At 42.9% G+C, this 72089-nt stretch overlaps 1 protein-coding gene across 3 annotated transcripts; it reads left to right on the top strand.

Annotated features, from left to right (window-relative positions):
* Positions 1–22353: 22353 nt before the first annotated feature.
* On the top strand, positions 22354–57000 carry hectd2 (HECT domain containing 2). 3 transcript variants are annotated; one of them, XM_084435088.1, is made up of 21 exons: positions 22354–22818; positions 23532–23658; positions 24466–24604; positions 24703–24805; positions 25749–25838; positions 25962–26026; positions 26138–26183; positions 32877–32986; positions 33399–33547; positions 33672–33795; positions 37939–38035; positions 38408–38515; positions 38802–38934; positions 39286–39374; positions 41939–42097; positions 45438–45512; positions 45692–45779; positions 45896–46002; positions 54905–55020; positions 55109–55252; positions 55336–57000. In XM_084435088.1, exons 1-21 carry the CDS (start codon positions 22741–22743, stop codon positions 55454–55456), a joined length of 2268 nt encoding a protein of 755 aa, XP_084291214.1. In that variant the 5' UTR covers positions 22354–22740; the 3' UTR covers positions 55457–57000. The 3 variants fall into 3 exon arrangements, with proteins under 3 accessions (XP_084291214.1, XP_084291213.1, XP_084291215.1); XM_084435087.1 differs by having other exon boundaries at positions 22601–22818; positions 23529–23658; XM_084435089.1 differs by lacking the exons at positions 22354–22818; positions 23532–23658; positions 24466–24604; positions 24703–24805 and adding an exon at positions 25541–25650.
* The last annotated feature ends 15089 nt before the right edge of the window (positions 57001–72089 follow it).

Raw genomic sequence — 72089 nt, 5'->3', positions numbered from 1 at the left:
TTCAGAAAGCTCTGTAGTTGGTGAAACACTATTTTCTCCAGAATCTTAGATGTAAAAGAAAGATTTGAGACTGGCCTAAAATTTGTCAGAACTGTCGGATCTAAATTTGGCTTTTTGAGAAGTGGATGTACAATTGCATGCTTCATCTGGTACCGTTGCTGTTACAAGGCAGCTGTTCATGATCTTTTGGACAATAGGCCCAATCACCTCAAAAATTTGTTAAAAAAACCGTGGGGGAAGAACGTCATGGGGAGATCCTGAAGGTTTGAGCTTGCTTACAATATCTTGTAAAGCAGGCAAAGTTACAGGCTCAAAATGACTCAGGAAACCAGTGCAAACTGGTGGGACAGAAGACTCAAGAGGTACAGTGGAGATATTTTGCCTAATATTACTTATCCACAATTTTTTTTAGAAATGTGTCACACATAGCCAGAGACTCTGTGGGGAAAAGACCAACAGAGGGGTTAACAGCAGCATTTATGATGGAAAAAAGAGCTCTTGGATTGTGATTATGTTTTTCAATCAGATCTGAAAAATACTTAAACTTTGCCATTTTCACTACCTTCTGATATTGTAACAGATTGTCCCTTAGTATTTCATATGAGACTTGCAGCTTGTCTTTTTTCCGCCTTCTTTCGGCCCTTCTGCAGACCTGACGAAGAGCACGGGTATCATCATTGAGTCAGGGCTCAGACTTTGGTTTGTGTTGTTTGGCTTTTATGGGAGCCAGAGAGTTTAAAATATTAGTGGAGATGGTATTAAAATGATTAAGAAAATCGGCACCACTCCAATTATCACAAAATAAGTCAGATGATTGAGACACCTCCTTAAAAACAGCTGTAAATTCAGTACAAGTAGTCGATGTGATTTTACGAGACAATCGAACAGCCTTAGTGGGTCTTGTGATATTAAAACAAGTGGGCACTCTGAAAGTAATAGGCTTGTGATCAGAAATAGCATGGTCTTCTATTGCAAAGTCGCACACTGTCAGGCCATGTGAAAGCACCAGATCAAGAGTGTGACCATGAATATGAGTAGGAGCATCAAAAATTCTTTGGCTAATAAATTAGCTGGACAACACACATGTATGTTGAAGTCCCCAATAATTAACAGTCTATCAAAATTGGGGATAATTCCCCCTAAAAAGTCTGAAAACTCATTGATAAAGTCTTTATGAGGTTTAGGTGGACGATAAATGACTGAAATCGCCACCGGGCTATCCAATTCCAAGACGAATGATTGCAATTCAAAACTCGAATAGACATCAGTCGCTAACATCCGACAGCAATAGTTCTATTTAAAAATAGAAGCCAGTTCTCCCCCTCGGCCTGCAGAACGTGGAGAGTTAAAAAATGTACAGTCAGTTGGTACCAGTTCAGAAAAAGGGCTCCTATCCCCTGGAGTAAGCCAAGTTTCCGTGATAAATAGAAAATCTAGGCTGCGTGAAGTAAAAAAGTCATTGAGGATAACCGTTATAGGCCGCCTGCATTTCTGTAAAGTAAAAATTATTATTGTTATTATTATTTTATGCAGCCCTACAAGTATATGCCTACAAGGCACAACAAACCTAGGGTAACACTTTAGAATACTGTTCCTTCATTAATGAATAACTACACAGGAACAAATGAGTAATGCACTATTAACATTGTAGTAACTACTATTAACTAACAAGAAACTCTGATTAACAAATTAGTAAGTTATAGCGTTCAGTCGAATGTGGTAGTTCACTATTAGCTAATCAGTAACTACTATTTTTCATACCTCACTGAAGACTACTAAGAACTACTATATACAGTACAGGTTCATAATTAATATTAATAATGCATAATATATAATAAGGTAATGGTAACTCATTAGTAATTAATCAAGTGTTACTACATCCTTCTAAAGGAACTACTAATAATTTGGATCAGTATTCTAAAGTGAAAAACATGCTAACTACCTAATATTGACTGAAGTCATTGTAAGTTTTAAGGTTTTTGTAAGGTTTTTGATAGTAAGGACTCAAGTGTTACTACATCTTTCTAAAGGAACTACTAATTATTTGGATCAGTATTCTAAAGTGAAGATCATGGGAACACACTAGTAATGACTAAAGTGTTACCAAATCCATTGGAAGGAATTACTATTCAAAATCTTACAAAAATCTCAAAAGCTTACAATGACTTCAGTCAATATTAGGTAGTTATCATGTTTTTCACTTTAGAATACTGATCCAAATAATTAGTAGTTCCTTTAGAATGATGTAGTAATACTTGAGTCATTACTAGTGGGTTACCATTACCTTTTATTATAAATTATGCATTATTCATGTTAATTATGAACCTGTAGATAGTAGTTATCTGGGAGGTATGAAAAAAATAGTAGTTATTGATTAGCTAATAATGAACTACTACATTCATCTGAGCACTATTACTTACTAATTTGTTAATCAGAGTTTCTTGTTAGTTAATAGTAGTTACTAGAATGTTAATAATGCGTTACTCATTTGTTCCTGTCTAATTATTCATTAATGAAGGAACAGTATTCTAAAGTGTTACCAAACCGGGTATTCATTATATATATTTTTGTGAATTTTAAATCACAATTTTAACCAGAAAAATCACAAATAGATTTTCTTCCCCAAATCGTGCAGCCCTATAGTTTCTCCTTATATCAGCATGTTCACAGTTGTCTTTTTTTAAATATATGTATGTATATATATATATATATATATATATATATATATATATATATATATATATATATATATATATATATATATATATATATATTACACATACACACACACACACACACACACACACACAGGTACCAGATGACACTGATGAGTCCTGCTGACTTAAACATTCACACAAGTCTCTGTACATGAACATGGTAAAATGAAGCAAACACCTCGGAAATGGGCACAAAGGTGTGTGACTGTTCATGTCTCTCTGTTTAGATCAGTGTGCTCAATAATGTGCCTTTTTGTCTTTTGTATATTAGGATTATGTTGTGTTGTAAATAAATCCAAACAATCAAAAAGCCATTCTTTTTTAATCTCTTCTCGTTCTTTGTGTATTGTTCCCCAACAGTCCCACCTGGTAGAGCCATTTGGGGAGGGTCTTTGTCTTCCCAGGTGTGAAACACCTCAATATTCATGAAGATTCACGCCCTCCTCGCATACAGCTTTCTTACTAAAAACATGTCTTACAAATTTTAAATCAATATATTGTTTTATGTGAATGAGTGGGCAGGATGATTTTCACATAGTTTTGAAGCAACATTTCTAGACTACATGATACAAGTTTCAAAAGTCTTGTGAACAAATAGTCAGTATGGGTTTTATGACCTTATTTCAGTGACTACAATTTATTTTATTTTATTCACAAACCAAGCATAAGCATAATTTTCTGAAAACTACAAACTTTTACATACATGCTGCTCACATATTATTGTAGCAGAGTTTGTGCTAAATAGAGTGTAATCAGACTTTAGCCATGAAAATGTTACAAGTAACATAAATAAGCACAAATGTCAGAGCATGTCAGAACATCTCCAGGGCCCAGAAAACACCTCAGACCTCAGAGGGTTAATAGTTTCTCCATCAACACCTAATCCAGTTTCATATGCAAAACATCATGCTCAAAGACAAAGTGTCGTAAACTTTCCCTCTGAAAGTTTGTTACCAGTGGCTTACTGACCCCTGAAGGTGTGACCTCCACAGAAGTTAAAGGGCGCTGTCGGAGGGACCTCCCCTCTCTTCTTCAACTAAATTAGCTTGGGAGGAGCACGTTCAGGTAATCAACTCAATTAGCGCAACACAAGGTATATATACAGCAGACTTACCTCTGTCCCACCACAGTTTACCAGCATCCCTCCACCATCCCATCTTCTTACTCCTAACTATTCCTATGGGGGAGTACTCTGGGTTCAGGCCAAATTCCAAGCTCGGAGCACTCCCCTTGGACAGCACGGCAAATATACATAACATTTACTCTATCTGATAATGGGCCCTATTTTAACGATCTGAAACGCAAGTGTCAAAGCGCAAAGCGCAAGTAACTTTGTGGGCGGGTCTTGGCGCTGTTGCTATTTTCCCGGCGGGATAAATGACTCTTGCGCCTGGCACAAATCTAAAAGGGGTTGGTCTGAAGTAGCTTCATTATTCATAGGTGTGGTTTGGGCGTAACGTGAAATAAACCAATCAGAGCGACATCTCACATTCCCTTTAAGAGCAGGCGCGCTTGTTCTAAAGCGGATTCCTATTATAACGGCGGATTTGCCAGGCGCACGACAGGAGCGGTTCAAGGCCGAGGAGACCGACGTTCTCGTCAGGGACGTTGGGGATGGAGAAACACTCCCAAATTAACTTCGGTTAAACAGGCGTATGATAATTTGGGTAAATGTGTAAGCTAGATGTATGCTTTTATAATAAAATGTCTATCTATCTATCTATCTATCTATCTATCTATCTATCTATCTATCTATCGTAATAATGTATGATTTGCAAAAATAACTGCTGCGTCTGTGTGTAGATGAGAGAATCACACTGAATGAGAATGAGAGAGAAAGTGTATGCGCGTTGTGCACACGCTACATTGATTAAGGCCAAGCATGCGCCCTTAAAATAGCATATGAATAACATGCGCAACGCGCCACTGACTTTAAACTGTTTTTTTTTCGGTCAGTGGCGCAATTGTTTTCTAAACCTGTAAAATAGCATGAGGGAACGTTTGCGCCGGAACACGCCTCCTCTTTGCGCTGAACCGCCCCGGGGAGCGCAAGTGTATTTCTTAGTTAACCGATGTGCATCTGTGGAGGGAAAAGTCAGCTTTGCGCGGGTGCAAAATAGGAATGATACATGCGTCGGTGTACAAAGTCAATTGCGCTGGGTGCAAGATAGGGCCCTATATGTAAGTGTGAACTTGAGAACTAACTAAACAGAGGTTTAATATAAGCCGTAGACCCCTTGTTAACAAGGTGCTTTGAATAAGAAACGGATGGTTCTGTTCAGATGGTTAAATTACTCTTTTCCAAAGCTTCTTTACCATAAAAAGTTATAATTATTTATTCATAGTTCCCTTTTGAGCTAATTTGCCACACAGCAGAGTGGAGTCAGAGAAGGAGCCGAGGGACTGAAGGGAACCAGCAGAGGCGGGGCCGAAGGACTGTCTGTCTTTGGTAGAGGAGGTGGGAAAGGGAGGTTCTCAGCACAAATCAGCACAAATCAGCTCAAATTAAAAGCCAAAGAAAAAAGATAGGTTTTGAGTTCCCTTTCAAAAGGGAACTCGCACTGCATCCCCTAGGGGTTGTTATGGAGAATGCCTTGGGCGTGACTAGTGTCTGTGTCACAGGTTGACTCAGTATTTTGTTTGTTTTTGATCAGAGACATTTGGGCCTTACTGTGTGCAGTGTTATGTGTGATGGTGTTTACTGTGTGCATTAATATATTGGCACTCTGAATTGTAGTGGTTATCTACTGTGCATGTGCATCAAATTTGTAGTGGGTTTTGTTATTTCTTAATCTGCCCTGCTTGACTCTTTATAGACACCCATTTATGAACAAACCTGGCAACCCGTTTCCTGTTTTATTACTATGCCCATATTTGGACTGTGCTTCCCCCCCTGCTAATGAGACTTCATTAATTCATTAGAACTCGTCACCATGCCCCACCTTTCTGCCCATATTTGGACGACACTTCCTGTGACTTAAGTAACTTTATTATTGCCTCTGCATTGCTGCTGATGATGGCAATTAGTGACTAATTGTCTAACAGCTGGCCATGCCTAGTTTGAAGGAGATAAAAACTGGTTCTTTGGAACAGAGAGGGTTTGCCTGGTGACTGCTGATCTGCTGCCATTGTGTCCAATGCACTTCCCTGCTCTGCAAATGAAGCCCAGGTTCCCAGGCATCTCTGTTTGACCACCGGGATACTGCAACTGGATTTTCTCAACGCTCTCTAATGTTGCCTAAAGGGCCGTAATTATATTTTATTACCACACATTGTGAATGTGTGTCCATTTTCTGTGGTGTTGGTGTTCATTGTGGTCGTTTGCTTTTAGCCCCAGCAATACCTATCTTATGGTTCCAGTGGCTGGCAGCGTCCTGAAGACTGTGGCTATCCTCGAACCTCCCTCAACGCTCTCTAATGTTGCCTGAAGGGCCGTAATTATATTTGATCGTACTACAGTATAAGTGTGACCTGCTATCTGTGATGTTGGTGGTCATTCTTGGTGCTCTCTTCTAGCCTCTGGATTATCCATCTTGGTCTCCTGGGCCCAAGGTTGTTGTGAAGACTGCCTTGGTTACACCGGAATCTCCCTCAACGTTGATGTTTGCTGCCGAGAGTACCGTAACTTTCTCCTGTGGGTCGGACGACTGCTGTGACCTTCTGGACGTGTCCACTTGACTTTTTGGAGGGAGGACAGCTGGAGCGAACTGCTGTGAAGCCACCAAACCTTAACCTTTCTAAATGGCTTCAGAGACATCATTTTAGTGAACTCTTTCCCCTACGTAACACTATTTCTAGTTAGTACTTGCTGTCCCAATAAAGACTATTTGTTGTATCCACACATTGACTGTCTATTTTGTTCCTGTGGCTGGGACCTGATTTATTCTATTTAGCGTTGGTCACTAGGTGACAGTCTTTTCTGGCGTAGTCGGCAGGGTCCCAGCAGCGGAACACAACAGACATGTCTGACCCTCCTGGTAGTGCAGCTAACCAAGAGGCAGAAGGAAATGTGGCTAGTGGAGGTAGTCAGGCAGCAGCCCATTTGTTAGTTCCATGGTTTATGGGGGGGCCATGGATACCCCGTTATAGTGGGGAAAGGGGAAAATTTAGCTCATGGAGGTCCCAGATAGAAGCTATGCTAAGGGCCCAAGGGTTAACCACACAACAAGGGGTGGATTTTCTGTTGGCAGCTCTAGATGGGGAGGCAAGGCGCCAGGCACGGTTATTTAAGGCGGAGGAAACTGCTGACACTAAGGCACTGCTGGACGCCCTACAAAAGAAGTATGGTGATGGAGGAAGTCGAGCCCAGCGACGGTCAAGGTTCTTCAGCTGCAGGCAAGGTCAGGAGGAGGGAGTGGAATCCTTTATCTTAAAGTTGCGGGAACTCTACTTTGACTGGCAGGGACGTGAGCCAACCCAAGAAGAAGAGGGCGAGTACCTGTTAGATCAGTTCACCTTGAACTTAAGACCAGGCCCAATTCAGCAAGAGATCCATCGCCAAGTGCGTCGCAATCCACAGTTGACGTTTGCCGCCGTCTGTACTGAGGCTGTGGCTCTCCAGCAAGAGCAGCAACATGGAGAAGACCATGCCTGGGTCAGATGGGCCACCACACCTACAGCAGTGGCCTCACCAGTTCACACCCCAAAATGCGATACACCTGATCTGAGCCAACTGAAAAGCGAACTCCAGGCAGAATGTCGCAAGGAAGTGGCAGAGCAACTGAAAGGTTTGAGTGCCTCCATTGTTGAAGAACTCCGCAAACAGATATCACCTACCCCCCTAATGACCAGTCAGCCCACTGTTCCATCTTTGCTTGCCATCTCACCCCAACTGCCCGTTGGTTTAACTGTGCGTCCAAGATCTCAACAGATACCACCTGGCAGGGGGTCCTTCCAATGGGATGCTGAGGGGAGGCCTATATGCAGGGACTGTGGAGGAGTGGGGCACATCCAGAGGTATTGCCCAACTCGTCGCAGGTCAACTTCGGGTTTTTAGTGCCCCCTGCCACCAAGGGGCGTGTGGCAGGGACGGTCACTCACTCTGCTGGAGTGACCACCAAGTCCCAGCTTGTTGGAGAATGTCCACGTGTTGAGGTGGAGGCTAATGGAAAAATGATCTCTTGTGTCCTTGATACCGGCTCCCAAGTCACTCTGGTGAGTAAAGCCTTCTTTGCAAGACATTTTGGGGATATTGACATGAATTGTGCCCATAACTCTCCCTGGTTAACCTTACGAGCGGTTAATGGATTGCAGATACCGTATGTTGGCTATGCAGTTGTTGATTTTGCTGTTGGTGGTGTCCAGGTTCCACAGAAGGGAATGGTGGTGGTTGAAGATGGGTGCATGGGAGCAGACCATGCCATTCTGGGAATGAATGTAATTGCACACTGTTGGGATGAATTGGCCAAGGGTAAACACCCTGGGTTGTCAGCTTTCAAGTCTCTTGTGTCGCCTATAGCAGGTCAAGTTTGGGAACAAGCCTTCTCTGTCTGCCAGAGGGTGACGGCTGAAGGGCACGCCATTCCCTTTCAAGGGGTTGCTCGACTGCCCCGGCAGCCACCAGTGGTTATCCCCCCTGAGTCTGAGATGGTGGTATGGGCTCAACTTCAGGAAGGAGCCCCCAAGGCAGTCCACAATGCATTAATCGAACCCCTCGAGGACCAAGATGGGGAGTGGTATGTAGCACGGTCGCTAGTGGTGGTAAGCGGAGGTAAGCTGCCAATGAGGATGTGCAACCCAAATCCTTATCCAGTAGAGGTCCCACTGCGCCGACCATTGGCTAAGGTGACGCAGACTGACGAGTGTGATGTCCAAGTGGGACGGGAGTTAGTGGTCCAGCCTGACTCCTCTGGAGCTGTGGAAGTGGCAATTCGAGCTGTGACTAACTTTTCTGAACTTTCTACTCCTACAGATCCTATCTTTGCTATTGAGGGAGATGGCCTGAACCCAGATCAACACCAACGCATTCTGCAGCTCTTAAAGAAGTGGAACAGCGTGTTTGCCTTGCATGATGATGACTTTGGCAGAACCAATGCAGTACAGCATCAGATACCCACAGGTGCTGCTCCGCCCTGTCGAGAGCGCTACCGTCCTGTCCCCCCGACTCTTTATCCGGAACTGAGGACCCTTCTACAAGGCATGCTAGCTAGTGGGGTGGTCCGTGAAAGCTCCAGTCCATGGGCAGCACCGGTAGTCCTGGTTAAAAAGAAAGACGGCAGTTGGAGGTTCTGTGTGGACTATCGTAAGCTTAATGCAGTTACTCACAAGGATTCATATCCACTACCTCGCATCGAAGAGTCCCTCACAGGGCTGAAGAGGGCCCAATGGTATTCCACACTCGACCTTGCTAGTGGATACTGGCAAGTTGAAATGGACCCCCAAGACCGCCAGAAGACCGCATTCACTACCCCAACGGGTCTCTATGAGTTTGACCGTATGCCTTTTGGCCTGTGCAACGCACCAGCAACTTTCCAGAGGCTCATGCAGCGGTGCTTGGGATCCATGGTGCATGACTTTTTGTTAATTTATTTGGATGATGTGGTCGTGTTCTCCCCTGACTTTGACAGCCATCTTCACCACTTGGAACAGGTGTTTCGGAAGCTGTACGATCATGGCCTGAAGTTACAACCAAAGAAGTGCAAGTTGTTTCGGCAACAGGTAACCTACCTGGGCCATGTCATCAGTAACCAAGGAGTAGCGACTGATCCTCAGAAGACCGCTGTGGTGGAGGAATGGCCTGTCCCACAAACTATCAAACAGGTGCGTTCCTTTCTGGGCTTTGCAGGGTATTATAGAAGATTTATTCATGGCTTTTCCCAACTTGCTGCCCCTCTTCATGCCTTGCTGAAGGGAACGGCCACTGCTCAACAAGGAAAAATTCAGGTGAATTGGACCGAAACTTGCCAGGACTCATTTGACAGGCTAAAAAAGGCCTTGGTATGTGCCCCAGTCCTTGCATACGCTGACTTCTCTCTACCCTTTAGACTGTTTACGGATGCCAGCCTGGAGGGTTTGGGAGCAGTACTGGCCCAAGAACAGGACGGACAAGAGAGAGTCATAGCTTTTGCCAGTCGGAGTCTGCACCTCTCAGAAAGAAATGACCAAAATTACAGCTCATTCAAACTCGAACTTTTGGCTCTGAAATGGGCCATAACAGAGAAGTTTAAGGACTATCTGTGGGGGGCCACCATTGACGTTTTTACAGACAACAGTCCGCTTGTACACTTAGCCACTGCCAACCTGGGAGCTGTGGAGCAACGTTGGGTGAACCAGCTGGCCAACTATCAGTATACCATCAAGTTTCGCCCTGGTAGAACTAATAAAAATGCTGATGCCCTCTCCAGGTTGCCAGGCGAGTGTGTCGAAGCTGTGGTAAGGGTGGTGGCTGAACCAACTGATTCGGTCCATCCTGTGGGGGACATTCACCAGACCCCGGATCGGTGGTATAATTGCCAGTTTCAGGACCCAGGGCTGCGGCTCCTGTGGACCTGGAAATCTTTAAATAAGCTTCCACCACCTCATGAACAAAAAGGGGCTCCTCAATATGTAAAGCGACTCCTGCGTGAGTGGGAACGTATTGTAATTCATGGCAATCAAATGCAACGCCGATGCACCGACCCAAGGACTGGTGAGATATACTGGCAAGTGTTGATCCCGGAGCAGGAAGCACGAGAGCTATGGCAACAATATCATGAAAGCTTGGGCCATCAAGGAGCAGAGAAGGTTTGGTCAGTTCTGAGGAGACGGTTCTATTGGCCCAGCATGCTGAAGAGCGTGGAGACTTGGACGGCGACCTGTCCTCGTTGTCTCCGGCAGAAGCCTGGACCTGAGGTAAGAGCTCCCCTGGCACCTATTTCCACATCCTACCCCTTTGAGGTATTGGGAATAGACTACCTGTCTCTGGGAAGACCCGGGGACCCTTTCCCTTATATCTTAGTCATGACTGACCTCTTCTCTAAGTATGCCTTTGCAGTACCCACAAAGGACCAGTCTGCAACCACTACAGCCAAAGCTCTGTACAGTGCCGTGATCCAGGTGGTGGGGTGCCCAGAAAGGATCCTCTCTGACCGTGGGGGGGCCTTTCAGTCAGCAGTAATGGAACAACTGTGCCAGTTGTATGGATGCAAACAGTCCCGAACCACCCCTTACCATCCTCAAGGTAACGGTGCGTGCGAGAGGTTTAATCAAACTTTGCTGTCTCTCCTTAGTTCTCTTTCAGAAGCTGATCAGAACCACTGGCCACAGAGTCTCCCTGCATTACTACAGGCTTATAATAACACCACCCATGGTTCCACTGGTATGACCCCTCATTTCATCGTCTTCGGTCGACATGCACGCCTCCCAGTGGACTGGGTCGTAACCTCATCCCCTCCCATACCAAGATATTCTTTGTCGGATTGGGTGAAGCAACACTACAGAACTCTGACACAAGCCTACAACGTGGTGAAGGCAAATGCCGAGAGGCAGCAACAAAAGGACCAGCAAAGGTATGACCGACGGGCCAAAGTGGATGCGCTTCTGCTAGGGGAACGAGTCCTCCTAAGGAATTTCCGAAGGCGTGCAAAGGGCAAGCTGGCACCGCGTTGGGGTCCGGATGTTTGGGTGGTGGTAGCCCGTCCTCGAGCCGATCGACCGGGCTATGTAATTCATCCAGAAGGTCATGAAGGCCCCTCAAAGACCATTCACCGCAATAACCTGCGCTGTTGCCCCGTTAACATGCCAAGAGAGGAGCCCTCAGAAGAGGAACAGTCTACAAGCCGACCACAGGCCATGTCCTGGTATCCGACCATGGTCACTCCACTCATCTATCAGCAACAGCTCACTGGCCATATGCCCACCACCACTTCAGTCATACCGAACCCAGAGGGAGATCTGCTGATTGCAGCTAGTGGAGTAGACCCGACAACACAGACCCCAAGCCTGTTGACCGAAGAATTGATGGGTGAATCGGAACATATAATGCCGCCTGAAACTGTGCCCTGTCTGCCAAGCCTCCCTGTGAGTCCAACAAGTGGGGCAGTAAGGCGGTCACAAAGGTCCACCAGGGGGCAACCCCCAACCAGGTACGCACACATATAGATAGTGTCGGGACGACCACTAGAAAAGTGGGGGGGAAATGTCACAGGTTGACTCAGTATTTTGTTTGTTTTTGATCAGAGACATTTGGGCCTTACTGTGTGCAGTGTTATGTGTGATGGTGTTTACTGTGTGCATTAATATATTGGCACTCTGAATTGTAGTGGTTATCTACTGTGCATGTGCATCAAATTTGTAGTGGGTTTTGTTATTTCTTAATCTGCCCTGCTTGACTCTTTATAGACACCCATTTATGAACAAACCTGGCAACCCGTTTCCTGTTTTATTACTATGCCCATATTTGGACTGTGCTTCCCCCCCTGCTAATGAGACTTCATTAATTCATTAGAACTCGTCACCATGCCCCACCTTTCTGCCCATATTTGGACGACACTTCCTGTGACTTAAGTAACTTTATTATTGCCTCTGCATTGCTGCTGATGATGGCAATTAGTGACTAATTGTCTAACAGCTGGCCATGCCTAGTTTGAAGGAGATAAAAACTGGTTCTTTGGAACAGAGAGGGTTTGCCTGGTGACTGCTGATCTGCTGCCATTGTGTCCAATGCACTTCCCTGCTCTGCAAATGAAGCCCAGGTTCCCAGGCATCTCTGTTTGACCACCGGGATACTGCAACTGGATTTTCTCAACGCTCTCTAATGTTGCCTAAAGGGCCGTAATTATATTTTATTACCACACATTGTGAATGTGTGTCCATTTTCTGTGGTGTTGGTGTTCATTGTGGTCGTTTGCTTTTAGCCCCAGCAATACCTATCTTATGGTTCCAGTGGCTGGCAGCGTCCTGAAGACTGTGGCTATCCTCGAACCTCCCTCAACGCTCTCTAATGTTGCCTGAAGGGCCGTAATTATATTTGATCGTACTACAGTATAAGTGTGACCTGCTATCTGTGATGTTGGTGGTCATTCTTGGTGCTCTCTTCTAGCCTCTGGATTATCCATCTTGGTCTCCTGGGCCCAAGGTTGTTGTGAAGACTGCCTTGGTTACACCGGAATCTCCCTCAACGTTGATGTTTGCTGCCGAGAGTACCGTAACTTTCTCCTGTGGGTCGGACGACTGCTGTGACCTTCTGGACGTGTCCACTTGACTTTTTGGAGGGAGGACAGCTGGAGCGAACTGCTGTGAAGCCACCAAACCTTAACCTTTCTAAATGGCTTCAGAGACATCATTTTAGTGAACTCTTTCCCCTACGTAACACTATTTCTAGTTAGTACTTGCTGTCCCAATAAAGACTATTTGTTGTATCCACACATTGACTGTCTGTTTTGTTCCTGTGGCTGGGACCTGATTTATTCTATTTAGCGTTGGTCATTAGGTGACATCTGAAGTGGAAATTAAACAGTATAATGAACTTTGTCATTGGCAGGTGGCAGCCCATGACGTCACTACAGGTGATACAGAGAGCCTTGTCAGTCACTTTCTCAATAAACACAAGATGTTTTTGTGATTGTGTTTCAGTGGAAACAAGGTAAACTGAATGGAAATCAGTTACATTTCTCAAATTTAATACAGATTCAGGAATATTAATGATTACCTGATTTAGCAGTGATGAGGCACAGGATATCATCAAGTCCCAGGTCAGGTGATTATGCTGTCAACAACAACTCGATAATCAATGTCAGCATGGGTGCTTCTCTTTTTGTTTTTTTATTGTCCATCTTCACCTGCCTTCACTCCTACTAAAGGAGCAATGTGCTCTGCAAGCACTGATGGATGCAAGCATGGGCTATGTTTGCAGTTTAACATTCTTGCTCATGTTCATGTCTCCTGCACTTCAAGAAATCTGTTAAATGACGTTAGAACTTTATTCAGGAAATTCCTAATAAACTTTATTAAAGAAAGATGAATTTTTAAGAATGTAGAAAAATAGATGCTTTATTCAAACACTTTAGTAACTTTTTAATGTAATTACAGTCAGTACAGCACAAATCAAATGCAAATAAGCACGCAAAACAGAGAAATAAGGTAGATGCACCATTGATTGAAACTGTGAAGTCATGCAAGTATGTCAGGTGCTTCAACAACTTCTCAACTTCTGTATAGGATGCACCTGTGTTTTCTCTCTAATGAGGAAGCATCAATTAGACTACTGAGAAGTGCACATGCAAAACCAAAATGGCCGTTTACCAATAGTGGCCAATTTCAAACTACAATATATGTTGTTCAACCATTTTTCAACAGACTTGCTAAAATCATGAAGGCGGATGGTGGATACTGGATAGCATCATGTCGAGAAGACACTGCTCTACAATGTGAAACTAAAGACAGTTTTTTTACACTGCCCAAGGACAAGCATGTGAAGAGTCAGTGGTTAAAACTCATCTTTACCACGATACCACAGCAGTATAATCATTAACTTTAGCTGTGTTCCCTTCATTTTACTGACAACTGCTTCTCAAATCTCAGAGTTTAATGAAGGATTGAGATGGTCCTCACTGCAGAACATGAAATCCAGGGGGAGGAGTCGGATCCAGATCCAACTCCTCCCACCTTACATATACCTAAACCTACCCATCTCCACCCCCTGATCCCTAAACCCACCCCTAAACCTACCCATCTCCACCCCTTAATCCCTAAACCCACCCCTAAACATTCCAATCTCCACCCCTTATATCTGGATCCAACTCCGCCCCCTGGAACTCGTGTACTGCATTGAGGTGCTACTGGCAGGATTCGCAAAACGCTTGCTCTTGAAAGACGGGTCAATACCCAGTTTATTTGAACAAACTTGCTCCTCAGAATCACAACCTGTAAGTATGACTAATTATTGATGTATATATTTTCTACCGGTGTTCAAAATACTTAGTTTTATATTGTGTAGGTCTCCTGCTAACTGGCTAACTCACGTTACTGTCTATTACTGTCTTACTGAAATACTTCTGCTAATCAGTTGTGGGCCACAATTACTTAAAACTGTCTATTAATGCAGATTGTCTGTCGTTCTTACTACTTTGAGTAAAGATTAAGCATGGAACCGGATTTGTCCACTGTTTATGTTGCATCAGTCATTCACGCTAGAGCAGTGTTCTTCAACCCTGCTCCTGAAGGACCCCCAACACTGCACGTTTTCTTTGTTTCCCTAATCAAACACACCTGATTCAACTCATCAGCTCATTAACCCATGTGATAATGAGCTGATGAATTGAATAAGGTGTGTTTGATTAGGGAGACAAAGAAAACGAGCAGTGTTGGGGGTCCTTTAGGAGCAGGGTTGAAGAACACTGCACTAGAGCTTGGCTAATGTATGCACTGTTATTGATAGGGTGTACAATCCCTGAACTCACATTCAGTTATGGCAATGGCCGTTTTTGTTTTCGACACGTGCGCTTTACACGGTAGACCAATCACATCAGACTGAGCTGTCTGCACGCATAATAAGCAAACCACTGCTGATCCAAAACACAGCAGCTAGAGTTCTTACTAGAACCAGGAAGTATGACCATATTAGCCCGGTTCTGTCAAAACTGCATTGGCTCACTATTAAACATTGTATACATTTTAAAATGATGCTGATTACTTACATGCAGTAAATGGTTTAGCTCCCCAGTACTTGAGCAAGCTCTTAATGCATTATAGTCCTTCACGTCTATTGCGATCTCAAAATTCTGGCCAGTTGATAATACCTAGAATATCAAAATCGACTGCTGGCAGTAGACTCTGGAACAGTCTTCCTAACATTGTCTAGGAAGCAGACACACTCTTGTCAGTTTAAATCTAGACTAAAAACACATCTCTTTAACCTGGCATACACAAAGAACATTATACATTCCTTTTATTCAAATCGGTCAAATGATTATTAGGCTGCATAAATTAGGTCAGCCGGAACCGGGAACACTTCCTATAACATCCAATGTACTTGTTACATCATAAGAAGAATGGCATCTACGCTAATGTTAGTCTTTCTGTTTATTCCGAGGTTTGCTGTAATCAGCCGGATCTGGGCCGTATCCAGATCAGATGGTGGACCTGTGCCTAGACATGACCACAACGCATGATGTAGTCAGCCGGATCCGGGCCGTATCCAGATCAGATGGTGGACCTGCGCGTAGACACGACCACAACGCATGATGTAGTCAGCCGGATTCGGGCCGCATCCAGATCAGATGGAGGACCTGCGCCTAGAAACAACCACAATGCATCCCTGAAGTGTCAGCAGAGATTGTGTCAACTAGACACTCCCCTGTGAAGGCCTCATCGACACGACAGCCAACGGCACTGATCCTCAACAAACCCGTCTCCATACCGTGTGAGGACTTGCCTCGCCTTTTTTGTCTTTGCAACCATTTTTCGCCTTTGTTGCCTTTGGCTTTTGGCTTTCTTAGTTGGGGACATTTAATATTATAATAATATCATTGATCTGCCTGCATTGAGCAGATGGGGTGGTGGGCGTGGTGTAGCGCAATGGTGGGCGTGGTGTATGGGGTGGTGTAGCGCAATGAATAAGACACATGCCTTTGGTGTGAGAGACCCGGGTTCGAATCCACTGTGAGACACCAATGTGTCCCTGAGCAAGACACTCAGGGAGCAACCCCTAGTTGCTCCAGAGGCGTGCGACCTCTGACATATATAGCAATTGTAAGTCGCTTTGGATAAAAGCGTCAGCTAAATGAATAAATGTAAATGTAATGTAAATTGACACCATTGTATGAGAACTGAACTGAGCTGGACGATGACATCACGGTTTTCTCCAGAGCGGCTATATATATAAATTAACTAAATTAGTAACTTTTTTACAACAAAATGAACCATCACTGAACTTACTTAAGCTGGACTGTGACTCTATTTTCTTCTTGAAACAAACTTTGTTGCATTATTTTCCTGTTATCTCTTTAAAGCTGCAAAAAAATTATATTGTAAAAAAATATAAATAAAGGTGACTTGACTTGACTTGACTTGACTTGACTTGACAGAGGCCTGCAATTCGTACCAGGGTTCCTGCTTGGGGCCTTGTTATTGTTTTAGAAGGCTTATCTTTGAGCCCCTTGATACGGTTTCAAAAAAATGTCTGACATTAAAAACAGTTTTCCTTCTAGCCATTTCTTCTCTTAAAAAGAGTAGGATATTTCACTTCTGAAAAGTAGTGTAGATGTTTGAATTGGCTTGAATGTACACCTGGTTAATATTTAATCAAATATAATTCTATATGATTTAATTTGTTGTATGTGCACTTGAGCAAGGATGAATGGAGAGGAAGAGAAGGACATAAATGAAGGCACTGGTTTTTGGACAAAGACCTCCATTCTGCAGCACTTTCAGCTGCTTGCACTGTGAGGGCTGAGAACGAGCCAAGACACCATACACGTCTCTCTCACACACACACGCACACAATCACACCCAAAACCAAGTGTGCGAAATGTGCCTTTGTGCTGCAAAAATGACTAACAAGTCAAAAAAATTATGCAGTACAGCTAAGAATATGTTAAAGACGGTATCTTATGAGTGAATAAGAGAAATATCAAACGCAGAACTATGTCCTGCCATGCTAAATCATCCAAGATGTCAATTGTGATTTTGTCAAAAAGTGATTTCTTGTTTTTCTCCCTCAGCCATAACATTGCAACCTTCAGGCAGGCAACTGATAGCTGTCAGGATGTGTCCTTGACAGAAGCCTCCTGCTGGGTTTGGCTCGCTCCACCAGGGTCCAGCATGACTCTGGAATGGCATCCAGCCAGCAGGATACAGATGAAAGTTCAGCGCGGTCATCCATGGTGTGAGATTCCTCATGTGATGCAGTCAATGAGTGAGGCTATCGGTCACTCTCGGGACCCTCATGACATGCTCATTGTGTCCGATTAATGATGTGTTCACAGGGACCATGCAAAACAGCTGTGATGCATCACGCATGGTGTCAGTATGTCAAGAACACACAGCTGAAGTCCTCTTGTTGTTTCCATCCACATATTTGTTCACTTAAACAATGGATCCTAAAGGAAAGGGTATGAGCGTCTCAGAACAGTGAGTTCTGGGGTTAATGAAACTGAGATGACCTCTATGTTCTTTTCCTCACAGTCACATTGATTACTGAAACATATATATGGGAGGTGGTGTAATAGAAGATGTGTTTGAAGATGGCATTTATGAAACTGATGCTGTCTGGGACAAGTAAATCATCACCTTCTAAACAGTTATGTAGCCTATGTTACGTCACAGCAGTGAGTCATACTGTCTACAAACTATAATAAGGTTATTATCAGAAATTAACAAAATATTCCATATAATAAGAACTAAGGTTTCATACTGCCTCAAAAGTTGAAAGAATCTCAGATGCTGAATGAACATTTCAAAATGTACTTTTGTCCTTTTTTGGTATTGATTTTTGTACAATTCTAATAACATATACAAGAGTTTGTGTAATTCAGAGACATTAATCAGAAAAATGGGACAACCTTTGCATTGTGCAGAAAGGGTACTTACTGCCACCAAAAGAAATGATTTATTTTGAAATATTAAAAGAACATCCCTTTTTCAAAATACTGTATTTTAAAGATATTTTTTATAAAATCTATAAGTTTTATAGATCATTATTGGAAAAGGTTTAATGCCCTAATTCAGGTGTGCCCAATCCTGCTCCTTCCGATGGACTGTCCTGCACAGTTTATCTCCAACCCTAATCAAACACACCTGCCTTTAATTTATTTTCAAGTGATCCTAAAGACCTTAATTGGTTGCTTCAGGTGTGTTTGATTAGGGTTGGAGATGAACTGTGCAGGACAGTCGATCGGCAGGAGCAGGATTGGGCACCCCTGCCCTAATTGAACTAAGGCCTGGTCCTGGCTTAGTCTAAACCCTGTCTATGAAACTGGGCCTTAGAGTTTACTGGTGTTAGACAATTAAAGTCACAGTAACAATGGTTTATGAGGTCATTTCCCAAGTCCTCATAATTAAAATGGCTTAAAAACACACAAAATAATGTTTCAGTAAAAACACTTTTTTTTTTTTTTTTTTTTTTTGTGATGGGTTGGTACAGGGAATAGGGTTAGTGTAGGGGGATATATAAAAAGGCTCTGGAGAGAGTCAGAAAGTCAGCACAGATCATTATAAGGACACAGCTTCCCTCACTGAAGAGCCAGATGTCTGTGTCGTGCAGCACGCATAATCCAGGACTGTTCTCACCCAGGAAACTGTTCCACAAGGCTCCATTTTGGCACCTACTCTGTTCTCGTTATACATGTTGCCACTTGGCTCTATTTTTAGGAAACACGGAGTGTCTTTTCATCTATATGCAGACGACACCCAAATCTATCTGCCTTTTAAACGCACTGACACAAAGGGTCTAGAAAACCTTTATTTGTGCTTAAATGAGATAAAGTCCTGGATGTCTACTAATTTTCTACTCTTAAATGCTAGTAAAACGGAAGCTATTGTATTTGGGCCTCCAGTAGAAAATGAGAAAACATTGCTTAATGCGGAAAATATTTATTTTGAGATCAAACCTACTGTTAAGAGTTTAGGAATTACCCTAGATTCCGCCCTTAAGCTTGATAAACATATTAACACAGTGGTTAAATCCTGTTTTTACCACCTAAAGTTGTTATCCAGGGCCAAGTCTTTTCTATCGTCGAATGAGCTTGAAAGAGTACTAAATGCCTTCGTGCTATCCCGCCTTGATTATTGCAATTCCTTATATGTGGGATTGCCGCAGTTTTCTATTACTAGACTGCAAATGGTCCAAAACGCTGCTGCCAGATTTTTAACCGGGCTCCGCAAACATGAACACATCACGCCTATTTTACAGTCACTAAACTGGCTGCCGGTGCGTTATAGGGTCGATTTTAAAATATTGCTGTTTGTTTTTAAAACCTTAAATGGTATCGCCCCTTCATATTTATCTGAACTTTTGACAGCAAACGTGTCTGTTAGGTGTTTACGTTCCTCCAGCAGTCGAAATCTGTCCCAGCCTCACTCTCGATTGAAGTCGCGAGGTGATCGTGCTTTTGCTGTTGCGGGTCCTAGGCTGTGGAATACCCTCCCAATTTCCCTGAGAACACTGACCTCCTTACTTGAGTTTAAACACAAACTAAAGTTATATTTTCTCGAACAGGCATTTCCTTGATTTTTTTTGACGAGGTTTTTATATTATATTATGTTTCTGTCTTTCTGTTTTTTGTGTATTTTATGTAAAGCACAGTGGTCAACGTTGGTTGTGTTTACTTGTGCTATATAAATAAATAAAGAAAGAAAGAAAGAAAGAAAGGAAACAGTCTGTTCACTGCTGTCTTCTGGGAGGCGCTACAGGTCCATTTTTGGCCTGCACCTCTAGACTTATGAACTGTTTTTATTCAAGTGCCATAAAATTACTAAACTCATAATATTCAATGAACTAAAGTATGGTAGAATTTCGTTGTACAGCTAAGTGCAATGACAATTAAGGCATTCAATTCAATTTAATACAGTTTGTACAGTATAAAACCATTACGCCTATGGAATGTCCTCATAATAATAGGTTCTCTAATATGTGTATGTGTGTGTCTGTGTGTGTGTGTGCATGCATACATCTCTGATGGCAAACAGCCTGGCCCTCAAAAACAGTGTCAAGGGCATGTTTCCAAATGTTTTTGAATTAACATCTGAGTTTCTTAAGAATACTAAAGGGCTGAATGTGCTTTTTGGTGTCCAAGTCAATTGTGTCCTAAGTGATTAACCACATTAAAATAGGTCACTGAAGGAAAGGCAATCACCCAACATGTCTATCCTCAGTCCATATGCTGGATGTATTAATGGAAAGCTTGTACAAACTGTCTTGTTAATTAAGACATTATGATCTGGTTTCAATGTCTGTTGCATCAATAAAGAAGAGCCTTTTCAAAAGTGGTAATCTTAAGACATAAACAAATCAAACAGTAAAGCATGGTGTTAGTCTGGCTTAATGTCATGCTGTCAGGATCAGTTGTACGACACAGTGTCCAGTTCTAAGAGCTGAGCCATATTTGTCAATACCAACTGCAGAATCCAAGTCGTGTACTCAAATACTCATGTTACTGTACATGAATGTTCGTCTGACTGGCGGGAGACAGTGAAGGCGAATGGCTGACATGGTCACAAGTGCTGGACATATATCACATTTAGAAATCTAGTGATGGTTTAGTGTAAATTGAAAGCCAGAGATTATTTCAAAAGGAATATGCTCTTGTGTGGTCTGAGTAAAAGAAGGATCTTGTTTGTACTTCAAAATACATAATTTTAACTGTTCCATTGAGGAAATAAATGTTTCCATGTTTAAATGCAATTCTGAGATGTTTTATTTTAGTTCTATTTAGTTTTATAGGCTATTTGTGTTCTCTGTGGTTCTCCAACGTTTTTTTTTTTGTTTTTTTTTGTCTTCAACTGAATCATTTTAATATCCTGTTGAGATTCATTGAAACAAATTAAATCCCTTAACCTGTCAGTGTTATGCGGCGTTAGAATTATACTAAGATCCATTTCATTGCAATTGATGTAAACATGTTTCACGTTTTACAAAGACAGATCTCTTCCTCCATCTACTGGCCGAGTGTGTCAGCAATGCAATGTTGTTATGAGCTTAGATGCAGAGCTAATTATTGGTGGTCAATACGACTAGCTGTTTTATCCATCATTACTTTGAATTATAGATTGTCAAATTAAATACAGCCTATATAAAGCATATGTAAAAACTACTTAGATTATAACTTTAATCTATATTATTTAGATTATAACTTTAATCTGTCTATGTAAAACACTCCTATTCACTGGTTAAAAAAGATTGAAAAACAAAGCAGTACTGAAGCAAAATATGTGGTTTGTTCATTCTGACACCTCTCGTCAAGGTCACAATAAGAGAAAGCTGATGCACAAGAACATTACAATGCTCAGATTACCCACTTGAGACTTAGCTCTTACCCTCAATTCACACATAGGCTACTCAGAAAATGTACCTCTGTCAATATGTTTCTCTCATACCATATTTTTGGTGGTGTGGTGAAATGTTCTAAATAATACACGACTTGCTGATACAGTAATAGCATAATTACAATAGGCTTCATTATTCGTTAGCCTATTTATTATATTATATTATATTAAATTATATATTACTATATTATATTATGGTAGAGAGAATAAACCTCACTGAAAGCATCTTTTGATAGAGGCTGTTTTAGAGAGTAGAGTTTCCCCACATGACAAGTTTCTAACCATATTAATCACGTTTCATCTTTAGGTCATATTTAGCACATTTGGCCACACCCCCCAAAATATGGTAGCCTATGAGAAAAAATCTTACAATGTAACATTCAGTAGCACAGTGATATGCATGGTCTCAGATATATTAACCAAAATATATATAAACATATCCACTATAGTGGACAGTAGGCTATGTGTTCACTTTTCTGTGGGCTATACATAATCCTTTAGTAGCCTACTTTTTATTCTTCGACCACCAAATTGTGATTGTGATGTTACATACAAATATAGATTTCGCTGGGTGTATGTTTACTTCTAGAAAAGATTTTAATTAGAGGTGTGCAATAAATCTGACTCAGCAGCACGTCCCCAGTGTTACGTCGAGACAGAGGCCGTATCCAAGTCCGTAACTACAAACCTCATCATCATCATCATCTTCAACAACATGGCGCCAGCGTACAGCTGGACTGCACACAGACGCCACGGCACTTCTTCAACAAGTTACTTAACTCACTAAACGCAGCGTCGCGAAGATTTTTGTTGCTTTTCTTATTACTTGTCTTATTATCCAGTTCATTTGTTCTCATTGACAAGCAAACATCAGCCCTTTTGGTCATCGTGGTCTCAAAAACTCACCTGCTTAGCAAAAAGAACAGACAGTAGCCTACTGGACTCACTACTGTATTTCTCAAAGTGAAAGGAAAGTGAGCACTGAGATTACGCAGACGGGAAAAGTACTTTTTTCCAGAAAAATAAGCCATGTAACTGCTCGAAAGGCTTTTCTTCAGAGGACATGCATCTAAACATGAGCGAAAATAACTGTCCACTTGAAGAAAGGGATAGAGACAGACTTCCTCCTATACTAAACCATGTAAGTATTTTTCTGCATTTCAAATAGGCTATTGCAGACTGGTTGTAATTTACAAATATACAATATAAAAAATATACGTTATCATGAATGCAGCATTTTTTTTAATCTTATCTTTATCTTATAATTTTTTCCTTTTTTAATGCATCACTGCTTTTGAATTGGACTAATTATTTAGACTGGATCCTACGTGAAATTAGCCTACAGCTGAGACAACACACTTTTTGCAATGTAAAAAGTCAGCAAAACTAAATATTGATGGAATATTTAGCTAAACATACTGCATGTGCAGTGTATTTTATCTTAGTGAGTCTGTATTTTCTTAGTGTTGAAAGCACACAGAATACATCAGACATGTTTCGTTTCTGCAAAACAACACTGATGCTTCTGGTTACGCAATGAGTGACACAATCTCAATTAACACGTTTTTGTTTACCTCCACTATTGTTTAAATCTGTTTTAATATGTATTTTGTATTTTTTTTATTCAAAATTCAAAAAATTCATTCTTTTTATTCAAATATTTGAATAAGAGGGAGGGGCATATTATTAGTACTATTTCTTTTTCTTTTTATGTTAATCTGTCAGTTTCGTGTAGTATACATATCATTTATTGTAGTATCTGTTTTTCTGTGCCAAATGTGCACATATACAGTACTGCAGCACCGTTTATTTTCTAGAAATATTGGAATATAACGTGGATTGTTTCATCAGCAGAGCTTGGATCGTGGACCGAAGCTCCCTTTCCCATCTTACGGAAGTTTCATCTCCACCCTGAATCACAAAAGAGAGTCAGGCAGCCATAGTTTTTCTTCTCCGTTCCTGCTACCTGCAGTTAAACAAGGTCAGACTCCTTCCAGTGATGCCACTTTTGATTAATTCTTGTTAGATATCTTAATTATCAAATACATCCACGGTCTGTGCTTTAGGTCTACATGCTGGTAACACAAGCAAAGGTTACTATGGCTTAAAAATGATATGCATGAGTGATTTAAAGGTAGTTCCCTTTTACAACATAGCAAAAAACTCATTGCATTTCAAAGCTGTCGATTCGGCTGCTCTGAATTAATAACCACTTCACTGTTATAAGCAGATGTTTTCCTTTCTTTGTCTTGGAGATCAAAGATGTTGTCTATGTGATGCAATCATCTTCAAGTCTCTGACAAGGCACAAGTGTGTTCACATCTAACATGTCTTTAGCACAGATGAGCTGGGAACTCACTATGAAGACACTACATGGGCTGGAGGCTTGACGCAGTGCTAAAGCTTGTTAAATATCTCACTTTACCTTGTAAATTCACTGGCCGAACCCATGAAAACATCAGTTGTTCCCTACTCTAGTCCACAAGTACAAATAGTTTTGTGAATTTTAACTCATCGATCAGCCTTATTCAGTGCATTTGTTGAGAATGAAAGGACTAGGGTGCCTTTAAATAGAATAACAATTTGTGCTGATGGTAATTGCATGTCACCAGGTAGTTATTGGGATGCTGAGAGTCATTGTTTTGATAGTTGTTTCTGATAAGATAATGACAAATAATTGTTAGCTGGAGAGTGATTGCAAAAATCCCCTTAGAGGGCATGATGAACGGCCCACCTTGCTGATATTGTGAGCTGCCGTGTAATTCATTGTGTGTGTGTTTGTTTTCAGTGAGAGAGCTTCCCCCAATATTTCCAGATGTGAGACATAAGCATCGTATCTCTATTGATGTTCTCCCTCCAGAGGTGAAAGCTCGTTTTGTTTCAGAACCCATTATTCCCATTCGAACCAAAACCGTCAAAGAGTTTCAGTACGTACTTCTCCTTCCCTCAGTAACCCGTAGATTCACAGATCAGTTATATACTGATACAATGAAGTATGTTTAACCATGTCTTTGTCTGGCTGTAGGGACGATGTTGAAAGGGCAACTATCTCAGGGGATTGGAAGCAAGTCCATGATTTCTACTTGACCACATTCGACTCCTTTTTGGAACTCAATGGTGCCTTTAAGGTGTGTTGAAGCTCCCAAGTGTGTTGTTCTGGTTTCAAGTGTTGTTGTTTTTTTGGTCACATACTAGGTGTCTTTAACTACAATGTAATTACATAAAAATAACAGTACAATGTAATTATTTTGTTTATGTTGCATTGCAAAACACATTTGCTGCTATACTGTGGGATACGGGTAAGGTTATGGACAGGTTTCATGGTATGGTTAGGTTTAAGGCTTGGCTAAGATAAGGAAAGGGTCACAGTAATTATAGATGTAATTACAGAAATTAATTACAGCTGGTAGTTGTAATTACATGGTATTTTTTAAACAAGTACAATTTAAAAACATATATTTATACAATAAGTGCACTGTGTCAAATTATTAATTTAAATGTTAGTACATAGTAGTTAAAGACCTTTTTAACTAGGTTGCTGTTGATTGTTTTCATATTGCTTGAAATATCTATTGAGCATAAGTTTAATTTGCCAAAGGGCCCAAATTAATCGCAGCGCACTGTAAATCACCTGTTAATTTAGTATGTGTAAAATGTAACAACAATCATTTAATATATAAAACTTTTTTTTAAAATATTTCACTCGTTGCACAATTACTAATAGCATATAATTGACCTATCTAAATGTGTTTTTATTTATACTTTTGAATAATGGTCATTTTATGAATGAACATCCTTTTAAGTATTGCCAATGTTTTTAATAAGAACTCTTGGAAATCTGTGGAAAACATAACCGTGAAAGTCAGGAAAGGAGGAAAACATTTTGATCTCCAAATGAATCAATGAGCTCATTGAGGGAGTAAAAAAGAACATCTGCATATGGTTTCATCAGAAAATGTTATTTTTATATGAGGTGAATGTTTTACCAACCATTTTATATGAGAAGTATATATAAAATTTAAGTGGATAAAAAGTGTGCTTAATGTTTTTATGTTGTAATGTTCTCCTTAGAAAGAAGCAAATGCTTCCTTCAACACTATTGAAGACTCAGGAATAAACATCAAATTTGTCAATATTGTTTATGATGCCTTGCTCCACACGGTACGTAAAGAAACTTTCCAAAACACAAACTGACTGAATTGCATAGTAAGCCAGTGCACAAGGCTCTTTCTGTTGTTTTAATTTTGATGTTAACTAAATTGGTTTAATCTGGCTAATTTTCAGCCCGCGGACACACAGAAATCAGTCCTGAAGGGAATTATTAATAGCTTATTAAGAGAATGGAAAGGGTGAGTAGTGCATTGTATTCTCTCACTGAAGCACTAAAAGAGGATATGAAGTCTTTGCAGAAAATTGCGATTAAAAAAGAATCACTGTCAGCTTTGTTTCTGTATTTTTAGGCCCCGCACAAAGGATGACCTTAGAGCGTATTTTGTTCTTGTGCAGGTAATGCCATTGTTTTTACACATTTGGGTTTTCTTTTTGTTTATAAAGAAATGCATGATATATATATTTTTCTTTGTTCATCTCTCAAGAAAGCAATGCTTTCTTTTACTATAACATCCTGGCTCGATGAGTTGATCTTCAGTTTTAGTGAAGGTACTTTGAAACTACTTTAAAGTTATCAGAATTTAAGTAAGAATAGAGTCAAGATACAGTACTGTTAAAAAAAAAAGTAGCTTCAAAACTAGCTACTAAAATAAAGTAGCTAACTACTTTGAGCTAACTACATTGAAGCTATTTATTTGGACTCAATTATAAATGTATAACAGTAAGATAATATTGTTTCTTGTTCTGATAAGAGCAGTATTTATTCTCAATAATATTTATTGTCATATTACACTGGCAGAAAACTAATTATATTTCAGCACCAGAATTTATATAAATTTGAAAACATTGATATCAGCATGTAACTAGTGTTGTCAAATGTACTGACTTGGTACCGAAGTCGGTACTTTTGACAACACTACATGTAATTAAATAATGTGCAACAAAAAAGATGTGGGGATCGCACTTTTAAGTGATTCATTTATTTAATCTGCGAAATGTAGTAGATTTATGCATTTATTTGGTTAATTACGTGAACCGAATAAACAAACTGATTTATCATAATGAATCATTCTCCTAACACTAACTAAAATACAAGAGAGAGAAAAGATAGTTGAGGAGAGTGTATCTGAATACTGCCTCAACTTGCTTAAAAAGCTTCTTGCACAATAAATTTTGATTTACAAATATAGTGTTGAGTTTTGATGTCATGCTACCGAAAATTTAGTTCCCTTTCGTGGTCACTACGAGTAACGTCAGTGATGACGAATGGGGGTTTCGCTTAGAAAACCTCTCACCTTCGAGTATACAAAACGAGCCAATGGCAAGAAAATGCCATGGGTCTGCGGAATTTGCATACCGTAAGTCCGCCCCACGTCGTGGGTATATAAGGAAGTACGCTGGCAACATGCAGATATGTTTTCGCTTCGGAGCCAAGAGTTCTCTTCACTCCTACAAGCCATTCTGAATCATCTTCCTCTACGAGACGAGCGGCTCTTCAGTGTGTTGGTGTGTATCTCTTCCTCGAGAGGGGATACTTTGGCTGGTGGCCAGGGTGATCAGAGGGTTACGGTGTGGCATAATACCGACGAGCATTCCTCGGGCCACGCCCTCCTCCACATCGCAAACTGTGGGGCTTCCGTGTGTGCCTGGTTCCTCTCGGGGACCCAGTGTTTTCATTCGGGGCTCCAGCAGATGGTGTCATGTCACTCACAGCATCACAAGGCGGGCTTGATTCCTCTGGAAATGAGGATTCGACTGCGTTGCCTCCCCCGAGAGTGTCAGCGTTAGTCGAGTCAGATCCAGAGCTGATGGCCATGCTTTCCCGGGCAGCTGAAGCATCAGTTGGAGTGGCGCCGCCCTCCCCCCGAGAGCTGTAGGCTTACGATTGGTTCCTGGGCGCGTTTTGCGCTACAGCACTCGCTCCCAGTGCCTTTCTCCCGGATGTGCATCAGGACGCCTCCGGCTCGTGAGAGTCCCCGTGACTTATCGCGGCCTGCGGGCGTCCTCCGCCTTCGCTGCACTCGATCGCGTGCCGATTATGGGCTGTATGTTCTCTGTCACTATCGTGGCACAGGCATGCAGTGCTGTGTGTCGCCTTCGAGGCAGTAATGACTCGGGAGTTCTGTCAGACCAGGCCGCCGTGGAACGCTGGTCCTTCCCTGGCCAACACTGACAGAACGCGGAAACTCGACCACGTCCCCACGCAGGGACGCTATGCCTCCCATGTCCGGGCTGGTCGATCCGCCACGCACACTACTGACCTCGCTCTACGGGCGACATCGGTACCTGCGTGATCCCTGGGCCAGGTGATGTCCACAGGTGTGGTCCAGGAATGGGCTCTGCCAGGTTGATGTGAGGGGGTCTGGGAATTCATTTTCTCAGCTCCCCCATGTCCCAGGCTCCTCGGTGGTGTGGTTGAGGACTGTACCCTACAGTCTTCGACCCCCCCAGAAGCAGACTGAGGCCTTCTGTTCCAATGGTCATCCGTCCGTGCAGTCTCCTTAGTCTGCTTCCCGCCGAGGCCACCTCCCTGCGGCTCCTTCCCTCGAGCCTTCACCGGCCCCAAGCAGGAGGAGGATGCAGGAGGGTGGCATTGCCCGTCTCCGCCCCTTAGCTGGCCAAACGACGGGCTAAGCAGCACTCTCGAGACGGGCAGCTTGGAGTTAGGGCTCAGTTCTTCTCAGGAGCTGGTAGCAGGGCCACTCCTTCCCCCCGGTGGAGGGCCTGGGGAGAATCTCTTGTTTCAAGAACTGATGCCTCTTCCTCCGAGCCCCAAGAGGCTGTGGCTGTGCCACTCTCGTCCCCCTCTGTCGCCAGACCCCTGCCAAAGCACGCCCCTGTGGAACGCTGGTCCTTCCTTGGCCTCCTCTGGCAGGCTAATAACCGTGCCCCGCATCGGGCCGCTATGCCACCCACGCCTGGGCCGGTCATTCCGCCTCGCTGCACCACCGAGGGTACGTCTGTGGTCTGCATGACCCCGCTGGTACAGTTCTTGGGAGCCTGGGTAGAGCTTCCCAGACTGTCCCGCTGGGTCGCGAGGACCATCAGGCTCGGCTATGCGATTCAGTTCGCGCGGTCTCCTCCCCGCTTCAGGGGAGTCCGCTTCACTATGGTCAGTGGCAATGCCCCTGTCATGAGAGCGGAGGTCGCCACCCTACTGGCGAAGGGTGCGATCGAGCCGAAATGTCTGGTGGGTTACGACCAATCCTGGATCTGCGTGTCTTGAACCACTCCTTTCACAGGATGCCGTTCAAGATGCTCACGGCCAAACGCATTTTCGAATGTGTGCGGCCACAGGATTGGTTTGCAATCGACCTGAAGGACGCCTACTTCCATGTCTCCATTTTACCTCGACACAGACTGTTTCTTCGGTTAGCTTTCGAGGGGCGGGCATACCAGTACGCGGTTCTCCCATTCGGGCTAGCCCTGTCTCCTCGCGTCTTCACGAAAGTCGTCGAGGCAGCCCTTGTTCCCCTCCGGGAACACGGGGTTCGCATCCTGAATTATCTCGATGACTGGCTGATCTTAGCTCACTCTCGAGACCAGGTTTGCGGACACAGGGACCTAGTGCTCCAGCACCTAGCTCGCCTGGGCCTTCGGGTCAACTGGGAGAAGAGCAAACTCTGCCCCGTGCAGAGGATCTCTTTTCTCGGTATGGAAATCGACTCGGTCGCCATGTGCGCGCAGCTTACGAGCGAGCGCGCGCAGTCACTGCTGACTTGCCTTCGTCAGTTCGAGGGCAAGAGTGCGGTTCCACTGAAACTATTTCAGAGGCTCCTGGGGCATATGGCATCCGCAGCCACAGTAACGGCGCTCGGATTGCTTCATATGAGACCGCTTCAGCTTTGGCTTCGCGATCAAGTCCCAAGTGGGCATGGCAACATGGCACGCTCCGAGTCCCAGTGACTCCGACCTGCCATCAGACCTTCACCCCGTGGACGAACCTCAGTTTTCTACGGGCCGGAGTGCCCTTAGAACAAGTTTCCCGGCATGTTGTTGTATCAACAGAGGACGGGAGCAGGAGCAGGTCATTTTGGTTGCCCCGTATTGGCACAACCGGACCTTGTTCCCTGAACTAGTACTCCTCGCGACAGCACCTCCCTGGCCAATTCCCCTGAGGAAGGACCTGCTTTCTCAGGGACGGGGCACCCTATGGCACCCTCGTCTCGATCTTTGGAACCTCCATGTGTGGCTCCTGGACGGGACGAGGCAGGTTTGAGTACCCTACCACCAGCGGTGGTGGCTACCATCACTTCTGCTAGAGCATCGTCCACGAGACATGCCTATGCGTTGAAGTGGAACCTCTTCGTCAACTTGTGTTCTTCCCGTCGTGAAGACCCCACGAAATGCCCGATCAGTGTCGTGCTTTCCTTCCTGCAGCAAGGGTTGGCGCAAAGGCTGTCTCCCTCCACCCTGAAAGTGTATGTTGCTGCCATTGCCGCACATCACAATGCAGTTGAAGGTAAGTTTCTGGGAAAGCACGACCTGATCATCAGGTTCCTGAGAGGAGCGAGGAGACTGAATCCTCCTCGCCATCCTCTCGTTCCCTCTTGGGACCTCTCAGTGGTACTAACTGTCCTGCAGAGTGCTCCCTTTGAGCCTCTGCAATCAGTGGAGCTTAAGTTCCTGTCAATTAAGACAGCGCTCCTGGTTGCATTGGCCTCCATCAAGAGGGTAGGGGACCTGCAGGCATTTTCAGTTGACGAAGCGTGCCTGGAATTCGGGCTGGCTAACTCACGTGATCCTGAGACCCCGGCCTGGATATGTGCCCAAGGTTCCCACCACTCCCTTTCGAGATCAGGTGGTGAACCTGCAAGCGCTGCCCTTGGAGGAGGCAGACCCAGCCTTGGCACTGCTCTGTCCAGTACGCACCCTCCGCGCTTAAGTAGACAGAACGCAGTGTTTCAAGACCTCAGACCAGCTCTTTGTCTGTTATGGTGGGAAGCTGAAGGGAAAGGCTCTCTCCAAGCAAAGGTTGTCTCACTGGATAGTGGACGCCATTGCTTTGGCATACCAGCAGCAAGGTCGACTGTGCCCCCTTGGTGTGACGGCCCACTCCACTCGGAGTGTGGCCTCCTCTTGGGCTGTAGTGCATGGCGCCTCGCTAACAGACATCTGCAGAGCTGCAGCCTGGCCGACACCCAACACATTTGCGAGATTCTACAATCTCCGAGTGGAGCCAGTTTCTTCTCATGTACTCGCTTCAACGAGCCGGTACTAGATTCTGCTCAGGTGTCTTCGCTTGCTCGCCATTGTTCTCTACGGATGGGATACGTGCGATTATTCTCCTCAGGTGAGCCTCCCCGCAGGCCCTGAGTTCCTCCAGCGCTGTTGACGCCAACGCCAGAGTTATGCCACCGGCAGCTTTCGCGCTTGGCTAGGTGCCTCCATGTGCATGGTTCCCCCTTTGGACGACCCCCACATGTGTATTTCCACTGTAAGCCTCTCTGAGCATGTGTCTTTCCCTCGGCAAGCCACCTTGCCACCCCTGGGGTTGAAATATTCCACCTGCGGCTGGACACCCCAGTGATTCTCCATATGCAGCCTCTCCGGGTCATATGTGTATTCCAAGTCCCCCCCCCCCCCCCCCCCCCCCCCTTCGGGCTGGGCATGATTGCATATTTCCGCTGAGATATGCTTCCCAGTGTACCTTGGTATTCCTGTGTTAAGTAGGACTCCTTCATCCGTGCTAGTCTCACGACAGGAAGCTCAGACTTGCGCAGGGCACTGGAAGACAGCCGAGGTGGCGTGATTAGACTGGGAACCCCATTCGTCGTCACTGACGTAACTCGTAGTGACCACGAAAGGGAACGCCTCGGTTACGTTTGTAACCCACGTTCCCTGAGTAGGGAACGGAGACGTTACGTCTCCCTGCCACTTCCGCTGTCCCGCTGGAACGCCGGAGTTCAGTCTTGGCTCCTCAGCGAAGAAACATATCTGCATGTTGCCAGCGTACTTCCTTATATACTCACGACGTGGGGCGGACTTACGCTATGCAAATTCCGCAGACCCATGGCATTTTCTTGCCATTGGCTCGTTTTGTATACTCGAAGGTGAGAGGCTTTCTAAGCGAAACCCCCATTCGTCGTCACTGACGTAACGTATCCGTTCCCTACTCAGGGAACGAGGGTTACATACGTAACCGAGACGTTATGTTAGTGTCTTTTAGTTACTTTTTAGTCTTTTAGATACCCATACACTGCTGGTCTCTTCACTCCTCTTATTAGTGACCAAACCTATGGCATTAATTCAAAATTGCCTTCATTACACAGAACCCACAGACATGTGATACTTTTCTGTAATACCTGTAATTTCCATTTGTGAACCAAAGCAGTTATCTGTGTGCAATCCTATAGATGTGCACTTATACAGCAAAATTGCTCTAATCTGTCTTTGAGTTGCCCTTTGTGTTGTCAGCCATGTTAAACACCCCAGGCTGAGTAAGAGGCGAACTGGAGTTGCAGGAAACTCTTGATCTCCTCTCTCACCACATGGCCCATTGACTCTAGACATAGCTCTGCTCTAGTGCAGACAGATCGTGAGCTAAGTGTTTACTTCACACATGACCAGCGCAGGCTGGCCTGGGACTGTCCAAATAAGGACACAGCAACTGGATTTGAGCCTGGGAAACCGTGGGCAGAAAGAGAGACGATGGCTTGGTTAGCAAGGATTCGGTTTGTTCTGGGGTTCAGCTTTTTTCTCTCCATTTGATGGGGATCAGTTGTGGTGGGAGTTTAGACGTTTTCATAAACAGAAGCATGTACAGATGTCGTCCTTCGCATATAGCGTTATTCATCTCCAGACTGTTGATGGGCTCCCTGACCTACATGTACATTTCCATGGAGGACACGGTGAAATTGAAAAGCCGAGGCAATTATTGGGCTGATCTGTCTGCCACCAATGTCAGGCAGCCTCTGTATATTGCGTTCACTGTGCCGAAGGAAGGGATGAGATCATGCTGGAGAGGAAAAGAGCTGGTTTCCGCTGCAATGCCACTTCTTATTAAAAGCCAGACTTCTTTCTCTGCTCCTAAACGAAAAGTTATATTTCCTTTTTTGAAGTTTGCTGAAATGCTACTCTGTGTCGCAGAACCCTCAGTACACCAGCCCTGCCACATATGTCATCTATGCACACTTACTGAGGCAAATAGCAGCCCTGGCTGAAGCGGACCACCATTTCCTGATGCACTGGTTTAAAAAGTGAGTCCGACGCAGCCAGTCTGTACAAGAGAGCAATTAACAATGGAAAAGTCTAGATCTTTTTGTTTTAAATAATTTATTTCTTTTAAATACAATTTGTGCAGTTTGTAAAATTTATGTGTGAAACGTCATTACAATACACTGCCATTCAAAAGTTTGTGGTCAGTATGATTTTTTAAAATAAATTAATGCTTGACTTCATTTCTTTTAAATAAATGAGCTATTTGCCTTTTTTATCTTAAGTAGTTGTGAATTTAATTGTGAAATATATAAAGTCAACAAATAAAGTTGAATTGTGCACTATATAACAGTCAAGGCAGCTGGTGTCAAGGCATTACACAAACTGACGGTAAAAAAAGAAGTGTGGATTGGATGGATTATATCTCTCTGTTTACGATGTTTCATCTTATAGGCTGCCTCAGAAGCGTTTCAAACAGCTGGTGGAGCGCTTGCAGCTCTTCATCACCACCCGCCTATTTCCTGCCAAGCCAGAAGACCTGCCATCCATGGCCAAATGCTCTTGGTGGATTCCCTCAGCCACTAAAGTCCTCTCCCTTCTTAGTGAGTACCATTGTGCTAGCCACTAGAGAGGGCTTGGCGAAAGTCAAGATGCTTTCCCGCAATAATTTACCTGTAATAATTCCGAACAATAAAAAAAATTCTAACATTGATCTTGTTTTAACAGATGCGGCAAACAGCATTTCCTGTCTCCCTATCGTCCCTTTCACTGATTTCTACAACCTAACCCTGGACCATATAGACTTTATGGAGGATTATCACACGTGGCAGGCTCACGGAAATTCAAACAGGTGTGACAGCAAAAATATATTTTCAAAATAAAATATTTATTGAAACCAAGTCTAATTGTTTATGCAATTTTGCCTTTTTTTTAAAGGATGTTTTACCAAACAATGATGCAAAAGTAAGATTCATGTGTGAAACATAATTAAAATAAACTACAATTATGTTAGGTTTTTAAATAAATCAATTTTATTCAGTATGAATGCATTACATTTATTAAAAAAGACCGCAAAGACATTTATAATGTAATTTGTTTTTTAAATAAATTTTATATAAATCAATCTTTCATCCTGATTTTTTTTTTAATCATGGTTTCTATAGAAATATTAGTACTGTTTCCAGCATTGATAATAAAAATGAGACAAAATGTTTCTTCAGTACCAAATTAGCATTTTAAATTGGCTTTTGAAGGATGATGTGACACTGAAAACTAGAGTAATGGCTGCTGAAAATTTAGCTTTTTCAACAGGAGTAGATTACTGTCAGGATCACCAGTCACCATGCCTATTTCCTTTACACACTACATTTCCCATAGTCCTCCCTGGTCATCACCTGCAAACCCTTCTTAATCACCACACCTGTCTGTAATCATGCTCAACAACTCTCCATAAAAGCCAGCACCACACACACAGTGGTTGTCTGGTCTTGTCCTTGTTAACCTGGACTGTTTTTATTGCTAAACGCTACTTAATTGCATCTACTTACCTGTAGGGATGGGCAACTGAAGCCTCATGAAGCACTGAGGCTTTCCCCTGATTGTTCCGGGAATAGATTCAAAGCTTCGAGAGTGTCGAAAACAGCGCCATCTGGTGTTTAGCAAAAAATAAAGCACCCAAAACCCTGTGAAAGAATCTTCGGCGGACGAAGCAGTCGCCACCATAGACAGTATATAAACTGGACACAGCGACCCCATAGGTTTCAACGGAGAAAAGTGAAGTCAATAAGAAGCTCTCACTTCCTGATGGTCGAGCATACTGCGCAGACTCAAACTGAGGTTGACGACGTAGATGTGACGCGAGCAACTCGTCTGTCTTCTAGTAGCTGTGCCAAGAGAAATCTGAATCATTCCCTTCCGAAACTTGCAGAGACGGAGAGTGTGAGTAGGATATGTCCATGAGCTAGGAGCAGGAGCAACTTTTGCTAAGTATTCTGATTAATTACTTTGTCATTTTGCCTCCACGTCCCCCCGATTGCACGCAAGCTTCTCCTCCTGTCCATATGGTAATTTCTCGACTGTGCGACAGAGAGTCGCGTGGTTATGACGCAATCGTTAGCCTATTTTTACAAAAACTGCATCTATGGGGCCATAACGTAAGATACAAGGTAATGGAGCCTTTTATACATTTTCCTGTTTCTTTTAGAAATTATGGACAAATGGAGTCTTTAAACGCCTCAGATGTAAAGTTATTCGCTGTCAAAGTGACGCCAAAATGAATGGGAGTCAATGGAATGCTAACAGCAGGTGATGGTCCGCTAATCAATGGCGGCGCCTGGGGAAGCTTCAATATTTTATGAAACCCTGCCCCCCTGGTCACCACGCATTTCCTAGATAGTTTCATGTTACGTGCACAAATGTGTGTTAAATTTCTCTCTGTGATAAATTAATTTAGCCATTAAGCTCTGGCATTTAATGCCAGTATGAATATCATTATGATGTAATAGAAGAATAATGTACACACATATGTGAATTGCATATGGCAAATATTTTATTTTCCTGAAATAATTTGCATTCTTCATATTAATTGTATGACTGGGTATTTAAAAATGGTATTGAATAAGTCTGAATGAAAACTTACTCGTAAAGTAAGATCTGGGGGTTCGAACATTACGTGATTGGACAGAAAGTAAGGCTTCGTTTGTAATTGGTCACGTGATTTCTACGTTAACAACATAAGCCTCGAATCGCAGCTTCATCTGGCACGCCCATTTATGCTCGACACGAGCTCCGACGCCTCGGTTTAAATGTCACATCACTACTTATCTGCATCTACTTACCTGTATCGTCTTTCTGTGATCCATTCATCTGTGTTCCTGCTTCCCTGGATTCCTGTCTCCTCCATTATTGTCTGTTCAGTAAGAGACAAAAATAAGAGATATTATTATTATTATTATTATCATCATCTTCAGCAATCATCAAGGTTGTGTGTGGTGCAACTTACCTGTTTGGACTGTTTCATTCCTCATCCACTCTGGTATTTGTGATTTGTCAGCTCCATTTCCTTTGATCTAGCCACTCTGATTCTCTCCATAATGCAAGATGGCTGCCCAATTGAATTCTACGATGAGGATTTCTTTTGGAGTGGTTTGGACAACCAGCTGTTTCTCCAAGCACCAGCATGTGCTACCCCTGGTACTCTGGCATCATGTGCTGTGGCTCATCCTTCACCGTTGGCGAGGTTGCGGAAGATGGACAGATGCGGTCTCCCCAACCCTCTCCAGCCGGAATTCCGTTACAAGCCTGTTCCAGCCCCAGAGTTCAGTGTCAAGCCTGTCCTGGCTCCTGAGTCTGCATTGGAGCTCACTCTAACCCCTAAGCTTGCATCATAACCTGATCTAACTCCCAAGTCTGCTTCAGAGTCCGTACCCACCTGTGAGTCTACTCTAAACTCCCCTCCGGTCCTTGTTTCTGTACGAGAGTTTTCCCGAGACCAAGAACCCGCTCCAAGGATCATAGCATTGCCAATTCCAATGGTCACAATGCTTCCAGTGAGTGATGTTCCCGAGTCTGCTCCAGTGAGTGATGTTCCCGAGTCTGCTCCAGTGAGTAATGTTCCCGAGTCCGTTTCCCAGTCCGTTCCAGTGAGAGGAGTTCCCCAGTCCCTTCCGGAGACTGTTCCAGTGAGAGGAGTTTCCCAGTCAGTTCCTGAGTCCGTTCAAGAAAGAGAAGTTCCCGAGTCTGTTCACGAGTCAGTTCCCGAGTCCGTCCCAGTGAGAGGACTTCCCCAGTCCGTTCCCGAAAGAGAAGTTCCCGAGTCCGTTCCCGAGTCCGTCCAGTGAGAGGACTTCCCCAGTCCGTTCCCGAAAGAGAAGTTCCCCAGTCCATTCCCGAGTCCGTTCCCGAGAGAGAAGTTCTCCAGTCCGTTCCCGAGATCATTCCAGTGAGAGGATTTCCCCAGTCTATTCCAGTGAGAGGAGTTCCCCAGTCTGTTCCCAAGAGAGAAGTTCCCGAGTCCATTCTCGAGTCTGTTCTAGTGTGAGAGGAGTTCCCCAATCCGTTCCCGAGAGAGAAGTTTCCGAGTCAGTTCCAGTGAGAGTAGTTCCACAGTCCATTCCCGAGAGAGAGAGGTTTCCGAGTCTGTTCTAGTGAGAGAAGTTCCCCAGTCCGTTCCCGAGTCCGTTCCAGTGAGAGGAGTTTCCCAGTCCGTTCCAGTGAGAGGAGTTCCCCAGTCTGTTCCAATGAGAGAAATTCTCCAGTCCATTCCAGTGAATGAAATTCCAGAGCTAAGCCCAGAGAGTGCAGCACTGACCATAATGGCTCTGGTGTGGTGCAACTCACCAGTTTGGTCTGTTTCATTCCTCATTTTCTCTGGTTGTTGTGATTTGCTACATTTGCCATCTCATTTCACCCTGTTGGTTAATAAGCTGTTTCATCATTGTACTCACCGTTCTCCATGAGTCTGTATTCCATGACAATTACGTTAGAAAATATATTCAAATAGACATTTTAAGTTATTTTAAATTGTAATAATATTTTACAATATTAATGTTTTTACTTTATTTTAGAAATAAATACAGCCTTAGTAAGCATAAGAGACTTATTTCAAAAATATGATTAAATCTTACCCACCCCAAATATTGAATGGTAGTGTATGCTTAAAATAAAAGAAATAACTATTTTTAGAAACTTACTTCAAAATAAATTATGTGAATCCAAAATAAATTATGTGAATCTAAAGTCTTTATTTTAATAAAATCATGCAATTTTGTCTCATAAGTAAATTGACCTTGTTGTAAGGATGCTAAGATAAATTTACTGAAAAACAAAGTACAAATAAATATATTTTTTATTTTGCAGTATACACTAGTGGTCAACCAGTATCACTCGATTAATCAACCTCGCCGATGTATTGGTCTATCACTAGTGTACACTTTAAAGTTACACTTTAAACTCCTCCCCCAGACAAAGTCATTTCTGATCTATATTTTCTCAGGTTCACCTTCTGTCAGTTCCCTTTCATCCTGTCCACAGTGGTGAAGAAGGCCATTATCCAGAGAGACTCTGAGCAGCAGATGATCAGCATGGCCAGGGTGAGAATTCACATGCCTAAAGAGCTCTCACCATAGCCTTAAGATGAAAAAGCTAGTCTCTGTTTAAGAGAACATGTCTTCTAGTCTGAGAGTATTTTCTGATAACAATCCTAGCATGGGTGGGGCAGCGTAATCGCCATTCCTATGGCTCCCTCCCAAACATATGTGTCCAGACTGTAGGATAAACAGACATGTGGCTAGAGAATAATATCATCATACACCGCAAATAGACAGGCATCATTCATATAAGAAATGTTACTCAGAAACAAGACATCTAGAGGCATGAAATAAAACCTAGATGAAGCCATGTTCTGCAAACTTGTTTCTTTCAGGGGGATGTTTACTGATAAATGCTCTGTATGTCTAATGCAGCAAACCCTGGTGGACAAGGTCTCTCGCAGGCAAAGGGTGGATATGAGTCTGCTGTTTCTCAACATTAAAGTTAGGCGTCTGCAGCTGGTCAGTGACTCACTGGATGAGGTAATACTGCTCGGTCCAGATCTGTAAACGTAGAATTGCGTCTGTTCCTGGAGATGTTACCATGAGTTCCTTTGAACCACTGAAAACTATTTAACTATTTAGGAGGAAAGATTTTGTATGGCCTGCATTACTCTGGATAAAGTAGCACAAATCTACATTTTGTTTTCCTAGGCTGAAAGGACTTTCAGCCAAAAGCATTTACATTATATTCTGGAAAGTTTTGAGTCTGGCTAAGACTTAATTTGGAAAAATGGCCCCTCCATAAATGTGTTCCCTTTTTTAATAGCTTTCGAGAAAGCGAGCAGACCTGAAGAAAAAACTGAAAGTGACGTTTGTTGGGGAAGCAGGGTTGGACATGGGTGGACTCACAAAAGAGTGGTTTCTTCTCCTGATTCGACAGATTTTTCACCCAGACTACGGTAAGATGGTCAGGACAAATAGTGCCAGTCTTGGATGATATACAGCTGGTATATGCTGCAAAAAAGCAGTCTTGTTTTCCCATAAAAACATCTAAGCTATTTCTACAAATATAGTTCCTTGAGAGACAAAATGGCAAAAAAAATCAATATGTTGAAAAAAAATTCCCAATAGAATTTATACCCTAAAATGAGGTGCTTTTCTAATGGTATGGCAATTTTCATTATTTTAACTCTATTAATATTTTGAAGTCAGTTGTTACTTCATTTGCCTATTTTATATTGACAGTGTGTATAAATAAATAACACAATCATGCTCATTCTGCTCGTTAATGTTTATTGTTCATGTTTCAGGCATGTTCACATATGTGAAGGAGTCCCAGTGTCATTGGTTCAGCAGCTGGAAATGTGACAACTACTCTGAGTTCCGATTGGTTGGAGCCGTATCCTTTCATTTTCCTGCAGTTTATACAGTATAGGTGGTCACGTGTGGGTGTGACAAACTTAAAATAGTGCATAAATATAGAGTCAGCTCCCACTTGGCACACACTTCTGAGGTTCATTCTCGTCCTTCTGTTTTCTGGTGGGAAATGTATTTTCTGCCACCAATCTGTGCTATGATGATGTGAAAATGGAGCATATGCTATTTTTATGCCATGTGATTTCTAAATGTTAATTACACAGGGTTATAATGCAATATGACACTAATGAAAGATGCACAGATATAGTTATAGTTATGAAATGGTTTTGTAAATGATGGGGACGTGTCAGTGTAGAGACCCGGTCCACACGGTGCTCTTGGGAATGTGTAAGGAGAGACACGGTGGCAGCCAAAGCCTGCCATGTCCTGCTTTTACCCCTCTAATTGTCCCCCTGGCTCGGGCTTCTTGATACATCTGGCTGCCGGTCCAGCGCACGACCTAGCCTGCGCCTGAGTTCTCTCTCCTGCAGCACAGAACTGCTGTGTCACATCAGTGAAAAATTATGAAATAAAGATTCTTTTGTTTTGTCCCGTTAGGAACAGCCAGAGCTCGGTTTGTGTTGTCTCATCGCTGCAGTCCTCATGGAAACTGTCCCGCCTGTCTGCTCTCTCCCCTCTCTCTCTCTCTCTCCTGAGCTGAGGACTTTTTTTCCATCGCCCTCACTACACATATGGAGAGCACATGGGGTTGAGTTGTCAACTACAGCTGAAAGCACTTACTCACAGGGCTTTTCACTTTTTCCTCTAAATGTATTATACACCTGTTGGGTGTTCTTCCATGCATCTTACTGTGATACTTTAGGGGATGTTGTGATATTAGGAAATATGAAAGAGCTTGTGCACCACTTGTGGCACCAAAGCGTTTCAACAGCTTTCTTCAACTTCAATTGGTATTCAGTTGGGACGCTCAAACAGATTACAATTCCATTTGCTGCCACTAGTTGCACAGAAATGACGTACTAAACATTATGCAATTATACAATTCACTATGTACTGAACCATCTAGTGTATGGTTTTTTTAAGGTTATTATGTCATCCAACATCGGATAGTCAGTCTGATAGTCCCTCTCCCTCAGCTACATAAGGAAAGTTGTGACAGTTGAGTGCATGAAGAGTCCAACCACACATTTTTTTGGCTAATTAAATGCATTATCTGGGAATTTGTATTTTACTTTTTCGACAATTTAAAAGGAAAAAAGTGTAAGGCACGGAATACATCACCAAAGAGAAGTCTGACATGTGAGATTGAGTTATGATATATTAAACATGCATGAATTGTTCACAATAATATCAAAAATTTGCATTTAGAAAACGAATATGGTAAATTTTTATTTAACTTTATGGCTGTCAAATTTAAAGGAAAATGAAGGTCTATTTTTTTGTTGTTCTTGTGTTGACATATTGAAACAGGAAGTTGGGGTGAGACATATCAAAGGGCTCAAACTTTTTTTTTTTTTTAAAGCCAGTAGGCTTTAGTTTCCATTACAGCCATAAATCATAATTTGCTACTTGCTATTGCTAGTCAAATACATGTGGGTTTAGGAGAGGGGCGTTCTTATTCAAATCAGCACTAGTACTTTAGCATATAGAGCAGCTCTGGCCTTCAAGGTCCACTTTCCTGCAGACTTAAGTTACAACCTTAATCAAACACACCTAATCAATCGGCCTTTGATATCCCACAATCCTGTGCATATACACTACTGTTCAAAAGTTTGGGATTGGAATTGTCTTTTGCTCAAAGTCTCTAATGCTCATCAAGGCTGCATTTATTTGATTAAAAAAAACACAGCAATATTGTGAAATATTATGTTTTAAGATAACTTTTTTTAAATATTAAAAATGTAATTCATTCTTGTGATGGCAAAGCTGAATTTTCAGCAGCGATTACTTCAGTCTTCAGAGACATGATCCTTCAAAAATCTGTATATCAATATATGGATTAAATCAATATGCTGATTTGGTGCTGAAAAACCTTTCTCATTATTATCATCTATGTTGAAAACAATTGTGCTGCTTAAATTTTTGTCAAAACCATGATCTTTTTTTTCATTATTCTTTATAAAATATAAAGTTTGAAAGAACAGAAATAGAAATATTTTGGAACCTTATAAATGTATTCACTGTCACTTTTAATCAATTTAATGTAATCCTTGTGCAAAAAAGTATTAATTTCTTTAAAAAAGTATTACTGACCCCAAACTTTTGAAAGGTTGTGTAGTTTGGTAGGCTAATTTAAAGACGTGCATTTTTGTATACATAAAAAAATAAAATTAAAAAAAAAACATTTATTTAATTTCTGCTCTTAAAAAAAGCTTTGCAACCATTAAATATTTGCTTGCAAGCTCACTTGATCTTGATTTAGATCATTAGACATGAAAATTATGGAAAGCAAACTGTTAAAGGTGCCTTCATACTAACAGACAGCGGTGAGCGGTTTCGGACGCAGCCATTGTGTAACAGAAGGCTATAGGTGTGTGTCAGGTCTGTGAATCTCTCCAGCTGTGTGCACTTAACTCCATCTGTCAGCTTATGGGCTTGGCTGTGTATAACAGCATCACACTGGACATCCGCTTCCCCCCCTGTGTCTACAAGAAGCTGCTGACCCCGCCCATTGTGCCGTGTGACCTCGACACCCCCGTTGGCATGGCGACCCTCACCCTGGAGGACCTCCAACAGATTATGCCTGTATGTACACAAGCTGTGACACCCCTCATGGCATAATATTCAATCCAGTCCAATCTTGATGAACACAGAGTTTGTAAGTTACTGATGAGTGAACCACCAGCTGTCATTGTGCAGTGTAACACATTATTATTCCAATATAATGTAATGATATTCTGCAGCCCATATAGCTTATATGTACTATTTAGGATGTGTTTCTCATTATATGGTTACATTGAGCTCACTCAGCCATGTATAAACAGTGTAGATGGCTGGCAGAATAGTCACTGGAAGCAGAAATAGCTTTTGCGTTATCGTTTGCACTTCCAGGGTGTCACCCAGCCATCACAGGCTCACACACTCCTGTTGTCTAGTTTCCTGGATGTGATTAATAAGCCTCAGATGATGCATTGTTTGGTAATAGCACTCTGTTGGCTTACAGCTTTGCTGATTAAGTCATGCCTGTCTTGTGATTCTCACAACACCCTTTGAAGTATCATGTTTTTTTTTTTCTTCTTTTGAACTCCTTAATCCTTCACATGTTAGTTTCTCATGTTTTGTTTCTAATATAGCAAAATATCAAGTACAACATTTTCAATTACAGTTACTTATTACTGTTAATTATGAAACAAACAAGGTAGCAAACAAAATTGTCTGAATGTATAGAAGTCTGATTTTACTTAAGAAAGTTTGGGGTCAGTAAGTTTTTCAGTAAGGTCAGAAATGCTGTTCTTTTGAAGAATACTGAATCCTGAAAAAAAAAATATATATATCATGGTTTCGACAAAAATATTAAGCAGCACGACTGTTGCTGCTTAACATTTATATTAATAAGAAATGTTTCTGCCACCGCTGAAGAAAACACACATTTGTGCAATTGGACTTTTGACTCAAAACCCTCTAGTTAATGAGATACAAACATTGTAGCAAGCCACTTCACTGTTTGACAACTAGCCCTGCTCTCCCCTACATCATTACAGGTTTTTTTTTTTTTTTTAATGGTATATTATTAAACTTAGTAAGTTTTAAATACCTTTAATTAGAACCACATGGGGTAATCATGACGGAATGGTTCCAGTGTACTACAAAGCTAATTTATGTTTTCTTTGAGACATAATGATATGCCTGTTCAGATTCAGCCGTTTCCTCTCCTCTGTCCAGCAGAGGGCGCCCAATATTAGCTATTTCTTCTGAAGCAACACTCTTTGTCATAATACAGACTAGTATGTATGCTGAAATATAATGTACAAGAGGTTGATTGTATTTTGAAAAACTAGTCAAGCTCCGCTTTCATATTGATTTCCCTTCACTCTCCTGTTACTGAAAAGTCAGATTTAATTGAGCCAGATGTTCTGTTTTAACGGTCTCTGGCTTCCTCCAAACTTACATAACTGCCTGCGGGCGTTGTTTGCTTCCTTGTTTCAAACTTTTTCCAAAGGTAATGTGGACGTGGAACCTCTAAAGCTACTTTCTTAAAAAATAAAAAAAATAAAAAAAAAAGCTAGATTTCCGCCATTTGCCTCAAACAGTACAAACATCTCATCTGCTATTACCGGTATTATTTTATTAGCCACACAGACTTCAAACTAAAATGAAGTGCAGCCCTTTAAACGTACAGTATGGAATTTTTCGCCGCTAGGAGTCGCTAACCTCTTACAATAACAAAGGCGTAGTTTGATGACGCAACATTTGCTAAGAATTATGGATCTTGTCGTCAACGTCAAGCCGACCGTTCTAATAATGTTAATGGATGAGTGAATACATCGATGTTTTTATCATGACTGTGATATGAAGCAGGTCGGGATTGCTAAGAGACTAGAGGATGGATACCCGACCCGAGCCCGATGGGCCGGGCCGGGCCGGGTTCGGACAGATATTTAGAAATTATGTTCGGGTTCGGGTCGGGTTCAGTCACATCAGCGCGATAAGGCATTGAACATTTTACATTTAAAACAGCTTATTATGTAGGTAGCCAATGTGCCTGATGCTTTCACTTGATGCAAACGTTCGTTTTTGTGATTTAAAATACATGTAAAATATTACCATAACATATGTCTTCCTGTGTGCGGAAATTTGTTTATGTAGCCGTGACAACGAAACACGTGCATGGGCGCCTGTGTTAAGTGCGCTTGTTGCTCCGTGCGCGCTGATGCACTCATCCTTTTGACATTTCCGAATGCCTTCCTACAGTTGCTTAATAAAAGCGGGCTTTCCACACAAACAAACGTACATGTGTCATTAGTATGAGAAAAAAAATGGGATTTTAACTGTCGGTCTCGGGTCGGGCTCGGACATAAATATCTTTATGCCTGTCGGGCTCGGGTCGGGTTCGGTTACTGCTCTGTCGGACGCGGGCCGGGCTCGGACAGAAAAATTCGTCCCGATCCGCACTCTATAAGAGACAGCTATCAGCTCCACACGCGACGCGAGTCCCGCGGATATAAAGGAATAAGGACATTTCATTCTACCGAACTACCCGCAAGTGCAGAATTACAACTCACAGGTCAGTTTATTAGACAAATTAAACTTGTGAGGTAACGCAGCGCTGTTTCACTTGGTCTAACATTACACTATGACACTAAACTGCATTTGAATGTGTTGAAATGTATGTGTTAGTTTGTCTGTATGAGACTAGCAGTAAGCTAGATCAACATTAGAATAACATACAAATCATATTCTAACATTTTATCATTGTTGAACTATATAACATTGATTAGTTTTATGTAAAGGTGCTCACCTGTTTAATAAAGTACATGTAGGAGCGGTCGAAGTCTCGGACGTGGAGGCGGAGCTCTCGTTTATATACTGTCTATGGGAGCTCTAGGCATCTCGAAAACACAGCGCTGATATTGATTCTCGTTTTAGTTCTCCTTTTTTATCCAAAGTCTGCTTGCCATGGTCCATAATGTTTGAACGAAACAACAACAGCGTGCAAATAGACATTGCGAACTACACAGTTGTCCACGTCAGTAGCCTTGGTTACTATCAGAGGGCTCTGGTTGCTTTGGCAGTACGAGCGGAAACCAGGGACAACGCGGATATGACGCCATTGACGGCGACAAAACGGAAATAAAGAAACGGGACGTGTCTTCGAATTAAATTACAAATTTCTCCTGGTTTGAAAGTTGTTGGAAACAGTTGGGATAATGTAAGTACACAAAAAAAAAAAAAAATAGAACATAGATATAGTGATTTTTGCTATTTTTAAAGCAAAAAAGTTACATATTGTGCCTTTAACATAAGATTTAATGATCACACAGTTGTATTGAAAAGTGTTCCTTCCTCTGCAAAGGAGAAATACACATATAAAAAGTTGCAAATTCAGAATATTTGTCTAATGTAAGTGCTTGTGTGTACATTTCAGGATCTTGCTCATGGGCTTGGGGAACTCCTTAGCTATGAAGGAAACGTTGAAGAGGACTTTTACACCACATTTCAGGTGAGTCTTTAGGTGAGTCTCTCAACTTGACCTGTACAATCAGGATGTTTGCTCTCAGACTTTTCTCTCATTCCATGGTATCTAATAGATACCATGAATGGCATGTTTGTCTGATTGAACTAGACGATCAATTCTACAGATAATGGAAGCAGAGGTCATTTCTGTACATTTCCCTCTAGGTTTTTCAGGAAGAACTTGGAGTGGTCAAGTCATATAATCTGAAACCAGGAGGGGACAAGATCCCTGTTACCAACCTAAACAGAAAAGGTGAGAGAGTCTCCACTCTCTAGTTATGTGCATGACTGTGTTTTCACTTTTCAACATGAATTGCCTCATTGTCTTATTCCCGCTACTGAAGGATTGATCTGTTTGTCCCTGCACAGAATACGTCCAGCTCTACATTGATTTCCTGCTGAATAAGTCCATCTACAGGCAGTTTGCTGCTTTCTATCATGGTTTTCACAGCGTTTGTGCCTCAAATGCCCTGATGGTAAGTTTGCTGTATAGTTTTCATCAAAATCCTCATTGCATGGTAAATGAATAAGGAATTCTGAGGGGAATACTCTGGAAGCAAGTGAGTAGAAGCCAAGAAACAGCTTGACATTTCACTTCAACTAATCATTTTTAGCAAAGCAAGCTCTGCAATATTCTACTAGTGGCTCTCAGACAGAGAGAGTTTCAGAGGCAGGAGAGAGGGCAGGGTCTGTGGGCCGTTTTGTGTGTGTGTGTGTGTGTGTGTGTGTGTGTGTGTGTGTGTGTGTGTGTGTGTTTGTCTGTGTGAAGGCTACATCTGTGTATGGTCCATCCCTTCCCCCTCTGTTGGAAGGGTGCCCTGTAACTGGGCCTGCTTTGTTTGTTCAATCTACATACCATATCCAGGCTCTTCTGCTACTGGCTGGGAGAGACCTCAGAATTCAAGGTCAAATAGAATGAATACATAGAGACCCCCAGAAAAATGCAAGTCTATAGCTCTGCTTAGCATGTCAATTGGAATCTGAACAAAGGCACAGTTTCTTGCAGATTTTTCACAGCTCATGAGTATGTCATTTAACATGCTCTCTTCCATGTGTTTAAAAACAGCCAATCCTGACTAAATGAATGGCTAGTTTATGAGATTTTTTTAAATACATTTCATATTATTGAAATAAATATTATTATTGTAATTACTAGTAAGTTACTCCAAAGTAGTCTGTAGGCGCGTTTCCATTACAGATTTGTCCAAACATACCACGTCATCTACGTCAGGTGACCTGTTATGCGCAAAAACTGTTTCCATTGCAGTTTTGCGAAATATTACTTTTTCGAATTGCCTGAAAAACCACCTCATGTGAGCGTAAAAACTGGGAGTTTTTGCAAAATTGACGTGTTTCCATTGGGCATATTTTCAATTCGCAATTTCAATTTGCGCAATTTGAAGGGTAACGCAGCTTGTAAGAAAAGACATTTAATAAAATATGAACATAATAAAAAAAAATTATAATAAAATATAACAATTAATATATTATTAATAACAATAAATAGGCTAGTTATTATTATTTACTAATTATTAATGTTACATATAAATTCCTTTTGAACAAAACACAGTAATAATGGAAAAAAATATTGATTACAAAATGAGCTATGCTTGAAGAAGTATATTTCTATTCAAGTTAAATCAAAAATATCAAAAATATCAGTTTCAATTTATATTTTGCCTGAAAGAATATCCAGTACAATTTAAAGAGACCAAAACTGATATACATTATAGACTTCCTGAACTCTTTAGACTCTTTAGATTCTTTTTTCATGCCAAGCTGTTATACGGTGGGAAAATGTCGTTATTGTGATACATGGATAACGTCTCAGGTTACGACTGTAACCTATGTTCCCTGAGAACAGGGAACGAGACACTACGTCAGAATGACGCTATGGGGAACGCCTCAGGCGTGACAGGTGTCTGAAATCAAGTATCAACTCACAGCAATCATGTTGACCGGCGACAGCCCGTGCATCATCAGCCTAAATGATGAGCACGCAACCCGGATATATAAAAAGGGCGCCTTGAAACCATGACAACACCCTATCGTCTGAAGGGACTGTTGCAGGCAGGCCCCGAGGCATGGCAGGAAGACGTAGTGTCTCGTTCCCTGTTCTCAGGGAACATAGGTTACAGTCGTAACCTGAGACGTTCCCTTTCGAAAGGGAACTCTACACTACGTCAGAATGACGCTATGGGGAACGATATACCAACGCCACCATGCTGAGGGGAGTGCGTGCCCAAAGGCAGTGACAACTGTCCGAACCAGTAAATCAGAAACACTGGAACCACTCACCCTTAGGTCACATCGGGCTGTCAGTGACAGCACTCCCTACCGGTCATAGCCCAAGCTAATGAACCAAGAAACCGCCAGAACATAGTTAGTTGGGGTTATATCTGGGCCAGCTCAAAGGCTTAGGACCACAGCTTCCAATAGAAGGGGTCCCTTCTAGGGAGTGTGGCTAGGGGACCCAAGGGACTCCCAGCCAGTCACTATTCAGGGGAGTATGCCTCCTGAAATGCCACCAGGCTGGCCTGGTGATCTATACTAAGACTCACAGTCTGGCCATTGCCTGTCTGTCCAAGACAGAGCCTCTGGAAGTTGCCTTGGATAAGGCATCCAGAAACTGAAGGCCTGTAAAGCTGGCAGAAACCATTCAGTTCCGGATCACAGAGACGGGATCTCCCGGAGAGTGTGACTTAACCTCAAGAAACGACGGAAGTCGTCCACTCAATCCACGGGTCTACCCAGTGCTCGATCCGAACACTGGGGAAGTAAGAGAGGGTTCAAACCCAGGAAGGTCTACTGAGACCTAAGACCTGATGACCCCCTCATGTGGGGAGCTCCAGTACATGAGGGCTCATATCAGGAAGGCCGCTGAGGCCTGTAACCTGACAGCCACACAATGTGGGGCTACCTTCAGAAAGGCCTAATGAGGCCTGTAACCACAGAATGTGGGAGATAGCCTGAAAGGGAAGCGCCTGTCGTAAAACATTGCGACAGAAGACGCATCTAGAGTGGGACCCAAGGTGAAGAACCGGAGTCTGAGCCACGTAAAAAAGGGAATGAAGCGGACAGCGCATAACCCTTACCATAAATATGGATTTTAGAAAGTACACGAAACGAAAGTGCGTGTACTTAGCCATTCTGAATCCAGGAAGGCCTGGTGAGGCCTCTAACCTGGCGACCACAGTATGTGGGAGCTCATACTCAGGAAGGCCTGTGAGGCCTGAGACCTGGCGACCACAGTAAGTGGGAGCTCGTATTCAGGAAGGCCGGAGAGGCCTGTAACCTGACAGCCACACAATGTGGGGCTACCTTCAGAAAGGCCTAATGAGGCCTGTAACCACAGAATGTGGGAGATAGCCTGAAAGGGAAGCGCCTGTCGTAAAACATTGCGACAGAAGACGCATCTAGAGTGGGACCCAAGGTGAAGAACCGGAGTCTGAGCCACGTAAAAAAGGGAATGAAGCGGACAGCGCATAACCCTTACCATAAATATGGATTTTAGAAAGTACACGAAACGAAAGTGCGTGTACTTAGCCATTCTGAATCCAGGAAGGCCTGGTGAGGCCTCTAACCTGGCGACCACAGTATGTGGGAGCTCATACTCAGGAAGGCCTGTGAGGCCTGAGACCTGGCGACCACAGTAAGTGGGAGCTCGTATTCAGGAAGGCCGGAGAGGCCTGTAACCTGACAGCCACACAATGTGGGGCTACCTTCAGAAAGGCCTAATGAGGCCTGTAACCACAGAATGTGGGAGATAGCCTGAAAGGGAAGCGCCTGTCGTAAAACATTGCGACAGAAGACGCATCTAGAGTGGGACCCAAGGTGAAGAACCGGAGTCTGAGCCACGTAAAAAAGGGAATGAAGCGGACAGCGCATAACCCTTACCATAAATATGGATTTTTAGAAAGTACACGAAACGAAAGTGCGTGTACTTAGCCATTCTGAATCCAGGAAGGCCTGGTGAGGCCTCTAACCTAGCGACCACAGCGTGTGGGAGCTCATACTCAGGAAGGCCTGTGAGGCCTGAGACCTGGCGACCACAGTAAGTGGGAGCTCGTATTCAGGAAGGCCGGAGAGGCCTGTAACCTGACAGCCACACAATGTGGGGCTACCTTCAGAAAGGCCTAATGAGGCCTGTAACCACAGAATGTGGGAGATAGCCTGAAAGTGAAGCGCCTGTCGTAAAACATTGCGACAGAAGACGCATCTAGAGTGGGACCCAAGGTGAAGAACCGGAGTCTGAGCCACATAAAAAAGGGAACGGAGCGTACAGCACATAACCCTTACCATAAATATGGATTTTAGAAAGTGCATGAAACGAAAGTGCATGTACTTATCCATTTTGAATCCAGGAAGGCCTGGTGAGGCCTCTAACCTGGCGACCACAGCATGTGGGAGCTCATACTCAGGAAGGCCGCTGAGGCCTGTGACCTGACGACCACAGAATGTGGGAGCTTGTATCCAGGAAGGCCGGTGAGGCCTGTAACCTGGGAACCACAGCATGTGGGACCAATGATCAGGAGGCCAGACGAGGCCTGTAACCTGATAGCCTATACCCTAGCGACCACAGTAAGTGGGAGTTCACATCCAGGAAGGCCTGGTGAGGCCTGTAACCTGACATGTGGAAACTCATAACCAGGAAGGCCTAGGAGGCCTGAAGCCTGGTGACCACTGAATGTGGGAGCTTAACACTCAGGAAGGCGGAGAGACCAGAACCTGAAGACCACAGCATGTGGGAGTTCATTCTCAGGAAGGCCTCACATTCAGGAAGGCCGGATAAGGCCTATAACCTGACAAGAGGAAGCTCATAACTAAGAAGACCTGCGACCACGGTGTGTGGGAGCTCATACTCAGGAAGGCCGGTGAGGCCTGTAACCTGGCGACCACAATATGTGGGAGCTCACATTCAGGAAGGCCGGTGAGGCCTGTAACCTGGTGACCACAGCATGTGGGAGCTCGTATTCAGGAAGGCCGGAGAGGCCTGTAACCTGGCGACCACAGTATGTGGGAGCTCATAACCAGAAAGGCCGGATGAGGCCTGTAACCTGATGACCACAGTATGTGGGAGCTCACGTTCAGGAAGGCCGGATGAGGCCTGTAACCTGATAACCACAGTATGCGGGAGCTCAGCTCACTTACAATACGTTACCTGCCCACAAAAACATGTCCCAGGCTCCGTACAGGAGATGAGTTCTGAAAAAGAAGAGAAAGAAAATGTTATTTGCGCACAAAACATTTTCACTCAACATAAAACCTGCGGCATACAGAATGAAGCACGCCAGGGCTCAGAAACTCAAAACAAAACCTAAGTACTACTGCTTTTTTTTTTTTTTTAAGCCTAGTAGGAAGGCGCTCCTATCAACCAAGCTGAAGCGGGCCATCAGAGAATTCTTGAACTCATCATAGGCCCTGCCCCAGGCCTGATGTAGGAGGAGCCTGGGAGTGATGGTGGTTAGGAGGCAATGATCCAGGGAGGTGATACCTAACGTTCAGACTGAGAACGTTTACTCTGGATCACCTCCCTGAGATCCTGCCTCCCGCGGGAGTTACGCCTCCTGCGCACCCTGCTCCCTCTTCTAGGAGGAGGGGGTGCACGGGAAGCGACACTGGCCTTCTGGGTCTGTCTGTGATCCTCAGACCACGACGGACCAGGCCCTCCCGCCTGCCTGGGCTGGGCCGAGGACCTCAGCGGTATACAGCTCTTAAATGCCGCAGAGCGCGCCCTCGCCTCCCTGAACTTATCGACCACCGTCTCGACGGAAGGTCCGAAAAGCTCGGAAGGCGAAACCGGCGAATCGAGGAGAAAAGTTTTCTCTTTCTCCCCGATGTCAGCCTGGTTGAGCCACAGATGTCTCTCCGTGGCCACCATAGCTGCCATCGCACGACCGATGGAAACAGCAGACTGTTTGGTGGCCCGGAGAGCCAGATCCGTGGTGCGGCGCAGCTCTGCGACCGCATCAGGGGGCAGGCCGGCCCCCTGATCGAGGTCCCGCAGCAGGTCGGCTTGGTAGGCCTGAAGGACCGCGAGGGTGTGCAGAACCGCACCTGCCTGACCTGCTGCCGTGTACGCTCTGCCATTCAAGCGTGATGTTGTTTTCAGCGGCTTGGATGGCAGGGTCGGAGCTCCCAGTGACGATGGCCGACCAGAGGCGAGATAGTTAGCCAACGTCTCGTCCACTGGTGGCATCGACACATACCCGTGCTCTGCGGCCCCCTCCACAGCAGCGAAACTAGCCCGCTGGTGCAAATGAAGGCGCGCAGAGAACGGGTTCTTCCATGCCTTCTCGATCTCAGAGTGGAGATCGGGAAGGAATGGAAGGCTCATCCGAGCCGGTGGCCTATGGGTGGGGAGGAACCGATCGTCCAAAATACCACGAACAGGTTCCTCCCGGACGCGCCTCCACTGCAGCTGCAGTCTGTTGGTGGCGCGCCCCATAACGTCCACCAGCTCAGCGTACACTGGGCAGGAGGGCTGAAGTGGTTCAGTCTCAACCAGACTGACCTCATCAGCAGCCGACTCCTGCCCGGCCCGAAGAGAACCAGTTACAGATCCGTCAGAAAGAGATAGAACATCTTCTACATTGACCTGTAACTCACCCTCGTCAGCTGACAGATCATCCGCGAGGTTAACGCCCCTCTCCAGCTGATCTGCCAGCTCCATCTGAGAGCCCCACGAACTCAAGCGCCGCTGAGCCTCAGCCCGAGCGGGACCGAAACCGCGGGGTTCAGATGCCGCGCTCACTTCCCTCGAGAAGTGAGACAGACGAGAGCGGAGCGTCCTCAAAGAAAAACGCTCGCAGCTCGCGCAGGCAGCTCCCTCGAGAGCTCCCCGCGCGTGCTCTTCGCCCAGACAGAACACGCACAGATCGTGTGAATCCTCCGGTGTCAGATATCTGGGACACGGGGCTGCACACTTGCGGAAGGTATTTTTCTTCTTCTCTGTACGCTTCATTTCCAATTGCACTAGAGAAAACACTCTCAGACAAACAAAACAGTCCCTGAAGACGAAAGGATGTTGTCATGGTTTCAAGGCGCCCTTTTTATATATCCGGGTTGCGCGCTCATCATTTAGGCTGATGATGCACGGGCTGTCGCCGGTCAACATGATTGCTGTGAGTTGATACTTGATTTCAGACACCTGTCACGCCTGAGGCGTTCCCCATAGCGTCATTCTGACGTAGTGTAGAGTTCCCTTTCGAAAGGGAACTGTTTTGTATCAGCAGACGTTGAAGTTGTTTTGTTGTTGCTTGTTTTGCATGTTGGCACTATTTGACATTCCGTGCAGTTCGCTGAGTTAATAGTTCTTAATTAAAATTCTTGTGTCTTAATGCATGTTAAAGGAGTGTGATTCAAACTGTGCCCTGGAATAGTTTGCATAAGAAAGCACATCTACCAATACACATTTTCTTTCTTATTGCAAAACTTTATTTTATAAAAACAACACTTCCTTGAACCTAAAACTACTGATGATGTGTTCAGTGTTCAGGATGAAGTGTATTTGTTGGATATTTTTCTCTATGCACCAGGGCAAATAGTAAACCGCACGTATGCTTATCTTGGTGATGATCCAGCCTCGATTTAGACTTCCCAATATGGTGATACCCCAGACTGCTCTCTTAATCGAGAGATGCACACAGAAAAAAAGAAAAGCAGAGGGGTAGTAAATTCATCAGACCATTTTAAGGAATGTTCAGCCTGTGAATCATTTGTTTCTCTCAGGGTTCACTGAACTGCACAATCACAGGTTGCTTTGCTCAGTTTTTTTTCTCTCTCTGTATGTTGTAGGATCAGCTATACATGTGTCTAGTTGGTTAACAGTGTTACGGTGGTAAAATAGTGTAACAATGAGAAGAAATAAACATGATTTCAGACCTCCTCTGGCCTGATTCCACTAACCATGATCAACTTTAGACCCTCCCTGTCTTTAGCGATTACGCAACAGTTGACTGTGTCCCTGGCTGCTTATGTAAGAGGCTCTGTAACGGTAATATCTGACTCGCTGGTCCTGGTGTGGTGTGGTGTGAGGCGGGGAGGGGTGAGGTGGAGGGTTAGGGGAGGGGATGGACGTGGCAGATTGGTTTGGACCATTGCTACCTATTTTGAGGCTTAAAGACCTATCTTTATCTTTCGTCCTCTCTGTTTTTCACACTGTCTGTTTCTCAACACACTGCACAGCACAGTCTATATACGTGCAGGGTGTGGCATTAGAAAGGGTTTCATGTTAATACCAACACAGAGTAATTTTACTTTACTTTTATTTTATTTGACTTGACTTTTATTTCTTTTTTCTTTTTGGTGTGTATGAAATGTGTGATGCAAACACAAATGCAAAACATTGTTTAATATGCAGATTTGACTGTTTCTTTAATTAATGTTTTTTTTTTTTCTCTAGGGCTGTCAATCAACCCTTTATTTTAATTGAACATTTTAATTAAAGCCATATTTTTTATTAAATGTTAATAAATTAACATTTATTTTGTTGAACATTTTAATTTGGTTTATTTTGTCATGTCTTGCTGTTTTTCAGCATCTAGCATGACTTTTTAAGATGCTGTGCCAAATTAAAAGTGTAACTATAAAGAATGCAAATGCTAGAATGCATAAATCGGTCAGTTGGTACTTGTAGGATAATTTATTAACCCTTTTCAATGTGGTTCATTTTTTAACATTAATATATTAGGTATCATAAACTAACAATGAACAATAACAATTATTTATTTAAACCTGGATTGACATTAATTGATCAACTTAAATTATATTAAACTGACTTTGAAAAATGAGTTGAATGTTATATAACTTAAAATAGTTAAAACAAATATTTTGATGAGTTAAAATAATTTATAAAATGTTGTCATGACTTATTGATCATATATTTTTTTACAGTGTACCGTTCAAATTGTTTTTTGAAAGAGATTAATATTCACATTAAATTGATCAAAAATGACAGACATTTACAAAATATTTCTGTTTTATATCATTTTAAATACTGTTCTTTTGAACTTTCTATTCATCAAAGTATCCTGAAAAAAGTTAAAAAAAAAAAAACATTTAAAAAAAAAACTACAATGCCCAAACTTTTGAATGGCAGTGTACATTTATACATTGTCAGTTCATGTTTGCTATTGCTAGTGCTAAATAACTGTAATTAATGTTAATTATTGCTAATGTTCATGTACAGTATAGAACTTTACTATCAAGTGTTACCCATGCTTTTTTGTTGCAATGTTTATGTGCAGGTGATTGTGTGTAATTAAATGCATAATTTTTATACGTTATTTAAATTAACAATTTTTCTCCACAAATATGCATCTAATTATAACTATAGAAGTAATATAAGGACTGTCATTAAATCTGTCATTTATGTAGCTCTTGAGGCCAGAAGAGGTTGAGATCCTGGTTTGTGGAAGTCCTAATCTGGACATGGGCTCTCTGCAGCGAGTGGTGCAGTATGAGGGCTACAGCAAGACTGACCCCACCATCCGGTAAATCTCTTGTATACAATTTGTTATAGTCATGCTTTCAAATGCATGTCTTTTAGTAGAAAAGTGACTGTTCTCTCTGGTGTTGCAGGGCCTTCTGGGACGTGGTTCTGGCCTTTCCTTTGGAGCTGCAGAAGAAACTACTCCACTTTACCACAGGAAGTGACCGCGTTCCTGTGGGGGGAATGGCCGACCTCAACTTCAAGATCTCCAAGATTGATGTCTCCACTGACTGGTAATCATCACAATGGCTGATTGCAGTGAAACGACTGCATGCATGTTCATTTTCTACAGTTTATTTATTCATCTTCTTCGCAGGCTTCCAGTGTCGCATACATGCTTCAACCAGATTTGTCTACCTCCATACAAGAGCAAGAAAGAATTACGGCAAAAGTTAACTATTGCTATTTCAAATGCAGAGGGCTTCGGATTGGAGTAGATTACAGTCGTAGATCTGATAATACAACTTATGACTGTATTCAGCCTGCATTCACTGAAAGATAATGGGCAATGATATTGATATTGATATAAGAACGATTAACAGCCAAAAGGGTTGTGCATCAACTGAATTTAGATTTTTGAATGGTAGTGAAGATGTATTTGTAATTGTAGCATTGTTGGTTCATTAAAACCTTTTTTGAAATATTTTGAAATTATAGGTTTATAGACTTCATTTCCCAGAATGCATTGCCCGTGTTAAATATTAGTCAATTCCACTTCCTGTCATGCCAATTCCAATTTCAAATCGACTACCTGCGATTGTGGTCAATTCAGTTCACATTCACACTCATGAAACAATTAATTGGAGGATAACGCACAGCAGTGATAATGTAAGCTCTAGATGTAAAGTTTCAGCAATATGACATATTGTGGATTGTGTGTACAGTGTAGTATTATTTGTTGTGAACCAGGGTTCTATGATGAACCCAGTTAAGCTGTTCGTCTTTAGTCGTTATGTAATTTGGACTCCTCTAATACCATTTTATGTGGTATTAAAATATGGGGATTTTATGGATAATACAGTGTATATTTGTTCAAGAAGCTCAATTGTGCTGCAATATGAAATGAAAACTAAAATGTTTTAGGATTTTCTCTTCAACATGGGCCTGGTCTAATGTCCCATGCTCTTGTTGAAAGTAGGTCAGTAAGGGGCTTGGTCTCAGCTAAAATAGCCTGGCAAACAGGCTGTCAAACGAACCCAGCATTCTTAAAGAGACAGCGCTTTGTCTCCAGGGTTACAGAAGCCCACCGTTAATAAAAGCTTATTTTATTAAAATTCCTTAACTCAAGCATTTTCTCCATTTCTGATGGGCTTTTAAATTGTAGCGGTTAATAAACTTTAAACTTTTGAAGTAAAGGTTTGTGTCTGAGCTCAAATGTTTTTTTTTGTTTTTTTTTAGTGTAGTTTAGTAATTGTCGACAACCCTTTCTCATCCTCTCTTGGGCATGAAAGGAAGTTAGGTAATGTGATTTTTGTGTGTGTCAGTGACTGTTTCATGTTTGTTGACTAGCCATAACATGGATGAACTTTTTTTTTTTTTTTTTTTTGTGGTTGACAGCAGTATTGGTCGCAACAACAAAAACATTATTTATTTTACAATTAATTCTCTGCTTTGTGCCATCAGTTTCATGATTCATTTAGGACACAATCAGAGGTCTAGTGATACTGCAGTATGCTAGTAGATGGCCTCTAACTAGTGGGGTGTAACTTATATCAGTCACCCTACTTATCCTGGTTTGGCTTGTGTAATTGGATACTTGTAAGTGGTGTATTTTTGCATATTTGTGGCTCATCATGTGATGTGATTTTCTTTGGACTTGTGAAGTGGCTTTATATGTATTTATATCGTCTGTCAGTCTGAATCACTCCAGTGTTCATGCTATGGTTTTATCTTCTCCAATGACTGAATACAAATGTATTTACCATGTATTTATTTCAACTTTGCTCATTCATTTTTAATGAATAAAGTTATACTGCAAAGATTTTGTTTTGTTCTGTGATGAAAGAGAGATCCCTTAACCTGTATTTTAGTTAGCTTGGAGTTATTGCCACCTCCTGTCTAGAATGTGAGCCTAGAGCATTTCTTAAAAGTCAAAAGAAGAATCTGAAGGTCAAATGAAGAACTACAGAGAGCACAACAAGAGCCGCATACATTTCACCTTAGGCTCTTTAAAAGAACAAATTATTATTTGCTGTATTTTTACTGTTATAATTTCTGCTGTTATGAGTGATGTTTTTATGCATAGTCTTTTTATTCAAAAATGTGTTTGTACAAAAGTAGAACACAGGTAATGAATGACTATCTTCACTATGCAAAATATGTTTATTTGGTGGAAATCACTATACACTAACATTCAAAAGTTTGGTCAGTAAGATTTTTGAATGTGTTTGAAAGTCCTTTATGCTCACCAGCGCTGCATTTATTAGATCAAAATACAGTAAAAACAGTAATATTTTGAACTATTATTACAATTTAAAATAATATTTTTAATATTATTAATAACGTTAATTCTTACAATGCCAAAGAGTTTTCTGCAGCCATCACTTCTGTCTTCAGTGTCACATGATCCTTCAGAAATCATTCTAAAATGCTGATGTGATGCTCAAGAAACAATTATTATTTTCAATGTTGGAAACAGTTGTGCTGCTTAATTATTTTGTGGAAACCAATATAATTTTTTGGGGATTCTTTGGTGGATCCTAAAACAGCATTTATTTGAAATTGAATTTGTTGCAGAGGGACTATTTGCTGTGTAGACCGGGGTGGAACCCGGAACCTTTGTTTGTTATTTTGCTTCCCCCGGTCCTGGTTAAGCTGTTGCACACCGGATGTTTTGGATGTGTTGTTGCCGTTTTGCAAGCCGTTTTCTGTACTTGCTGCTGAGTTTAGTAAAGACGATAAACAGCAATGTCTGCGTGCATCTTTAAATACTCGGGTTATCACACTGGCGACGAGGATTAAAACCGATAATAACCAAGCCAAGGTTCCAGTAAGTCAGCTGGTTCGGCAGCAAAGAAGTTGGCGCATAATTAAACAAAAGCTATGGCTGCTACTGTCGGCTCGCTCAGTGAGTTCTCCGAGAAGGATGGTGACTGGGTGGAATATGTCGAGAGACTGGAGCACTTTTTCCTGGCTAATGACATTGTGGATGAGGAGAAACAACGATCAATCCTCCTGAGTGTGTGCGGGGCTAAAACGTACAGATTGATCCGAAATCTTGCAACGCCGCAGAAACCGGGAGAGATCAGGTTCAAAGAAATTGTGGAGATGGTGCAAAATCACCTCAACCCCAAGCCCTCTGTGATTGTGCAGCGCTTCAAGTTTCACACGCATTCACGCAAGCCAGGAGTGACAGTGGCGGAGTTCGTGGCGGAGCTGAGGCAGCTATCTGAGCACTGTGAGTTCAGGGCAGTGCTGGAGGACATGTTGCGGGACAGGTTAGTCTGTGGAATTAACGATGACGTCATACAGCGCCGCTTATTGGGTGAAGCCACACTGACTTTCAAAAAGGCTTTAGACATTGCCCTAGCCATGGAGACGGCGGCAAACAACACGATTGACATAAAAAATGCAGGTGGAGGGACGCTATCAGATACTGCCCATTTTGTAGCAAAAGAAGGCAAAAGTAGTTCAGGAAAACCCACAGAGTGTTATCGTTGTGGGGGTCCGCATTTTGCGAATGACTGTGGCTTTAAAGACGCCGTTTGCCATAATTGCCAGAAAAGGGGGCATATTGCAAAAAAGTGCAGGGGTGCTAAAAATAAACAGACAAAAGGATGGGGAAAAGCACCTAAGCCCAACACACATCACCTGCAGAGTGAGGATTTTGAGGAGCAGTGCTCATTCAACATGTTTAATATCCGTGGCCAGCCCCGGGCTCAGCCCATATACGCAACAATTAAGGTAAATGGCAAAGAGCTGAACATGGAAGTGGACACTGGGGCCTCAGCTTCAGTAATCAGTCAAACCACATTCAACAGGTTGTGGAGCTCAGGGGGTGCACCTGCAATGGAAGAGACAAGTATTAGGCTCAGAACGTATACGGGTCAGTGCATTCCACTCGCGGGGGCTATCAAGGTGGGCATTGTATATCAGGAACAGCAGGCCGCGGTGACACTGCTTGTGGTGGAGGGGGAGGGACCGAGCTTGTTGGGGCGGGATCTCCTCCAGAAAATTCACCTGAATTGGGGACAGATCTGGGGTGAAATCAAACATACCACTGTGGTACAGGACATCATAGGGAAATATGCTGATGTCTTTAAAGAGGAACTGGGTACCCTCCGAGGGACCACAGTTAAACTGTGTGTTGACCCCAAAGCACAACCGCGTTTCTTCAAACCGCGAACAGTACCATATGCCATGAAAGCTAAGGTGGAGGCGGAGTTGGAAAGGCTGCAAAGGGCAGGGGTGATCGAGCCCGTGGAGTTTTCTGACTGGGCAGCCCCAATAGTGCCAGTGGTGAAGGAGGACGGGGAAGTGCGCATATGTGGGGATTACAAAATGACCATTAATCAGGCCTCACAGCTCGACACCTACCCCCTACCGCGAGTGGAGGACCTATTTGCTACACTGGCAGGTGGAAAAACATTCACTAAACTAGACATGAGTCACGCATATCAGCAACTTTTGCTAGATGAAGACTCTAAGCAATATGTGACTATAAACACTCACAAGGGCCTATTCAAGTATAACCGCCTGGTGTTTGGCGTTGCCTCAAGCCCGGCTATTTTCCAACGCACCATGGACAATCTGTTTCAGTACATTCCCCAGGTTGCCGTCTACCTGGATGACATTCTCGTCACAGGTAAAACAGAAGAGGAACACCTGCAAAACCTTGACCTGGTGTTAAAGAGAATGTCTGAGGCGGGGCTGCGTCTGAAGTGCAGTAAGTGTGTTTTTCAAGCTCCTAGTGTCACATATCTGGGCCATCGGATTTCAGCTCAGGGCTTGTCTCCAGTCGAAGACAAAGTGAGAGCAATTAAGGAAGCCCCAACACCAAAGGACGTTGCAGAGCTCAGGTCGTTCCTGGGTCTAGTGAACTATTATGGGAAGTTTTTACCAGACCCTTTCGACCGTGCTGGCCCCACTCTACCAGCTGCTACACAAAGGCTGTGTGTGGAGATGGCAGCAGGATCAGGACGACGCTTTCCAGCACGTAAAGGGACTGTTACACTCAACACGACTGCTGGTACATTTTGACCCAGACAAGGCGGTCATTCTATCGTGTGATGCCTCCCCGTATGGACTGGGGGCAGTTCTTTCGCACCGCATGGAGGATGGAAGTGAAAAGCCAATCAGCTATGTGTCACGTACTCTTACTGCAGCAGAAAAGGGGTACTCGCAATTAGAGAAGGAGGGCCTGGCGGTTGTTTTTGCAGTAAAGCGTTTCCACCACTACCTGTTTGGTCGCCCTTTTACCATCTTCACAGACCATAAGCCTCTAATGGGTCTGTTCAGTGAGACAAAGGGCATTCCACCCATGGCCTCAGCAAGAATACAGCGCTGGGCATTAACCCTGTCAGCATACCAGTATAGCATAGAGTACAAGGCGGGTAGCGACAATGCAAATGCTGATGCTTTTAGCCGTCTGCCTCTCCCAGACACACCACACCACACAGGCTTTCCCCCAGAGACTGTTTTTCTGATGGACAGACTGTCACAGGCTCCAGTGACAGCAAAGCAAATAAAGCTGTGGACTGAAAGAGACCCAGTGTTGTCGCAGGTGAAGAGGTGGGTGATGCAGGGGTGGCCTGCCACTGTGGAACAGGAGGGGTTCAAACCTTACGTCAAGCGCATACTTGAATTAAGTGTCCTTGATGGCTGTCTCCTCTGGGGTTCCAGAATGATTGTCCCACCTCCAGGGCAGGCTCAAGTGATGGATGAGCTACATGAGGCCCACCCCGGGGTTTCCCGTATGAAAAGTCTCGCCAGATCATTTGTGTGGTGGCCTGGGATGGACTGTGCTTTGGAAGAAAAGGTGAAGGTATGTTCTCAGTGTCAAAGCAACCTGAAGATGCCAGCGGCAGCGCCACTACACCCATGGCAGTGGCCCGGCCATCCGTGGTCCAGACTTCACCTGGATTTTGCTGGCCCATTTATGGGTCGGATGTTTTTAGTGCTAGTGGACGCGCACTCCAAGTGGCTCGAGGCACAGATCATGTCAAATATTACTGCACCTACTACTACAGACACACTGAGAAGCATTTTCGCAACACATGGGCTGCCAGACACAATTGTGACAGACAACAGGCCCACTTTCACCAGTGAGGTTTTCAAGGAGTTTATGGATAGAAACGGGATTCGCCATGTCTGCACTGCCCCCTATCATCCCGCGTCCAACGGCTTGGCAGAGCAGGCTGTGGAAACTTTCAAAGAGGGGCTGCGGAAGATGTCAGGACAATCTCTGGAAACCAAGCTCGCACGCTTCCTGTTTCAATACAGGATTACTCCACACACAACTACTGGAGTGTCTCCAGCTGAGATGTTGCTGGGGAGGAGACCAAAGTCTCATCTGGACCTCCTCCAGCCAGACATCAGAGCGAGGGTTGCCAGGTATCAGGAGGAGCAAAAAGCAAGGCGGGACCAACATGCCAAAGAGAGACATTTTCACCCAGGGGACAGTGTGTATGTCAAGAACTTTGCCATAGGTTCACCCTGGTTGCCAGGGGTTATCCACCGCCAGACAGGGCCAGTATCTTTTGTTGTGGAATTATGTGATGGTAGGCAGGTGCGCAGGCACCAAGATCACTTGCGGGTCCGCCATGATGGGGGAGGGAAGAGTTCTCACGGGGTTTCAGGCAAAGACAGTGTGGGCGGCTCTGCAGAGGCCGTGCCAGTAGCTCCAGGGCACGCGGAAATGTCACATGAGGGTCTGTTTGAGCCCTCAGAGGAGGCACCTGATGAATTGTCGGAGCAGGCAGCTACGGCTGACCCTGCTCAGAGCCTACCTGGGGGACCAGAGCCTGCCTCCAGTTCGGAGGACACCATTCCTGAGCTTAGGAGATCTAAGAGACAACACAAGCCTCCAAACAGACTGACATGTTGAGCTACAGATACACAAACATTAAATATACTATATAAAAGAGTGTTGTTTGTTTAACAAAAATTTGATGTTCATATTGCTACCAATGTTCCTCCTTGTAGAGAGGCACTTATCTTACAGTGTGTGTATTAATGTTTTATGTTTGCACGTTAAGAGGGAGAAGTGTTGCAGAGGGACTATTTGCTGTGTAGACCGGGGTGGAACCCGGAACCTTTGTTTGTTATTTTGCTTCCCCCGGTCCTGGTTAAGCTGTTGCACACCGGATGTTTTGGATGTGTTGTTGCCTTTTGCAAGCCGTTTTCTGTACTTGCTGCTGAGTTTAGTAAAGACGATAAACAGCAATGTCTGCGTGCATCTTTAAATACTCGGGTTATCACAGAATTTATAATATTTAACGTTATTAACAGTGTTGTGTAAGTTACTCTTAAAAAGTAATTAATTCCTAGCTACTAATTACATATTCGTCAGTGTAATTAGATTACTGTACTAATTACTCTATATAAAAAGAATTGCATTGCTTATTAATAAATACTTTCTAAATCCTATTTCAACCTCTGCCAGTTGAACAATACAAGGATGCAAATGAAACTGCTCTTTTAATTCTTTCAAATAAATAATATAAAATTGCATAAATTATTCTTGAACTGACCAATGTATTTAAAGGGAGAAGGTTACATTAAAAACAAATTTAGACGTTATATCCACTATTGTTTTATTTAGAATTGTTCTATACAGTATTTAAAGGGTTAGTTCACCCAAAAATGTAATTTCTGTCATTAATTACTCACCCTCATGTCGTCAAAAGTCCATAAGACCTTCGTTCATCTTCGGAACACAAATTAAGATATTTTTGATGAAATCCGAGAGGTTTCTGAATCTGCCATAGGCAGCAAATTTCAGGGTCCAGAAAGGTAGTAAAGACTATCGTTAAAATAGTCCATGGTGACTACAGTGGTTCAACCTTAATGTTATAAAGCGACGAGAATACTTTTTGTGCACAAAAAAAAAAAAAAAAAAAAACCCTCGGATTTCATAAAAAATATCTTAATTTGTGTTCCGAAGATGAATGAAGGTTTTACAGGTTTGGAACGGCATGAGGGTGAGTAATTAATGACAGAAATTCATTTTTGAGTGAACTAACCCTTTAATGCAGTTACATCAGAAGTAATTGTAATCAAATTACAGAAAAATTAAGAGTAATCCCTTACTTTAGTTGTTTAAGGGAAAAGTAATTAAATTACAGTAATTCAATACTTAATGCATTACACCCAACACTGGTTATAAATGCCTTAAATGTCACTTTTAATACACTCACCTAAAGGATTATTAGGAACACCTGTTCAATTTCTCATTAATGCAATTATCTAATCAACCAATCACATGGCAGTTGCTTCAATGCATTTAGTCCAATTTTGGTGAGCTCGTGCAAATTGTAGCCTCTTTTTCCAATTTGTAGTGGAGATGAGTGGTACCCGGTGGGGTCTTCTGCTGTTGTAGCCCATCCGCCTCAAGGTTGTGCGTGTTGTGGCTTCACAAATGCTTTGCTGCATACCTCGGTTGTAACGAGTGGTTATTTCAGTCAAAGTTGCTCTTCTATCAGCTTGAATCAGTCGGCCCATTCTCCTCTGACCTCTAGCATCAACAAGGCATTTTCGCTCACAGGACTGCTGCATACTGGATGTTTTTCCCTTTTCACACCATTCTTTGTAAACCCTAGAAATGGTTGTGCGTGAAAATCCCAGTAACTGAGCAGATTGTGAAATACTCAGACCGGCCCGTCTGGCACCAACAACCATGCCACACTCAAAATTGCTTAAATCACCTTTCTTTCCCATTCTGACATTCAGTTTGGAGTTCAGGAGATTGTCTTGACCAGGACCACACCCCTAAATGCATTGAAGCAACTGCCATGTGATTGGTTGATTAGATAATTACATTATGAGAAATTGAACAGGTGTTCCTAATAATCCTTTAGGTGAGTGTATATGCTAGCTGAAAAAAAAACAAAAAACAATCTTACCTCAAATTTGAATGTAAGTAGTCAAACAGGTAGTCCCTTCCCCAAAGTCATGCTATTGGTTCACCCAATAATGCTAATTGTTAATGCAATGGTTTAGTTTACTCAGGTGTTGTTAAACAAGTATAACTTCATCACAAGTTATGACTTTCTTGGTACCTATAGCAGTCAAAATGAGCCTCCCAGCTCACAATTTTTCAGCTTTTTGATTCTGGTTGCACTCTTCTGAATATTACTAGATGCAGACAGGTCATTTGGGTTTTGTTTGTGTACTGTATCATAGTAGGGAAGCACACATTTTCAGATATAGACAATGTATACATATTGGTTTAAAGCATGACCAAGCAGGCTAATATTTGAGAAGAAAATAATCTGCATAATCTGCAACTGCTGCGGTCTAATGGTGCTCCGGCCCATGCTTTGGAACACACCGCTACTCAAGACAATGACCCGTTTCTATAAAAATTCCGGCACTAAAGTGAGAAGTGCTAGGTTCAATCTGTTCAACCAAGGCTATTTTGACACTGAAACAAAATACTCCTGAAATCTCAGAGAGATCTGATAGCAATTGTACGAAGGTCACGATTGTATCAGGTTGTCATATTAGGAAACTAGGTAGATAATTATATAACTTGTCAACATATGAGACATTTACAAACGATTGCCAGATATCTCTTGAGGGCCTGGCTGCTATCCAGCGTGGATGGATGAGCTGACAGTCAAGGGGAAATGGCCCCCCATAGTCGTGGTCAGGGCCGGCGAAAGTGCTGGGCAAACTGGGCAATTGCCCAGGGTGCCAGACACTAGAGGGTGCCGCACCATGACGAGCATGATCATTGAATAATTGATGGATGGCTTTGCTAAGAGTAGGGAATTTGATTTTCATACTCTGAGCAGTGGTAACGGGTAATCACAATGGCTATGTTTACATGCACAACTTATGTTTCAATCGGACTGAATTCATTCTGATTGATGAATCTGAATGTAGTGTTTACATGAACGCCAAACAAGTGATCGGTTTGATGTGCGCGTTTATATGTTACAAGTTTCAAATCGGAATTGATTTTTTGACATGTGCACACTGCACAGATATACAGATTTACTCGCTGTTTGTGCATGATAACCATTCTCCTACATTGGTTCTTTATTTGTTTTAAACAGCAGACTTAAAATGTATCCATTTCTGGTCATAATTTGGAGACAATGAACATATGAACCATTGTGCCTGGCTGCTTATATTTATCATGCAGTAAAAATGCCCCTCTCCGCGCCCAAAACCAGTCGTCTGTGAATGAGAATCCGAGAGAACAAGGACTGGTGGGACGTTGTCCTGCTCCACTTTACAGATGCTGAGTGAAAGGAGAATTTTACAATGATGGGACACTCATTTATATGACACTTTATTCAACAGGAAGAACAGCTTGTTCCTCACGTCATACGTCATTAATCCATTAGTAATCAGATTGACGGCTCAATCGGACTGAAAAGCCTTCATGTAAACACGTTAATCAATGAAATTTCGATCGAATTGAAAGGGGTGGTTTGCCCATGTGCAATGACGTAGAAATAGTGTAATGACGTATGACGTGTCTTATAATAAAATGAGTGCCCCGTCATTCTAAATTCCCCTTTCACTCAGCGTCTGTGAAGTGGAGCAGGACAACGTTTGTAATAATGGTGGGTTCCTTAGGTAGGCAGCTCCCTCATGTTTTAGTGAAGTTGCGGCTGCTCGCCAGAGGCTGAGTCCTTAAGCAGGCGGCCCCTTCACGAGTCATTTTATGTACTAAAGTAAGACTCCCCTGATACCAGATTCCTTAAGCAGGCAGCCCCCTTAGGTCTTGAAGTGGTAGCTGCCTTCCCGAAAGTTGGGGTCCTTAAGCAGGTGGCTCCTTCATGAGCCACTTCATATATATTTAAGTTGGAAGCTGCCTCACCTAATATGGGTCCCTTATGCCTTTTGAAGCTGTGGCTGCCTTCCCCAGAGTTTGGGCCTTAAACAGGCAGCCCATCCATGAGCCACTGCAATGCTTTCAGGTTGAAGCTGCCTCCCCTAAGCAGGTGGTCCCTTCACAAAGTCATTGCAATATATTCTATGGCTCATGAGGTGTAGCTTCCTTCCCTATCTATTAAATAGGAAGTTCCTTCATGGGTATTTAATGGAGTATCCTCACCCCTCAGTCAGGAAGAAGAGTGGCAGACAAAAAGTACCTTGGAGAAACTCAACAGCAGTGCAAAATATGAGAAGACAATGCAGAAAAGCAGAGCGCATGTGGCGGAAGACTAAACTTGTAGTCCATTATAACATCTACAAAGACAGCATCCATGCTTTCAATATGGAACTAGGCAAAGCTAGACAGACTTTCTTCTCAAATATTATAAACAGCAATTTAAAAAACACACGCACTCTTTTTGCTACTGTAGAGAGACTGACAAACCCCCCAAGCCAGATTCCCAGTGAAATGCTCTCAGACAGCAAGTGCAGTGAGTTTGCTTCTTTCTTCTCTGAGAAAATCAATAATATCAGAAAGGTGATCAGCACATCCTTGAGTTTGCGCTGGGGTCAGACAGATCAGACCTGAGAAAGTAGTAACTTTGTCTGATTTCAAAGAAATTGATGGCAAAATTTTGGAAGAAACCATACAGCACCTTAAAACATCAACCTGCGCTCTTGACACACTTCCCACATCTTTTTTCAAAAGTGTGTTAAACAGTTTAGAAGCAGATCTTCTAGAAGTGGTAAATGCCTCACTTTTCTCAGTTTTCCAAACTCCCTGAAAACTGCAGTTGTCAAGCCCCTCCTGAAAAAGAGCAATCTGGATAAGACCATATTAAGCAACTATAGACCGATCTCAAATCTTCCTTTCATAGGCAATATCATTGAAAAAGTTGTTTTCAATCAGCTGAACAAATTCTTAAGCTCGAATGGATACTTTGACAATTTTCAATCTGGTTTCCGACTGCACCACAGCACAGAGACAGCGCTCATAAAGATAATAAACGATATTCGCTTAAATACTGATACAGGCAAATTATCAGTGCTGGTACTACTCGACCTCAGTGCTGCATTTGACACTGTCGATCATAACATACTTCTTGACAGGCTGGAAAACTGGGTGGGGCTTTCTGGGATAGTCCTAAAATGGTTCAGGTCATACTTAGATGGGAGAGGTTATTATGTGAGTATAGGAGACCATAAGTCTGAGTGGACATCCATGACATGCGGAGTCCCTCAAGGCTCAATTCTTGCGCCACTCCTGTTCAACCTGTATATGCTCCCACTGAGCCAAATAATGAAGAAGAACCAAATTGCTTACCACAGCTATGCAGACGAGACACAGCTCTACTTAGCCCTATCACCTAACGATTATAGCCCCATTGACTCCCTGTGCCAATGCACTGATGAAGTCAACAGTTGGATGTGCCAAAACTTTCTTCAGTTAAACAAAGACAAAACTGAAGTCATTGCGTTTGGAAACAAAGATGAAGTTCTCAAGGTGAACGCATACCTTCACTCTAGGGGTCAAACAACTAAAAATCAAGTCAGGAATCTTGGTGTGTCACTAGAGTCAGTAGTCATGTCAAAGCAATAACTAAATCAGCATTCTATCATCTGAAAAATATTGCAAGAATTAGATGCTTTGTTTCCAGACAAGACTTAGAGAAACTTGTTCATGCTTTCATCACCAGCAGGGTGGATTATTGTAATGGACTCCTCACTGGTCTTCCCAAAAAGACCATAAGACAGTTGCAGCTCATACAGAACGCTGCTGCCAGGATTCTGAGCAGAACCAGAAAATATGAACATATCACACCAGTCCTCAGGTCTTTACACTGGCTCCCAGTTAGATTTAGGATTGATTTTAAAGTATTATTACAGGTATATAAATCATTCAATGGCCTAGGACCTCAATACATTGCAGATATGCTCACTGAATATAAACCCAACAGATCACTCAGATCATTAGGATCATATCAGCTAGAAATACCAAGGGTTCACTCTAAGCATGGTGAGTCCGCTTTTAGCTATTATGCCAGCCGCAGCTGGAACCACCTTCCAGAAGAGATCAGATGTGCTCCTACAGTAGTCACATTCAAATCCAGACTCAAAACACTTCTGCACTGTGCCACTGTTTGTCCGACTGTTTGTACTGTACTGTATTTCATTTTATTATTCTAAACTGTTTTAATTATTCTTATTTCTTTTTATTATTTTAATTTATTCTATGTAAAGCACTTTGAATTGCCATTGTGTATGAAATGTGGTATATAAATAAACTTGCCTTGCCCTAAAGGGGTTCCTTTTAAGTAGGAAACTCCTTAATACCAACAATTGGTAGCCTCCTCCCCCCTTGTGTCGGGCTTAGTGAGTAGGAGGCTCGCTTGGGTATTGCCAAGGTGTAGGCCTCGCCAAATTTGCGTAAGCTTCAGGAAGGCCACCTTGAGGCTGGTAGAATGACTGCACCTTTAACATAATGGGTTCTAAGCAAGGTCCTTGTCACAGCTTTCGAGCACTCGCGATCTCCAAGGTAAGGGGAGCTCATGTATGAGCAAGGAGCCCCCTTATGATTGTCATAGGCAGCCGCCTCCCTCAAGTTTTTAGCAGGGGGCTCCCTTTTTCTAGTATGCTAAAGTCCAAGGTTGTAGCTGCCTCTCCCTATCTAAGCTTCCTTGTGGACAGCTTTTTAATGTAGCCGTTTCTAGTTTCCTCTAGTGGCTATAGTTATCCTTCCTCAAGGGTCAATCGTCCCTGGTCCTAGCCTGGTCTAATCTGGGGATCACAGTCTTGGGTGAGCATTGAACTCCTCTCGATAAGAGGGTCTTTCTGCTGAGTCATTGGCTCCCCGGAAACCCCATATCTGGTCCTGGTGAGAAGCGACTTTTTGCCTGAGCGTTGCTTTCCTTCTCACTGGTTGAACACTCTTAATTCAGGAATGCTGGCTGTGCAAGATGCTGAACTTAGGTCAGGCAGGGTGGAGCATTTCATTAGCAAATGCTCCCCTCTGGCGTTTATAAGGTTCATGCCTCCCCCTATAGTGGGTTTCTAAGTAGGCTAGTTTCCTTATGTATTCATGAAGCTGCGGCTGTCTCTCCACAGGCTGGGTTTTACAAGCAGACGGTCCCTTCATAAGTTTATAACAAGGTTGAAGCCGTCTCCCTCTGATTGCGGGTCCCTTAAGTAAACAGCTCCGTTAGGTTATGAGTGACAGGCGAGGAAATTATTGTTTTCCTGTGTGAGTATTCCCTTGAAGATAATGTCTAGCATAGAGGATAGCATTACCAGATCTTTGAGCTCTGTCTGTCTAAATTAAGAAGGCATGGAGCTTGGGTGGTGGCCATAGGGAGTAATAGGGCTTTTCACGCTTGAAATAGTTAACCCTGAGTCATTCTGAATCCCGGGTAAACTGAATCCTGAGTTATCTTGCTTCACGTTTCACACTGCTCATAATTTACCCGGGGTTAACAATTAATCCTGGGTATTCATAAACTGACATTTCACATTGTTCATTCCCAAATCCTGGGTTAACGTTCTTATTTGCATATTTGCGGGTTCAGTGTCATTGAATGGATGAATGCAGCACGTGACCTGTTTAAAAGTAAAAAGCTGTGATAACCCCACTTCTAAATTACAAGTGTGAAATGTTCCTTTACCTGGGGTTAAAAGCGGTGTTTAGAACAATGATAACCTGGGGTTAAGCGCAGTGTGAAAAGCCCTGAAAAACTGTCACTGACAGTTCCATGGACCTGAGTGAGGGAATCTGACTCTGGCATCTAAGTCCATTGAGCTTTGTTTTGTGCTTGTTACAGTCATTTAGGCAGTTATTACATAGCATGGTGGTGTTGGCCATTTGTTCCCCTAAGTGTCCTCTAGAGGATGCAGTGCAAGTGCCCATTAGAAAGGGAACATATCAGGTTACGCATGTAATGTTTCTCAGGTTATGCATCTCTCTGCCATGCACTGGGCCTGCCTATTTATGTCTCCTTCAGACAAACAAGTTGATGACGTCTAATTCAGGTCGCACCAGTAGTGACATCACGGACTGTCATCGGCCAATGACATTGTCGCGTTTTTACACATGCTTCAGACACCGGTTACACTGAAGGCGTTCCCCAAAGTGTCCTCTAGAGGACGCAGTGTCTTGTTCCCGTCTCAGGGAACCATGGTTACATGCGTAACCTGAGACATTTTCTGTGTGCTTTGGCTGTGTGTCTTGATATTTAAAAAGGTACACTGACAGGTATCAATCAATGATAAACTTTTAAAGGTACCATGCACACAATAGTGGGATCAATTAATCTGTTCTATCTAGGTTTACTGTTTACAAAACATAGAAGAAGATATTTTGAAAAATGTTTTCAGCAGAAGAAAGAAATGTACAGGTTTGGAACAACTTGAGGGTGAGTAAACATAATTGTCATTTTTGGGTGAACTACCACTTTAATGCATAGAGGGATCTGATGGGTCATCATTTAAAAGTTGTGTCTGTTTTTTCCTCATGGGATTGTCATTATATGCAGGCATGATCTTTGCTTGGTAGGAGAGTACAAAGGAACATACAGTAAAGTGATTTAGCCTTTGGTTACACCAGACTATGGAAAACATAAATAGAAAACATGAAGGAAATCACCACTATTTCCCAGTGTTCCCAAGGCTGCAAGCTCATTACATAATGCAATAACACAACACTTTGAAGTCGGAGATTAAAATAAGACATGAGAAGAAAGCATTTTTTTCTCAAATAGATTTTATTCCAGGAGCAATATATTGTTGGTGAATGTTCTGTATGAAGCCAATATATATATATAAACATACAGACATACATACATAAACATAATAATTTAAAGTATTGAAGTATTAAAAATTGAAGTAAGTTTGGGGCAACTGTATGTGCAATGTACAGTAACAGGGTCAGATCATTAAAGGATGCATTTATTTAACATTAAATGGAAATCGTAATCTGTCTTTTATGGCACAACTTAAAGGAGAACTCGGTAACTCTAGCGAACTCTACTCACTTCTTCGCTGATTTTCCCTTTTGTTGTCGCATGTTTTCCCCACGAGCTCCCCCTACAGCTGTGGGAGGGTGTATATTTCACAACACGGTCGTAAAAAACTCACTTGCGGCGGCCTCCTCCCCTTCTCTACCGCTACTCATGTGCGTTTGTTTTGATCGGAGCAAGCCAACTGTATCGAGTGGAGCTATGTCTACCGAGGTGGGTAATCTCGTAATACATCATACATGCGTGTTTGTTTATGTCGAATTGCCGTAAAGCAATTTGTGTTTCGCGCTCGTTCTCATTCTCGTTCTCGCTTCTCACGAGACTTCCAATTTCTATCTTGCCGGGACGGTAGTCCCCAAGTTGCAAGGTTGGTTTTCCGCCTGGGAACGCTGGGGGGAGCGGGGAAAGTCACCACTATCACCAGAACAGGTTGTTTAACCATCCAAATGATTTCTAGACAAAAAGTTACCAAGTTCTCCTTTAAATGCATAGATTGATTTTCCATGACAGGGCATTGATCAAACCCATGATCATCTGACGAGACGACTCTATCTTGTGTCTGTAATCAAACGGTTTCATTAAGCTTAACTGACGTCTTATTTTAAGGTATGCTCATCACCATTACTATCACCAATTTTAATATTCAATACAAAATACTCCTGCTAGTGGTTTATCCATGGCTCGATGCTGTTAAGTATTGCTAACATCCCTGCTTTAAATATCCAGCACTGCTGTGGTGCAATAAAAACTATGGCTGCAGTACTAGAGGGCTTGTTAGACATACCAAAATGCAGTGCTATGTGGCCTGGTTCTGTCTGTGACACACAGCCTTCCACAAAAAAAAGAGTGTCCGGTTTGATTTGCAGCACTGAGAGATATAAGCCTTAAAGGGATAGTTCATCCAAAAATTACAATTCTGTCATCATTTACTCATGTTTTTCCGTATGATAAAAGAAAATATTTTAAAGAATGTCCAGGCTGCCCTTTTCCATGCAGTGAGTAAATAGGGGGC

This window comes from Rutilus rutilus (assembly GCF_951802725.1).
Source record: "Rutilus rutilus genome assembly, chromosome: 16".
Lineage (NCBI taxonomy): Eukaryota > Metazoa > Chordata > Actinopteri > Cypriniformes > Leuciscidae > Rutilus > Rutilus rutilus.
Note: the sequence above shows the minus strand (reverse complement) of the source record. Positions and strands in the feature narration are given on the sequence as shown.

What these genes read in the sequence shown, in the direction of transcription:
- hectd2 (XM_084435087.1), top strand. Translation starts at nt 22,741, where the DNA reads ATGCATCTAAACATGAGCGAAAATAACTGTCCACTTGAAGAAAGGGAT. An exon ending in CGTATTTTGTTCTTGTGCAG is followed by an intron (nt 26,184 to 32,876) that starts GTAATGCCATTG and finishes TCTGTGTCGCAG; the next exon opens with AACCCTCAGTACACCAGCCC. An exon ending in TAAAGTCCTCTCCCTTCTTA is followed by an intron (nt 33,548 to 33,671) that starts GTGAGTACCATT and finishes TTGTTTTAACAG; the next exon opens with ATGCGGCAAACAGCATTTCC.